The sequence below is a fragment of the Arvicola amphibius genome, chromosome 1, assembly GCF_903992535.2.
Source record: "Arvicola amphibius chromosome 1, mArvAmp1.2, whole genome shotgun sequence".
Lineage (NCBI taxonomy): Eukaryota > Metazoa > Chordata > Mammalia > Rodentia > Cricetidae > Arvicola > Arvicola amphibius.
Genome location: NC_052047.1, coordinates 27410263 through 27482351, shown reverse-complemented (window position 1 = coordinate 27482351; position 72089 = coordinate 27410263). Strand labels below are relative to the sequence as shown.

At 45.0% G+C, this 72089-nt stretch overlaps 1 protein-coding gene across 1 annotated transcript; it reads right to left on the bottom strand.

The window, feature by feature from the left end:
- Positions 1–13692: 13692 nt before the first annotated feature.
- On the bottom strand, positions 13693–57676 carry Kdr (kinase insert domain receptor). Its single transcript, XM_038329156.1, has 30 exons — positions 57349–57676; positions 53491–53584; positions 51411–51607; positions 48030–48160; positions 47624–47792; positions 46914–47053; positions 46021–46198; positions 44575–44689; positions 44325–44488; positions 42508–42664; positions 41441–41552; positions 40451–40559; positions 39300–39641; positions 37038–37184; positions 36317–36448; positions 33683–33789; positions 33123–33258; positions 32664–32768; positions 30792–30905; positions 30216–30304; positions 29487–29640; positions 27571–27668; positions 25052–25174; positions 24801–24912; positions 24445–24544; positions 23939–24044; positions 22500–22651; positions 17699–17798; positions 17159–17244; positions 13693–15443 (listed from the first exon to the last, which is right to left on the bottom strand). Exons 1-30 carry the CDS (start codon positions 57413–57415, stop codon positions 15248–15250), a joined length of 4032 nt encoding a protein of 1343 aa, XP_038185084.1. The 5' UTR covers positions 57416–57676; the 3' UTR covers positions 13693–15247.
- Between the last annotated feature and the right edge of the window lie 14413 nt (positions 57677–72089).

The window sequence follows — 72089 nt, the reverse complement described above, 5'->3', positions numbered from 1 at the left end:
GGCAAAGATGCTCTCCCTGTCTGGGGGTCATTTGCTCATTCCGCTGGTAGTTGCCCCTATTTTGCAGGAACTTTTCAATTCAATTGTCCTGTTTATTGTTTCTTGGGACTGTGCCCTGTGCTGTTGGGGTCCTATTCAGGAACTCTTGTCCTATAACCTCAGGCATACCCCTATGCTTTTGAAAGTTTTGATGTCTCTGTTTTTAGGAAAACAGGTTTTATCCACTTGGAATAGATTTGCATGCAATGGCAGACTCTATGTCTATGTTGACTCTTCTGCAGTGGGGTACCTGGTTTTGCCAGCACCGTTTGTTGACTAGCTTGTCTGAGCAGTTGGAGAACACCATCTCTTTGCTGCTCCAAGAGCCCCAAATAAGAATGACAAGGTTCATACTGACCCTACCACTGTCTCCAGCCACCTCTGAAGGAGTACAGCGGGGTGGGAAGACGACCGAGCGCCCCCCAGACACAAGCCCTTCCTAGCCACAGCTTTGACGACTGATACTTGCTGTCAGCTGCCAATAAAACATAACACACTGTCCCTGAAAAGTGCAGGGTTGCTGTGGGAAGGCGACCGAGCAGCCATAGTCCTGATGCCTTCCGTGCCTTTAGGAAGTTAATAACTGCAATGGTTTAACCCAGAGTCCCCTGCTGCCTTGGGTACTTAACTCCACTGCAATGTTCATCAGCTTCTTCCAGGGAGCCTTTATCGGGAAATGCAAAGATCACTTGGGGACTTTGTTCTGCTGAGTGGAAAGCTACCCCTAAGTGCCTCCCTCACACAGCTTCTACGGGGACATCTCTTGAGGGCTCTGGAAATGAGTGCCATGCATGCGTTTAGATTTCTGTCCATGCCTGCCCCACTCCCACACACGTTTTTAAAATTTCAGTGCTGGGCTGTCCTAAATCACACAGAATGACAATTGATAAGATACGGAGCTAGCTGCCTTTCTCCAACACAGCCTGGCTGAGTTGGGTACCGCCTGCCCCTGCCCTGCCTGCTCTCTGCTGGTCTCTTGTTTTCCTGCAGTCCTCCACTGACTGCACCAAATGTGTTAGATCAAGATGGTCATACTGCACCTTTGTGCAGACCCAAAGCCATGATTTGGAGCCTAATTCTCACGGGTTGACAACCTCAGCAGGTTTCAGAGGCCATCAGGAGCCTGCTGGGAACTTTTAATTATCTGGTGGGAGAATCTCTGCCGTTTAAGAGAAGTCATTAAAACTGCTTCTTAGAATGATTCAGGTTGTTTAAGTTTTCTGTCACATACCAATGACAATTTTAACTGGCCTCTGCAAAAGAACTATGATGTCCCCATTTTCATCTGCAGTACAGGCAAGCCGAAGGTGAAGAGTCGTCCTTTTTAGTGTTCATATTTCTGATTAGAGGATGCCAGAAGGGGTCCAGAAGAGAAAGAAAATGTCAGCTGGAACAAAGTTAGTGTGCTGGCCGCCCACCCGGAAACGTGCTATGCTGTGCAAGCTTGCCTGGTCAGCCTTTCTACTGACGGACATGCTGGCTCATGCCAAAGGAAGAGCCAGCAAAAGAAGGGAGTCAAACATCCCCAAGGGCTCACTTGCAACCATCTCTCTATCATCCCATTTTAACCGTCGATAGTGGCCAGAGGGAAGTTGGGAACAAAAGAGGAATGGGGATATCATTAAACATGGTTATATACATATATAAAAATGTCACAGTGAGGCCCATCATTTTATGAATACGTAAATGCATACATTCTGTCCTGACCTGGTAAGAGAGAGGAGAGGGGGTACTTTATAAAACAAATCCAAAGATCAGATTACAAGTGGCTCTTACCACCAGTCACCAGTTCTGGGTTTTTGTTTGTGTTTGTTTGCTTGATTTTTGTTTTGTTTTGTTTTTCCTTTACAAACAGTTCCCAAGCAGGGTTGAAGAGATAGTTCAGCAGTTAAGAGCACTGCTGCCCTGGCAGAGGACCTGGGTTTGACTCCTAGCAATCACAAGGTGGCTAACAAAGATCTGCAATTGCACTTCTGTAGGGTCAGACATCCTCTTCTGGCCTTCCTGGGCACTGCATGCACATGATACACAGATATACATGCAGGCAGAACACTCATACACATAAATACAATAAAAATAAATTATTTTTAGGGTTCCCAAGCTACTTACCATTGATATATATATATATATATATATATATATATATCAATGTATCTATCTATCTATCTATCTATCTATATATATATATATTTCCCAGTGAGTTTCAAAAGATCAAGCAAGAGAGTAAATAGATTATTTTTTGAAATCTCTGCCAAATAGTCTTCATAGTTGATTCTTGTGGATGCTAATGCCAGTGTGAACCTGAGGAATGAGAGACATGACTTATCAGAGCTCAATTAGTTTATGAGCATGAATTCTAGAATCTAGAAACTGAATCCAATACCTAGGAACTCTAACTTTGGATGGATAATGAACCTGCCTAAACCTCCATTTTCCTATCTGTACAATATCCTATCTGGGCAATAGCCAAGTTGATAGAGTTCTTACATCAAAGGTCCGCTGTATGACCCTTAGTACTCAGTACTGAGCACAACTCTGGATGCTTAGTTCTAGTTCTAGTCCTAGGACAGAGTGACCGCTAACAATACTGATTGTCCTTGTTATTAGCATAAAATTAGTGGAAGCAATTTCAACGCACCATCGGCATGTAAGATGAGGGGGGGCCTTTGAGTATCCTTCCTTCTGGCAGACTTTAATTGGCTTGTGAAACTACACCTTTAACTGACTTGCTTATCACCCACTTGGCAGTTTTTAAGAGGGGCAGCATCCTTTACCAGAATCCCCTGGCCCTCCCAGGAAACCCACATTATAACACCAAACCCTGAAGTCCACAGAAAAGACACAGAGCCCCTCACCATATTTAGGCATAACACAACCTGCCAAAGCCTCTCTGGCCATGGAAACAAAAGGCCCAAACACACTTGGTCCTTTACAGCTGTACCCCCCACCCCCCAGTCCCTGCTTCCTTGAGAGCTCAGTGTTTGCTGGAAACACTGCAGGATCAGCTGCCTAATCCATCATCGGTGCCACTCTAACAGTCTAGCGGGAAAAGATACCTGCCTTCCACTTGGTGCCCCTGGGCAGACTCACGGTAATTTATGAGGTCGCAGAACACCCCTTCCTCACGACTTAATATGCTTAACAGCTAATTACATCTGTGTAGGGATTATGCTTTACATTGTCCAGCTCTATGGAAACAAACCCGGGCTTCCTCAGAGTCCCTGAAATGGCTCCTTATCTTGGTGAGCGAGATTGTTATCGGCGCCATATGTTCCAAGGCCTGGCCAGGTTCCCAATGACCCCAGGAAGGGCTCCTGGGGCCTAATCTGTCTCCAGACTGGAGGACCTAAACGGGGGTCCCAACCTGAAATGAGGGAAAGAGGTCACAGCCAAGACGGGGAGATATTCCCTGCCTTCTGTCCTCCATAAACCTGTCAGAGCACGAGGACCACACATCAGCTCTTCCCCAAGTGTTCAGCTCTACCTGGGCTAGCCTTCATCACCACGGAGCTTCAGTCTGAAACTTCAGTGGGAGTATGGCACACCAAAACGAAGTGAAGTCTTTGCTTTTCCAGGGGCTCCGTGGAAGGATTCTGGTAGCCCTTGTGTTGGAAGAAGGTAGCTTTGGCTTTTTGACACAAGTCAGCTATGCCTTTGTACCAAGAAAGAAATGAATCCATGTTACCAGCCTCTTTTTTTGCCATGTTGGCTGGTGAACCAGCTCTCCTCATACATTTTCTCTCAAGGGCTGGGAGTTCCCCAGCCTTGGCAGTCACTGAAAGTCCTCTTTCCCTAGGATTCTAGCAATTCAGCCAAGAAACTAACTTTAAGAAATTCCTGGGGTGCAGGCAGGGTGCAAAGAGCAGGAAATGTCCCCCTGTGTAAGGAGTCTGGATCCGAGGGACATGGCCACTGGGGCCTTCCAGGCTGTGTGTGACTCACAGGTCCACTTTCCTGCTCTCCGCAGCCTGGATTCAGCTCTTGGCCAGGGCGTCTCAACTCCTCTTCCTGTCTCCATTCCACCCTGACCCCCAAACAAAGCCAAAGTCTGGAGTCCACTGTGAAGACTCAAGTACTGTGTACATAGTTGGGCGTCATGCGGGGAAATGGCTATTTTGAAAACAAACCCTGACTTCCCTGCCCTCAGAAGAACTCCGAGCACTCTTACAAGCATGCACTTTGACCGTCTGAGGTGGAAATCTTGGTTATCAGGCACTGAGAGATGACAGGTAAACTTGGCACAATTCCTTTTCATTGATGTATTCGTTGAGTGCTTATTAAGCATGATGCCCCGTAGTAAACGCTTAAATGTGTCTGTCCCTCCTTTGATCCTCACAACAGCCTTAGGAGAGGCGTGCCGCTATTACCTCCACTTTATGAATGAGGAAGCTGAAGCTAAGAGAATTTGCACATGATTACACAGCTAGTAAACCATGGAGCCTGGATGCAAACACAGGTCTGTCTTCCTCAAGGCAGATTCTTTGGTCTCTGAGATGATGCATTAAAAGGCAGCTTGAAGGTCTCCTAATCCAACTCTTCTTCCTAACTCCTCTCCAACAGCGTTCCTGAACAGTCACCTTTTGCTTTGGGGAGTGGACGATCTGGAAGGCACAAGGGAATCAGATGGCCCAGGCACTGCCTCCGTCATGGCTTCTGTTATCCAACTTTGCCATTTGACAAGACAAAAGAAAGCTAGGAGAGTTTTATAGAAGCGCTTCATATATTAAACGAGGGTCCCTGCAGGGCCCTTCGATCTGCCCTGGTCTATTTCTAGTTTCTCAGTCATTTGTTATATTCCAAGGCCCCAATAGCCCGCTCTGCCTTTGGACCACAACTTTTACTCATTATTTAACGTGGTTACAGTTATTGAGAGTCACAGTCAACAGTCCAAGTGGGTCCAATCAGCTTGGAGACAGTAGGACAGTTCCTGCCTCTCTCCACATGCCCACCGGGTGACATAGTGTGGTTTGAAGGTGACTCCCCTGGCTCTTGTGTTGGAATACATGATCCCAGCTGGTGGCTCTGTTTTGGAAGATTGTAGATCCTATAGAAGGTGGAGCTTAGTGGGAGCAAATAGAACCCCGGGGCTCAGCCTATCGACTTACAGCCTGGTTTTGCTTCTGCCCTTTTCTCTCCTTCCTGGTCTGCCAAGATGGGAACAAGCAACTCCATACTCTTCCGCAACAGCATGGATTGTTCCCACCACCATGCCTTCCCCGCCATGATGGATCCTTCATCCCTGAGCACAGGTAAGTCAGCCCTCCCTTAAGTTGTCAAAGATTTTGTCACCAAAATGGGAAAAGTGACAAATACACATAGCTTAAAATTTCCCCCACTCCCTAGGAAAAGCCATAATGACAGCCATACGCTAAACACAAGGGACAAAAACTGCTCTAAAGATTTCTTGTACTTGCCAGTGCCAAGGAGCAGATTGAAATGACAGAAATCAATGTGATGAGGGCCAGTTGGCTCCAATTCTATTCACCAAAGGGCTGATTCTGTCACTGATTCCTGTAGATATTTGTTGGGTGCCTATTATTGTCACACACTGTATTAGAGGGCAGGGAGAACCCCCCCCCATCAAAACAGGCAAAAGCATCCCGCTGTGGCGGAAATGCTGCAACCACTTCTGAGTACAGCACAGTCCTTTTGGCTGCTAGTTTGAATGCTTCAATGTTTGGGCACTGGGGCATTCTTTCAAGATGTGTCAGGTACTTCATAGGCATCAATTTGGCATTTTTAGCAACAGGTAAAGAAAAAGAAATCAACTTTAATATTGATGTGATTAGTTTGGATTTTTCATGGAATTTTAAAGTTAATGAAAAATGTCTTTTGTAATATTCCGCTAAAACTGTATTTCAGTGACTCATTAAAATGATTAACTATATTTCCAGGAGATGTAAATCCCTCCCTCATCCTTTGAGAAGCTGCTTCTGTCATAAAACTGTGCTATGGAAAAGGACGAGAATTCAGTCTTTCACAAACCTCCCTGAGGACTGTGGAGGTTGCATGCACGTGTTGGTGATAACCAACAGCCCTCTAATTGGGCCTAAGGCCCACAGAACGAGAGAGAAGCTACGGCTGGTACTGGAAATTTAGCCGACTACTTGGGGCTAGAGAAGTCATGGGACCTTGGGTGAAAACCTACAACCACCTCTTTACTAAGCCATGATTCTTAGCTACATTCCAAATATTTATCCTTATAACCACAGGTGAGTATAGGTTTCATACCTTATCAAAAACAAAAACAAAACCAACTTCTTATAACAGATGGAGGCCGTTGTAGAAAACCCCAATTAATCAAAAGGCAGAAAACTAGTGAGTTTGGGGTGCCCAGCCCCAACTGATACATTTACAACACAACCCCTGTACCTAAGACTTGGGGATCATTTTGGAAGAGGGAACAGAAATTGAAAGAGTCTGAAGTTGGCTGTGAGACTGTATCTCCAAGAAACCTCAGAGAAGTCTTATCAACATGCTGCCTGAACAGGGATGACACCAACAGACATGCTGATATGATACATAGACATACATGCAAGCAAAGTATCCATATAAAATTAAGACATAGAATAAAATATAGAAAAAGGAATACAAGAATATCTAACGTTTTGTAGTTGGCATACAAAACAGTGGGTTTGTTATCACGTTACATGCTGCAAACGTGGCTCATATTCCATCCCCCCATTACCTTCTCATGTCCTCTCCCTTTTCTCTAGAATACCTTTCCTCCTCCCAAACAGGTCCCTTCCACTCTTATGTCTTAGGTTGTATTTTTAAGTCTAGAGTCTGCCTGAGTGTAAAACATGCTGTTTCTCTCTCTCTCTCTCTGAGTCTAGATTCCGTTTCTTAACCTGATGAGCTCCAGTTTCATCCATTTTCCTGCAAATGACATCATTCTTATCAGTCAACTTCCACACATTAGTGGTGCACTGCAGGCTTTATGGGAATCCCATCTAACTTCTCCTAGAAGTTTAGGCTCAAAGAGGTGAAGTAACCTATTACAAGATCACACATCTGGCAAGCAGCACACAGTCTTCCTCAGACATTAATGTTTGTCACAAGGCCGAGCTAAACACCCAGGCTTAGTCACACCCCAGTGGATTTATCTTACAGATAAAGCTAATTTAAAGACAGTGATGTTGAAGCCAACACTTACTAATAAGACACCGCATGGTAACAGGACATTTTGACACATACCTTTCATATGGTTAGTTGATTCATCATTATAGGATAAGCGGGCTTGCCATTTTCCACTAAGAGCAAAGATCCCATTCTGGTTCTTCATGTGTTCCTGAGGCCTTCAGTAGACTGGATTCCTAGTATGGCTTTGCCTAGTGAGGTTTAAGTCTTAACTGTCAATCTTCACTTGTAACCTGATGATACGCATACCTAATGCAAGGGCTCATGGCCAGGATTTAATGAGCTCATACATGAGGCTCAATTCCTGGCGTATGGTCAATGATCAACATTAGTTCTCTGCCTTTGGAACTGCTCAAGTCTGAGAGACTGCATAACTGCTTACACGTCTATGAAGTAAACATAATGGAAGTTAAATCCATAATCAACAGTGATTCAAAAATTCCATTACATCACAATTAAATTTTCTCCAACATATATGCTCAAAGTTAATACTAACAGACTGCTGCATTTCTATCTATTTATTTACTTTCTGTGTGCATGTATGTGGTCACAGGTGTGGAGGTCAGTTTGTGAGAGTCAGTTCTCTCCTTCCAACATGGGGCCACAAGGATGGAATCCAAGGTCATTAGCTTCACTTGCTGGGCAACCACTGGACCACTTTGCTGCAGCTTTTCATGTGAGCATTATTAACAAATTCTGTAAGGTCTTATTTAAGAATGGCTTCTGGCATGACACCTTTCACCTTTATCTTGATCGTCTGAGCTCTTTGCTGGTACAAAAGGCTACAGTCACAGACGCTAGGGCAAAGTGCTAACATTTGCTAATGAATTGTGTGACAAAAGGAACTCTCTCTCCTCTCTCTCTCTCTCTCTCTCTCTCTCTCTCTCTCTCTCTCTCTCTCTCGCTCTCTCTCTCTCTCCCTCTGATCCTGATCCTCAAGGTAATTTGCCCAACTACATTAGACATGGCAGATGTGGTAGGATCTATAACATTTGGACTGAAGCAAGTTTAAGTCCACTATGGACCCCAGGTACCTACTGCCTAAAGGACTCCAAAGCAGTGTATACAGAAATGTGCTTCATTTGGTGAAATAGATGAATGCAGAGAATGTTGCATGCTCCCTGATAAAATACTTTGAAGCAACCAAGGAGAAACTATTCTTTGAGACCTTGGCCATCGAGTTCCTAGCAAAACTAATGGCAGCAGTAGAATCTATTTTCTCTGTATTCTGGGTTTTCATCTTCTGGAAAGGCTTTGAATCCAAACAGTGTATAAAGGGCAGTGCTGCCTTATCCTAACATCAACAATCCCTACTGGGTTGCTACTCTGCCAACATGGAATTCTTACAGGGTCATCTTGCCTTACAAGTGTAATGCAAATTTGTAGCAGAAGGGGAACCAGGCAAGAGGAAACCCAGTTTTCTCAGCCTTCAGTGAGTGATAAATTTCTTACCTTTGTTTCCTGACTCTAAACTCAGCTCAGGGCAGCTGCAGTGACGGAATTACAGCCCTTAAGAAAACCCTGAACTCAACTTAAAATGAGAATGGGGAACCGACAATGAGACACAAGCTACACAGAGAGTTCTTGAGTTAAACAGGAGTTCTCTGTGGTGCTGTTTGTAAGCCCTAACTCATGCATCTTATGAAACACCGTGGCCCCTACCTGTAGAATATCTGTTTGCACACTCGGTCCTTGGTAAACACTGTGGAAACCTTTCATGAGGGTCCTCTGTGTATCCTGCCCCAGCTTATCCTCCCGATCTACACTGTGATGTTAGGGTACTGTGATGGCTAGTCTTCTCATTGGTGGAATTTAGGATCACCTAGGAGACCAACCTCTGGGAAAGGTCTCCCTAGAGAGGGACCCATCTTGAATGTGAGCAGCACCATCCATGAGGTCCCAGACTGAATGAAAAGGAGAAAGTGAGCTGAGCACCAGTGTTCATCTCTCTCTGCTTCCCGGCTGCACAGCCAATGTGACCAGCTGCCTCTCGTTCCCGGTCCCAGTGGCTGTATCATGAAACCCCGAAACGAATCCCACTTCCCCCCTCAACTTTCTTCTTCCCAGGTATTTTGTCACAGCAGCATGTAAAATAACTGATACAAGGAGCTGTTACCTTAATGAGATTACAAACATTTGCAAAGACTATCCGGTACACTGTAGGCATTGTATAGATAGAGTTGAATATAAGCAAACCAATGAAAGATCACTCATTTAAAGTTTAATGTTAAAGGCTGAGTTTGGAGCCTTTTTATTTCAATAAGGAACCTTCATTTTTATCAATAGATGCTCCAGGATATTATTGACAGTATCCTTGTTAACCTTGGAAATACTGTGGGTTCTTACCGCTTCTCTTCAATCTAGCCTTGTCTCGGCTTCCCTTTGATCTAGGCTTGTACTTGGGTTTTCGTTCTCAGTTATGTTTTCTCCATGCAGTGTGGGATGCCTTCAACCCCCCTTATCAGGATAAGAGATTTCAGCATAGAGAGAGCTCCCACACAGTGCCAGGATCCTGTTACACTTCTGCTGCCCCTGTCGGTTCAGAGGCCGCCCGAGCTCTGAATCTGTGCTTCATCTTCTATGAGCTAAACACAGCCCCAGATTCAACATTGTTGTGGTTGTTGGTTTGTTTGTCTTTGGATTTTTTGAGCAGGGTCTCACTTAGCCTTGGCTGACCTGGAACTGGCTACGTAGATCAGGCTATCCTTGAACTCAGAGAGATCTACCACCTCTGCCTCCGGAGTGCTGGGATTTAAGGCGTGGGCTACCAAACTCAACACTGTAAGGAAATCTTCAACAGACAGATCCTGCCCACCTTCCTGGATTCATTCATTCCCCTGCTATGGTTAGTATGGTCTCTTGAAATTCATGTGTTAAAAACAATGAATAACTAACACTCAATCCCCAAAGTCACACGGGGTGGTGATAATTGGAGGTGAGACATTCAGAGGCTCTTGGGATTAGGTGGAATCATGAGATTTGGGCTACCAGGTGGCGTTTGTGGATTAACAAGAGGTGGGAGAAAGGTGTGGGCCAGCACATTTGCTTTCCCCTGCCTGGGATGCATCTCCATGACCTTATCACGCAGCAACAAGGCCATCACCAGAAGGCAGCGCTTTGCTGTTAGGCTTTCCAGCCCCTGCATCATGAACAGAGTAAATGCCTCTTGTAAACCGTGATGTCTGTGGCATTCGGCTGTAGGAACAGAAGACAGATGGGAGGTCCTCTAACATATCATCTACTAGAAAAAAAAGGAAAAGACAATAAAATCAGAGCAAACCTAGAGAAGAGGCCAGTTTTCTTGTTCTCTACCATTTGTTTGTTTGTTTGTTTGTTTATTTGGCAAAGTGTCTAGAATTTGAGCAATCACACAAATAACGTTTAAGAGGACACTGTCACCATCAAGTTCACCCATCTGGTCCTATAAAGTACTTTTTATAAAAGAAGTAATTTGGAATTGAACATTAAGAGACATATTGTGTCTGTGTCCCTTTATATTTAAACTTCAATAACAAAACCCAGTGGCATTGCTGAGGTTGATGCTTTGAGGTGCGAAGATGCTCAAGGTTCCATACCACAGAGAAGGATCTCAGCTATCACTCAGTGTCTTCTAGGGGCATTTACTTGATGTTGCTGGCAGTTTACTGCAACCTTTGTGTTATCAGTAGTTCTGGCGTGAACACTTTCTCCTAACTCCATGCCCTTATCGCTGAGTTAGGCTCCTCCTGGGTTGGTAATTATGTGTCTACCACGTCAGTTCCAGAACCTCAGGATGATTTGGTTGGGTAAGAGCTCTCGCTGCTCCTCCCGGATTCTACCACTTTCAAAAACAAAGTAAACAATTTTATTTCACCTTGTTAATTTCTTTACCGTGTTGTTCCTTTACATGGAAGAGATTCATTTAAAAGTGCAATTTTAGTGTGTGTATGTGTGTGTATGTGTATGTTTGTGCGTGTACATGTGGGTATGTGTGTGTTTATGTGTGAATGTGTGTTTGTGTGTGGATGTGTATATGCATGTGTGAATGTGTATGCATTTGTGTGTGTGTATGTGTGTTTGTGTGTGAATGCGTGTGTATGTCTGTGTGTATTTATGTGTGTTTGTGTGTGAATGTGTGTATGTGTATTTATGTGTGTTTGTGTGTGAATGTGTGTATGTGTATTTTTGTGTGAAGGTATGTGAATGTGTATGCATTTGTGTGTGTTTGTGTGTATGCGTGTTTGTGTGTGAATGCATGTGTATGTCTGTGTGTGTATGTGTGTGTGTTTGTGTGTGTTTGTGTGTGTGTGTGTGTGTGTAGGTATAGGCATATGCCATGTGTGTTCAAGTGTCCTCAGAGGCCAGAAGCCATCACGTCTCTATCTGGGAGCTGAAGTTATCAGCCATGGATGCTGTGTCCTCAGACGTTGAGTCATTTGGGAGACCAGCAGCCCCCTCAGCCACCAGGTAGGTGTCCCTTCATTCTAAAAGCATGATTTTATAAAAGCAGACTCTAAGCCCTTTTGAGCTGTGCTCGCTGCCCATCCAAGAATGAAGACACGCCCTTTACTCATGAGTGTAGACAGCTATGTAGGGGAAGTGCCTTGTTTTCCCAAAGATTTTCTAGGTTTGCCAACATTTTACCACCAGAGGATACGTGCCTGAGTTGGAGGCAGAAAGGGAGATGCTAAGAGATGGGAGACTTGGGTTAAGTTAGCTGCTTAGAGGTCATCAGCTATGGCTCTGACCTTTCCTCTCTCTTTCCATTACAAAGGACAAAATAGTGTGTGTTGATGGGGAAGCCCAGACAGGGACCAGAAATGAACCTCCCTCTCTCTCTCTTCTCCTGTGATGTTGTGGAGTAGACTCGCAGCTGCAAGAGGAACACAGGCAAGAAGGGGGCTGGTAGGCAGAGGAACGGAAGGTGAGCACGCAGGGGACATGGTGAGGACATCAAGGAAGGAGGGCAGAAGCCCCTGGAGGTACAGGCAGAGTCTCATTTCAACATACCAAATGTCTCCAATTAAAGTCTGGAACCGAAGACCACGCGAGAAACACTCTAAAACAGGACTGCCATTTCTTTAATAGCAGGACAGGAGAGGAGAAAGAGAGCAGCTAAGACAGAACACGCGGAAGACAGCGAGGAGGCAGAGGCCACAGCTCGCCTGCCTCTAATCATCCTGCACAGGGCGGGAGAAGTGCTCTCCACAGAGTGTGGAGTTAAACTGGAATCCAAACTCCTGACATCAGACACCGTACCAGGAGCCACCTGTGTGAAATGCAACCTTTTCCCCCCATAGGGAAGAAAGCTCTGTTTTCCTCTGCGGTCTCTCGGCCCTGGTTTGTCTAGGCTCTCTTTCCATTCCTTTACTGGAAGAGGCTAGATTATGAGGAGGGAGAGGAACTCCCCACAGGGCCCTGGTGCACCGGTCACAGCCCACGCCCCTGGCTGGCAGGAGCACACACGTGCACAGCCACTTCCTTCATCCAATAGCTGGGGAGAAGATGGTAGAGGCTGAAGAGCCATGCAATGAAGACATTCCTCCAGCTTTAGGAGGTGAGGGTTATACTTCATGAAGCACACTGCTATGTTTGACAATCTGTTTGTAAAATAACCCCAAGCTTAGACCTCACTTCATTCCAGGTATGAAAAGAAACCTCTGGTAAATGAAAATGTAATCAATGAGGAAAAAAAAAACCATGAATTTTGGTGTCACTTTAGATTTGAGGAAGAGTGCTTAAGATAAAACAAACAAAAAAACCCAATTAAAAAGATAACCAGCCGGGCGGCTGTGGCGCACGCCTTTAATCCCAGCACTCGGGAGGCAGAGGCAGGCGGATCTCTGTGAGTTCGAGACCAGCCTGGTCTACAAGAGCTAGTTCCAGGACAAGCTCCAAAGCTACAGAGAAACCCTGTCTCGAAAAACCAAAAAAAAAAAAAAAAAAAAAAAAAAAAAAAAAAGATAACCATGTTTGATTAAATATTTCAAAACCTTCTGTTTACAAAAACACGTCGATAAAATCTAGATATGGTGGTGCGTGCCTGGAATCCCATCTCTGTGGAGGTGGAGGGGCTAGAATCATAAGTTTTAAACCATCCTTGGCTGCATAGTTAGCTGGAGGCTAGCCTGGGCTACAGACCCTGTCACCACAAAACACAAGCAAACAACAGCATTCAGCATTATTGAAGGTAACCCTGGGGTCGGGGATTTGCTTTGCTCTCTGAATTCAGGCAAAAGCAGTCATTCGATAATGTCAGCAACGGATCTTACACTCTTAACTTACCGCCAGCCAAGCATCTGCTTCCTGCCTCCGGCTCAGCCTCAGAATCTCTCACCCCTGAGTTCCAAGGTTCACCCAGAAGCCATAGAACTGCTTGCCTCAGTCCATGTGTTAACAATGTGACCAGTGCTCAGGATGTGGCAAGGACACATTTCTGTGTGGATTATGATTGTAATGAAGATGAAGAGAGAAGCAGCCACGGAATAGCCATGGAATAGCCACGGAATAGCCACGGAATACGATGCCACTGGATCGTTTTACTCAGAATACATTTATTGGTTTATAAAGCATTATAAACATTTGATGAAAATAGTCATTTTTATAAGAATAGAGAACAAGGACAAGTGGAACACACTCACATTAAATCTGCTGCCCCCTCCTCTGTTCGAGGTGAGAGAAATGACAGGCATAGCTACATATCCCCTGGGAAAGGATTCCTTCGAGCCTCTTGATGTTTTTAATAAAACAACATTAGCTAATGAAAGCATCATAACCTTTGTCATGCTACATAATACTGATACAAAATGTGAATAGTACAAAGTTCATTATATATAATATAAAGTTTTAATATATTACATTTGTTCTACATAACAGACTATAAATATGTGTCCATAGCATGTTTTACAGCCATTGTTCCCAGCTTTTCACACTATGGTACCAGATGGAACGGACAGCTTCTTTTCTGAAAAACACAAGCACAAGGGCAAAAGCCAGTAGACATAGCTTTCTATGTTAAAACTCTAAGTGATACAGTAGATGTTGCTATAACCTTGGCTATAAAGGTAATTTTGAAATCTGGCTAGTGCTTATTTATCCAGAGAGTGAACAAGCCAGTTCAGCGTTTCTGCCAGAAAGAGGCCACAAAGCTAAAATCCTGGGGTGTGAGAGTGGCGTGGGGTGGGAGGGAGAACAAGTGGATACAACCTGCCTGAGACTTTACCACCACAACTTGACCCCAGACACTGCCACCAGGGCAGACAAGTGGGTGTCCATCCAGCAGAACCCTGAGTCTCGAACCTCTCCCGAACGTCCTCTCTTTTGCTGTTCCGAATCAAGGCACAGCCTGGGAGATGAGGAGCAAGCTGCATCATTTCCTTCCTGGGGCCAGGCCAGGAGACACGTAAGAGTCCGGAAGGAACTCTCATTAGGAGGAGGAAACAGCACAGGGAACTCGCCTGTAGTCCAACTGCAGAGAGCACGCAACCTTCTAAAACCAGAAACCTTGCCGGTCGCCTTTGCGTTTCCTGACAGCCCACATGTCCGCCTCCGCCAGAGCCAGCACAATGCATCTGCAGGCTCCAGCGCTCTCCAGGCAAGCTTGCGCCTTCCTTCCTACCAGTCCACAGCCCACACTTAACACTTGGCTCAGAGCCCACATCCTCAACGAAGCCATTCAGGTAGACTCAGTCTTTAGGCGTCTCACCCATCTTCAACACGAAGCCCTACCACTGCCCATTTCACACAGCTTTACAGAGGGGTCCGTTGCCCTGGTATGGCTACTTCTTGGAGCATAGAGCCACTGTCTGAATGTCTTTTGTTTCAGCTGATTGTGAGACTCACAGCAGGGCACATTATACACAATTTAAAATGAATGGGAAAGAGAGTACAGTCAACACATTCTTGGGTCATGGGCCATCTTCTCCGGAGATGCCCTGAGGACTAGCTCCTTGCAGTCTGAGGTCCTTCTTCTGAAACGAAAATCAAATGCGGCTACTTCCGGGTGGTAGAAAGAACAGCACTTGAAAATCTAAGCAGCACCTCTCACGTGATTCCCGGGAGTTGGGGAGCTGGGTGAGAGCACCTCCTTTTAAACGGGAGGTGAGCACAACGTGGTCCCAGAGTCGGCATGGTCTGCGGCCTCCATCAGCTTTAAAAGTTCCGCCTCCTCGCTGGAGTACACAGCGGTGTCGGTGTCATCTGAGTGGTACCCAGACTGGTAGCCGCTCGTCTGGTTGGAGCCTTCCGAGGCCACAGACTCCCTGCTTTTGCTGGGCATCATCCCGCTGTGGAAGAAATGGCAACCAGATGAGTTGAGAAGGAGATGGCCCCTTGGCTCTTCACCCTCACCCCGTCCCCAGCTCCAAGGAGGTGGGATCTCCTCTGGAGGTACCAGGTCCTATCTCTCCCTGCCCTAATCAGACTATCAGGCTCACTCAGACAAGGTCTACTTTCAGGTACTAGCCTGAGTTAGTAGTGGCAGATAAGTCCTCTCATTCAGGTCCAAGTCTTTCAAGCCTGAGAGGAGATAAAAGGCAGTTCTGCTGAGGTATGCAGAGCCCCCAGCCAGTGGAACATTTTACAGCCTTGATGATTGACAAGTTTGTATACAATGATTGGAGCCAAGGGGTCTCTTTCATGATACTGAAGAAAATTAGGATGGTCTAAAAGTTCATTTGCGGTTTTCCTGTTCGGTCATTTAGGGGACTACATGGCTTATGAAAGATGTTAATAAATTTGTAGAGAAAAAAAAAACCCTGGAAGATTGTGTGCAGGCAAGCCAGACATGTCAAAAACTGCTTTTTACTCATCAAAACCACATTCTTTGGACAAATTGGGGATTCAGTCACTCAGCAGCAACTGGAGAATGTTTTCAATGACACAGTAATCATGTCAAAACTAACAAATGTAGGCTGTGTGGACTGAAAAGCTCAGGGTTTGCCCTTTCAGGGGCCGTAGCCTCATTATTCATAATAAAAACCACACAGAAAAGAGTTTATTTATTCTGTGTTAAGATATGGTTTAAAGTAGGTTCTCAAGGAGCTAGAAATACATTTTTCCCCTTTCAATCTACTCCTCCCTCCCCAGACCAAAACCAATTCGTGTTTCCAACAATGGCATGATGTTGGCCACTTAATAGTTCTGGATAAATATGGTTTGAGTCAAAGAAAGAAGCATACGATTGGCACTCACGGTTGCTCACTGAACTTTACAGGAAACAGCAAAATTTACTGTCATCATTGTTAGTGTTGACAAGCATAACTCAAAAACACCTGGGGGATTCCCATCTCACACAGCCGTCCTGTCATAAGTGGATCACATCTTTTGTATTCCTACCTAGAATGAACCTCCCGGCAAATAAATAACTTCTATTATCCCATTATTCTTTTAACTATAGACTTTCATAAATTTTTAGGTTGAAATCAGGAATACTTATTCAAAGCAACTATACGTTGCTGTTGAGCCATGAGAGATGAATGACTCAAGATCAAATTTAATACTTTCCCACAATTGAGAAGGATTCAAATGATAATATTTAAATACACTAAATCAGTGACTTTGTATTTATTTACATATCATCTTTCTTAATTACAGATAAAGTTAATTAGGAACAGGTTTGACAATTCTTCAGACTGTAAACTCTTAACTCTTCAGGATCATGGTGTCTGCTGATGTTGTCGTTGCTGTTTGGCCAGGGCCACATACACCACTGATCACAGTCCATATGCCGACCTATATCACATGCTCAGGCACTCCAGAGCCTTCAAAAGTTGGGTCATCAGAAATTGACCAAACTCTCTAACTCACTTCAGATTCTTTTTTCAGACCTATCAATTTCATTGTTGGGTTTACTTCAGTTCTTTATCAAATTATTTGGGATATTAATGTCATCAACCTTCAAAGGCACCAAAAAGTGAAACTTCATCTACACTGAATGTCTTTATTAGGTCCTTTCAAAAATTCCTGTTGAAAAGGTCTTTCTTATTTGGCTGAGTCTTACCCAAAAGATGGAGATAATTTATTCCTGTCTTCCAGGGTTTTCAGCTCTTCTGATGCCAGGACCATGCCACTGTCTGTCTGGCTGTCCTTTTTAGGAGACAATGAGAGGACAGTGAGTACACACAGGGCCAGCTCCTTTAAACCCATTTCCACCTAGCAGACAATACGATTCAGTGTCCTGCCAAGGAGGGTAAGGGCATGGCAGCCAGAGACTGTGCAAGTTGCAAAGAAAGCAAATGCTCCCGGGAAGTAGATTTAGGCCAAGGAGACACAACCGAGGACACTGGGGTCTCCTGCTCTCTGCACAGTGACACTGTGGGCCCTTGAGTGAAACTGGGCACATAGACTATATTGACTCTTGGTCCGGGTGCCTTTCCTATGGCAAAACCAAAGACCCATCTCTATAATGACCCCATGGCACATACCCTCAAGGAGAACCTTCATGAGGTTCCAAGACTCAAACGCTTAAGCTAATATTTATCTAGCTAGCATTTCACCCTGAGAATTTATTTCTACCACTATTTATAAAAGATGGACTTACATCTGGGATTACTTTTACTTCTGGTTCTTCCAGTGGGATATCTTCGAATGTTTTCACGCTCAGTGGCCGGCTCTTTCGTTTGCTGTTCTGAAGATACTGGCTGCAAGAGAACACACATTTATCTGCGTTGGAGTGGTTGGTATATTTGGCCGCGGATGCCTCAAGTGATACCTACGTCCATTATCTTTCAACCACAAGTTTAATAGCAACCTTCAAAACAGCCTTTGGGGGAAAAGAAAAAGAAAAACAAAGTCTTCCTTTGCTAGCACACACAGAAGGTTTAATTTCCTGTGGAAATCCATTTAAAAGTAAAATATAACTGAAAAGAGTAAGGGAGACCCTGTGCCTTTGACTCATGCTTCTGGGGCCCGGGGCTGAACTCAGGTCAATGGAAGCTGACTCAACAGCAGCTGCCTTCTGATGGGCCCTGCCTGCCTGGACGGGATTCCTCCAGTGAGCTCCGGATATAGTGCTATGGGCTTTCTATTTTTCTAGTCCATAGAAAAGGTGTTCCACACAGTATTGACAGTCTGGGCAGAGGAAACACCTTTGGTTTCTCTAAAGGATACTGTGCTAGGCAGTGATCTCAAGTCAACTTCTTCCTTCACAATGAAATACGGATCGAGGGCACAGAGGGAGGTGGGCTGTGTCTTACTTAGCCATGCTTCAGAGTCTCAAGACACTGCCTAATTTTGAGTCTAATACTGACTGTAGAAATGGGAGCATGGCTCTGTTGCTCCGTTTTAAACAGGCATAGGTAATAACTATTCTTTCTAGTTTGCAAGGTCATCGGGAAGGTGAACGGCACGGCAAATGTCAAGTTTGGTGTTCTGAGGGCGCACAAAACTCTGTCTTTTATTTTCCTCTTTTGGATTCCAAAGACCTTCAAAGAGTGAGAATTGACAGAAAATGCATCACTTGTCCCTGGATGTTGCTCTTCCTTGCCACTTGCCACTGGGGGAGTCCAAAATATCCTATCCAAACCTCTTACAGCCCAAAGGGAGATAAGAGAAGGCCCATGGAGACAATAAGCATATTCTTCACTCTTGTTCCACGACAAGCAGACTGCTGGCACGGGGCATTGTCGGGTCAGAGTTGAAGACTAGAAGCTGAGTGCCTCTTCTCTTCTCCAAGAGGTCGTTTCCTCCCCACACAGAGGACAGAATGAGGTTCCCAGTGACACCCTCTCTCAGGAGACCTCACAGGAAAGAGGACATGCAATACAGGGGACAAGCAGAGCCCGTTTCCTGCTGACTCTGGTCCTTCCTTGAAAGTCGTGACTGTCAGCGAAGGCTGGGATCTTGGCTATTCACTCAGTCAGGAAGACCTTTGGGGTTCTACCCCAGGTCAGGAATTGAGCTGAATGCTCAGACATCGCCTCACGGTGTCTTCATGGTAACCTCTCCAAAATCCACTGGTCCAAAATCACACAACTAGAATCTCAGACTACCGTTGTGAGGGCTACTGAACATTTTAAACATAGGATTGGCATGACCAGATAGGCTTTTTAGAGAATTGGCTGTGATTGAGAAGGAGAAGGCCAGAGGCAGTAATACAGCCAGTTAGGAGACTTCACACTTATCTAGCAGGAAAGCAGGGAATCTGATTAAGGAAGGGGAATGCGCAGGAGGTTTGAAGCAGGGCCTGCATTCCACACAACCCAGCAGAGTGAGGAGGTGTGGATAGCACATAGCCACCTCGGGAGACTCAGATCCTTGACTTCTGATTTCAAAATAGTATGGCCCTTCACAAATGACAAAGCGTTTTCCAATTTCTGCTCCCCGCCATCTCCCAAACAGATCTCTCATTATTTCCCATTGGAGATGAAGAAGCCAAGGCTCAATGAGAAAATGGCAGATGAAGGGTAGAACCAGGACTCCCACTTGCATTTGCAGGCTCCAAAGCCCACATGGGGTTGTTTCTTCTCACCCCATTCCATATGACTCCTGGGGCATCAGAATGGAAAAGAAGCAAGAGAGTCACAGACAGACATCTTGCTAGGGTCTTTATTAAGCACCTACTATGGTCACAGCCTTGCTCTGGCTCCCCGCCTTGCTCTGGCTCCCACGTGTACACAGACCCTGTGATGAGTGGGTGGGTTGAGTCGGTAGGGAGTGTTACTTAGATGGAAGGTAGGGAAAGAAGAGCCCCGTTTCAAGCAGTGATGGCCAAACCAAGACAAAGCTAGGCAGCTAGCAGGCTTTCTCAGGGATCAACCCATCTTGGATGTTTAATTGCCACTTGCAATTAATCAGAGTGAGAAGAAGAGTGTGTACCGAAGCCTTGCTCTTGGGGGGAGACGACCACAAAGGCTGCTGGGAATGGGAGGCGGAACTCCCACAAGGCAGTCACAGACGGTCCACACGCTGCCCTCCAGGAGAGACAAGACGGGCGAATATGGGTTTTCTTAGGGGAGGCATACACACTCGGGGCCACAGAGGATCCATGGGGAAAACTGGAGACAAAGCTAAGTCTAGACATAAGTGGCCCTCCCTGCCCCCACCCCTCTGCCTCTTCTCCACAGAACTGTTGAACAAATATTTTAAAAATAGTTTAAAGGGGCAACAGATCAAGAGGCTGTCTCCCACACTGATGTTCGTGCCCAGCTCTATTTATAACGCAATGGAGTTGAAACGTATGAGGAGAAAGACAGCGTTTCTGCTTGCCTGGAAGCAGGAGAATAGATAGAACATGCATGCAGAGGTGCCTTCGCCTCAGCACATTCCCCCAGAGAAGCGGAACCACGCAAGACTCCTGCACTACCGAGGGCGGTGTGCTCGCACCTCTAATCCGCAATTACATCACTGCAAGGTGACAGAGGGCTTTGTTGTTTATAAAAAGAAAAATAGTGGAGCTGAGAGAGGATGTAAACAAAAAGCTTCCAATTTCTGTTTGATTTTCCAGTTTGTGGATAGCTAAAAGAGAACCTAGTCTGGGAAGGCTCCTTCAAAACTCAGAGGCAGAACATCTGAGCCAAGCCTGGCTGGGCTGAAAAGCATGGTGTCACATTCATCCCCACTCCTGGGGATAAATGTTAGTGAGTCCTCTTTTAGCCCCAACCTCACATTGGCACGTCTGTCTCCCAAATACGGCTCCATCTCCTGCTTAGCACCACATTCCAGGAACCCAGCAAGCCAAATGGCCCAGCTCTGAGCTCTCCTCTGTCTTGTCACAGGACATGACGAGGACAGTGAGCCATCAGATGGCTCTTGGACTAAGGAGAAGGCAAGACAGCGTGGCAGGAACAATGGTCAAGCCAGAATGGACTAGGACTTTGCCTCTATGAGAGTTTCTCTTCATGACTCTTCCTCTCTGAGAATCTCTCCTTGGAAAGTGGGAAAATGGCCCTCCGGCTGGAATCAGAGGAGATGGATTCATCTCTGGAGCAGGGTGGGAAGCCGCTCTCTTAACAGCTGTCCCTTATGAAGTCCCTTCAAGTGCTGGGCACTTAGAAATACATTATAGCAATGACAGTGTGCAGTCCTCCAAGTGGCCATTCGCAAACAACAGTGGCCCTGCCTTCCTTCACACAGAGACTGGGCTGGGGGAGGGGCGAGTGTTATGGGATTTGTTACAGGGCTACTAAAAGGCAGACCCAGGCATCGCATCTGGTTCTACCAAGCTCTCATGTCTACATCTTTAATCATGATATTTTTGCACTGCTTCATGTGGTAGAGCTAAGACCAGTACCTAAGCGATACTTGCCGTCTGGTCTAAATCTAGAATTCTCGCATAGACAGAAATCTGATAATATACAGAAAAAAATTCTTCAGGGAATACTGACTGCTCTTGTTATAAAAGCAATGGTAGCGTGTTGGTTGATATCTAACTCTCCCCCCCAACTTCCCCCCCCCCACTCCCTTCCCCCACTCAGGATTCCTCAGCGCCAAACATCATTCCTAGGCCTCCTTAACCTCCTTGCAGCATGGCCACTGGGCCGGTGCCTCCCACGGGAGACAGCTGCCCAATTCCTTCTACAGCTTGGACTCACTCAGGAAGACACGCAACACCCCTGTTTTCAAGGGTCTGCTCATAGAAGCACAATAATACCCAAAGCAAAGTCAAGTTGTCTTGGGCTTAGGGAAGGCGATGCTAAGGTCGTATTGTGGGAAGCCCCACCAGCATTTTCCTCATGTGCAGGTATTACCTGAGACCACCAAAAGCTGCCTGCAGAACCCTGCACAGACCAAGACTGGACTGCATGGCATTTGTTTTGAATAAACTTAGGCGCCCCCGTAGGTAAACAGAATGCTGAAACTCAGACTGGGGACAAACTTTTCTAGAGTGCAGCCCTATTCAGGACACAACCTGTGGTGTGCCGTCTCCTCACCAGAGAGCCCTCGGTATGTTTCAGATTTGCACAGAATCCTTCCTTCCTGAGTCTTTCTTAAGCCATTTAATTCACCTTAATAAAAGTGTACACGGAGACGATTTTAATGCAGATGTCTCCTTACCGTGGTGTGATCTCTCTCTCTCTCTCTCTCTCTCTCTCTCTCTCTCTCTCTCTCTCTCTCTCTCTCTCTCTCTCTCTTTCCTGGAGATTAACAAACTGTGGTATTTTAGCTATTTGCTCCCACAAGGCTTAGAATTCTTAACGGCAGAGTTGTGCCAGCAATATGGGCCGCAGATGGGAGGCTGTTCAACTCTCCAGACCTCCTTTGGGGAGCACGGCCCTTGTGAATGTCAGAACTCCAGTTAGCTAGAAGTAGTGAGTGACAGACAGCCTAAGCAAATGTCTTCCTCCCGCCCCCACCTCCTGAGCTGCCCTTGAAGCCCCCCTGAGGGGATGCTGGCCATATACCTGATTCCTGCTGTGTTGTCATAATGGAATTTGGGGTCGCACACTTCCTCTTCCTCCACACAGGAAACAGGTGAGGTGGGCAGGGACAGACCAGAGTCCTCTTCCATGCTCAGTGTCTCTGACATTGGAAGAACAATGTAGTCTTTGCCATCCTGAAACAATAAACACAGCATGCTATTGTTATGGCTGCTATCCTTCAAGGGCTTTTTCATGAGAAACAAAGGGCAGGGGGGCGTCTTGGCTGTGAGTGCCGCTTTCATATCTGAACCCAAGACTTCAAGACTGTATTGGAAAAGGGTTGACAGAAACAAAAGGCCACTTGAAAGGGGTGTGTGGAAGAAGGTTACTAAAGGGACTAAGGAAAAACCGGATTAGTGAAGGGACTAGAGGCCATGGTTGCCATGAAGACAAAGCCAGCAATGGCTGTGGAGGAGATGGGCGAGCCAGGAGCCCAGGAATCAATTCTCCACAAAGACCTCCACAGGAGTCGGACCTTCAAAGTGAACAGCCTCAAGTCCAGCTTCTACATCCCAAGGCAATGGAAAATCCAAAGGCAGGGAAGAGAAAGGCCTAGGACAGCAGGAGCAGAGGAATTCCAGGTAGTGCAGTCTGCTGTTATTTCTCAAGAGGCAGAAAAGACAAGGTGATCCAATACACTGAAATGTTTGGAAGGTTTCTTTGGTAAAAACAGATGTGACCCTCAAGTGTTCAGAAAGAAAAGGAAGCAACTGGAATAGGGGGCACTGAGCAGCAACAAGCTCTCTAACAACAACAAAAAGGGGGCGCAATTCCACAGCCTGACATTTCACCAAGAGGGGCCAGAGTCGTGGCTTGGCATAATTTGCATGTGTTTGTTTTGTTTTGGCCTCGCCTGTAGAATTTACTAAAAATGACTTGAAATTCCTTCCATTTCTGATAATCAGTAAGTCAATCGGATTTTGGTTTTGTTTGTTTGTTTGTTTGTTTTGTTTTTTGAGGAAGTCTCACTATGCTTCCTAAGCAGGCCTCAAACTTGTGATTCTCTAGTTCCAGCCTTAAGAATTCTGGGATTACAGACATTCACTATCACACTAAGCAGATAAACAAGCAGGTGTGGACCAGCAAGATGACTCCAAGGGTAACGGCATCTTTAGCCAAGCCTTATGGCTTGAGTCTGAGCTCCTGGACCCACATGATAGAGGAAGAGAATAGGTTCCTGCAACTTATGAATAGCCCAGAGTTGCCTATTCTCAAGCTATGAATTAGGGTCCTATCAGTCTAAAGAGCAATTGTTACTTTAAGGAAGCATTACTGCTCAAAACTGGAAGGCAGAGGCTCTTTTTTCAGTGACCCAGAGAATCACACGGTGCCTTGTGAATGTTCAGGCAGTAGACTGTTAGATCACAGACCCTCGACCTGAAGGCTCTTTGTAGAAGCTTCTGGAGCAGAGGGTTACAAACCTGCTGAGCATTCGCCTGCAGGAGATTTCCCAAATGTTCCACCAACTCTGAAAACGAGGGTCTCTGATTGGGGTCCTCATGCCAGCAGTCCAGCATGGTCTGGTACCTAAACACGCAAGACACTGGTTTCATTAAAGCATGCCATTCTTCCAAGAACTAAAAGTCAAAATGATACTCAAGTGGAAAGTGTTTATAAAGAGCCTATCAAGAGCTGAGATACTAACTAGAGATATGAAACTATAGGAGACACAGATGTCAGCACTCACATGTCTAGCTGTCTATAAAAGAGTCTTCTATCAACATCTCTATCAACCCTTAATAAAAGCTCTCCGGTATATATAATACAGTAACGAGATGCCGGTGCTTGAGGTAACCAAGGAAGGCATCGGAGAAAGGGCTGAATGCAAACTAGGCCATGACACAGATGCTCACAATGGAAGGCCTTCTCGCCTTCTTAGCAGGAAGAATCTGTGTGAAAGGAAGAAGGGTGCTTTTCAGAGTCTTACATTTCTGGGGTGGTGTAGTCAGGAGCCCGCATTCTGGTTCCCTCTTTCAGTCTCCTACAGAAGTCTTCATCAATCTTGACCCCAGGATATGGGGAAGCACCTAGAGTAAAGACCAGAAGGGAGCACTGTGAGCTTTGCATTCACCGTAACAAGCCCTTAAGCCTGATTCTTGCACATTCTTATGGCCTAGAGAGATTTTTTGTTTGATCTTTTTTCTTCTTGATTTTACCATCTAAATCTTCTAAGACAGAAGAAAAAATACAGAGGAGAAAAGGACTTACTGGGCTCACCAACTATTATCACCTCCTCTGCTCCTGAACCCCCACCCAGGAGAGGGTCAAAGAGAAGTGACTCACCTAAGGAAAATATTTCCCAGAGCAAAACACCGAAAGACCACACATCACTCTGTATCGTGTATACTCTGTCAAAAATCGTTTCTGGGGCCATCCATTTCAAAGGGAGTCGGGCCTACATGGGTGATAGCAAGGCATCAGAACTCAAGTTAGCAGATTTCTGAAGAAAACACTTCCTTCACTTCTCAACACAGATCCACAAAGTTTGAATTGTGCACTTGAAGGGACCACCAGGTTCATCTTTAGATACTTACATCTCCCTTCCTGACATAATCCGGGTCTTTATAAATATCCCGGGCCAGGCCGAAGTCACAGATTTTCACCACATTCTTCTCTGAGAGGAGAATATTCCGCGCTGCCAGGTCCCGGTGGATACACTGTGTAAAGAACAGGATTGGAATAAGTCTCCACACAGCTAATCGCTTTTACATCTGTTGTGACCTCATGCTTAAAAAAAATCCAACATCAGAGAACCATCTGATTAGCAAGAAGTAGGGTAGAGTTTTAGAGCAACCGGTCAGGAAAGGGGCCCGTGTGTTTCACGGAGACACATCTGCTTATTCCATAAACAGTCCTGTCCTTTGGAGTTGGATGATCTGGTTACAGTCTGATGATGGACACGGTTTAAAAATGTGTCTCGGATCACATCCACACATCCTTTTGCTTGGCAGCCTTTGTGCCTTGAACTGGGTTATTCTAAGGAGATCCCAGAATAAATTTGCTTTGAATGGCTGTGTAGAAAGGAGAAGCGAGGGTTCTCCATTGGTTGGGTGCGCTTGGTTGGCTTTCTATTTCATTTGGTACTGAAGCTGGATTGGATCCAGTGGTACTCATCCTGCTTCAAAGTGTTTGATATGACAGAAAAGGTCAACCCCAGCAAGGCTGGCCAGCGCGAGTGGACTGGACTCTGTAGAAAGTTCCCCGGAGCTCAGCTTTAAGCCTCAGGCTTTTCAGTTCCTACACTGGTCTCTGCTTTCTGTCTTCTAACTTGATCTGACTCTCAGCTATTCAGAGGTCATGTCACTCTATGCTCACAGCCCTCAGCAAGCACCTAGGCACCACCTGAGAGGGAAGAAGAGCCTCAAAGAACTTTAGACACGAATGAAGGGCTTGTGTGAGAGACCCAATCAGCACCAATGGTGGGAGCTGGGAATCACTGCCTCTCCCCTGCCCAGCACCCCAAGTCAATAAGGGCAGTCTCCCTTGCACCAGAATACTCAGGAGTGCATTGTCTAGAGTGAGACAGTAAAACTGCAAAGGCCACACAACAGATGGCCTCCCTGCTTGCTCGCGACCAAAGAGCTTCCTTGCCCAGCTGGGCAACCATACATATCTAACGTACAAACAAACCAACAAACCACCTCGTGGTTACAAGAGAAAAGAAAGGATTCTGGCTCCCCACTCACCAATCACTATACCAATTCTTCCTTCTAGTTGACAAAAGAAATTACTTGGCTCAAGAGTGAGTTCTGGCCTTTACAAAAATAATAACCCTTGAAAAAGACTCCAAGTCCTTCCCTTTGGGACGATCCTGTAGGACCCCGGTTCACTCCCTTCTCATTGGGAAATAGAGTACAAGAACTATTCAGTGGAACTATCTAAGATTCCAAGGTTCTAGACGCTGTCAAGAAACTTTAAACTTCAGTGGGGAGAGGGACAAGGGACCTTGCAACGATAAAGAAAACAAACGAATTATTAAGGTCTTCTGTTCCCTCGGGAACCTGCAGCAAATACAATTCACCCACAGAGAGCTTTTCCTGAATATAGTGTGAACCTTTCTTACCAATGTGAGACGACACATCGCCCCCTTCCCAAGGTCACCAGTGACTTCCACCAACCTCCTCCCACCTCAGTGCTGTTTACAACCTTTGGAATGTTTGTCCCTTGTCACGTCCAACCTCAGCCTTTGTTTGGCCTACTTTCTAATTTTAGCTGTTTTAATCGTCCGCATCTGAAGCCTGGTCTTCCTGGCTTCCAATTATACAAATAACAAATAACGTTTTGATGGATGGTGGTGAATGTAAAAATAAATTAAAAATAGACCCCACTACACCAAGATACCTACAGGACTCTACTCCCCGCCTCTTCTAGGTGCACAGATCATATCCTTAGTAAGGAGTTCCTCCTTTAGCTTGCATAACGTGGAAGTACATGCGCGTTAGCATGTGTGCGCGCACGCACATAGCATTTTCATATATTCTGCAAGCCTCTTCCCGCTTTACTTCATCTCACAACATCCGTTCCTAACCTTCCTCGTGTGCTGCTTGGTTATTGGTTGTTTCATCAGCTACAAGTGTTGGAAACCGTAGGAAGAGCTGTCTTGGTTGATTCACTACGGTGGCACTTAGAAGTGCTCTAATCTCAGCACTAGGGGTTGTGGGGGGGGCAGAGGCAGGCGGATCTCTGTGAGTTCCAGCCAGCCTGGTTACCAGAGGAAGTTCCGGGACAGCCAGTGCTACACAGAGAAACACTTTCTTGAAAAAAAAAAAGCAAAACAACAACAACAAAAAAAAAAAAAAAAAAAAAAAACACCATCCCCCCAAAAAGATTAAAAACAAAACCTGGCACTTAGCAATTGGTCAAAGAGTATTACTGATATGAATGAATTTCATGAAAGCTCTAGCCACCTTTTATTCACAGGAAAAGGGCCTCCCCAGAGGAACACATTTAAGAATCCTAAAAGTAATGTATGACTTTCCAACCCTAGCAAGCGCTCTCATTTCCAAGCCTGTGATCTGAACACAAAGCTCGCTGTCCCCTTGACCCGTCATACCTTCCTTGATGCCAGGAACTCCATGCCCTTAGCCACCTGGAAGCTGTAGCAGATGAGATGCTCCAAGGTCAGGAAGTCCTTGTACAAGTCTTCAGAAGCTGTGGGAAGAGGCAAGAGGACACAGCTGAGTGTTCCCATCAGCCAGTAGCCCTGTGATCGCTTCAAGACTCGAGAGTCAGTTTCAGGAGACAGAAGCAGAAGACCTGCCCATTTGCGAAACCCCAAATTTTTAGCCTTCATCATACCCCGTGGGGAAAAGAATGCTTTCTCCATTTTAGTCAAACTGAGTCACTAAACCCAGAAGGGAAAAGAGAGATGAAATCGGTGCAGACAACAAGAAAAGGAAAAAGGACCTTTTAAAGTCTTCTATCTCAAGCTGCTGTTGTTTTCCCATGAATTCAGAGGGGAAAACAATAGCTCCTATGGAGAAACTCTAAAAATAAAACAACAATATTAAGGGTCATCAAATCTTTTCTCTCCGGGCTTTTGTCTCCTGGGACAAAGACCAAAGTTCAAACTGCAGTCCACAACAGATAACTAAAAATAACAGAAAGAGATTTATTTCTCTCACTTTCAAAGTTAAGACGAGAAGCAAGCATATTAAGTCTGTCCTGGAAAGGAGACTTTCCTCCACGGAGAGTGAGTGACCACAGGTGTGGAAGAAAGATGAATTTACATAAGCTGGTAGCGTTTATTACAGCGCAACCGATACACATAAACACTGAGGCACTCCTGGATATTTTGAAATGCTCTCCTAACTTATCAGATAAGATATGGCTACTGTCTCTTTCCTGGACACAAGACCAGAGTAAACACAAACTCAATTGCCATAACAGACTTGTTGGTATTAAGAAAGCTGAGACTTCTTTCTCGACGACTTCTTATGCTAATGGCTAGGAACAGTGAAACTCTCTTCATTCTCCAGATAAAGAAATAGAGGAGAAGTCCTGGCCTGCAATTCCAAGCCATTTATACCTCAGCCCTCCACCCCTAGCTCCTTGCATTTCCAGCTTACTGGCTACCAATTGTGAGCAAGAGGGTGCCTGACCCACTTACTTGTAGGCCTCATGAGGAGAGGCCTAACAGCTTCCCCATGCCCTCTAGCCCAAGTCCTAACCACCAGCTGCCTCTACGGTTTCCAAAAGAAAGAAATTGGATCCAGTTCTATCAGTCGGCCTGTGGCGGGGGAAACAGAAGTGGGGGTGGGTTTGTCTACACTCACACCCCAAGAGCACCAGGCATTGGGCATCCTCGTCTCCTTCATCACACAGTGGTGCCTGTTCCTTCTGATGAAGGCAGACCTACGGTGTGTCCTGGCGCTGACTGAAGTAGCAGAGAGGCTGAGGCCCAGCTCCACCCATACACACCACTAAAGCATCATTGGGATCACAACCAAGTGAGGCGAGACTAAGGCATGTGACGGGAGATTGAGAAGCCAGCGGGATGGAGTGAAAATTGAAAATGACGACCATGTCCTCACCCACCTTGGAGAAGGTCAGGAAGAGAGGCCGAAAGGGCCTCTGTGCGCTGCTAACGCATGCCACCTATTGGATCTGAGCCACTTACGGCAACAAAGGCTAGCCAGACACCAAAAAAGCTCCCTTCCCCTTTCCAAACCTGGCACGGAACCTCCACTGCCAATAAATTCTCATCCAGTATTGGACCAGAGTGTTGATTTGATTGTTAGTGACAGCTTAGCCCACTGAGTTACCTAGACTTCTCAGGATAACCCTGTTTTCACTCCCAGTAGAGTTCACTGTCTGTTTGGGGATTCCATACTTTAGTTACGCTTGACTGGACGCTGCCTAGGAATTTAGAATTCTTTCGTGTGTGAAGCCTTCCCCCGTGGCTGAATATCTTGTCACTAACCCTTTCTACAAGAGCGTGCTTTAGGGACAGGCCACAAGGGCAGGTACCTTCTTCTTCCTCCACATCACTGAGGGATTTCTCTTCGACGAATCCTGAGCTGGCCGAGCTCTGGCTGCTGGTGATGCTGTCTAAGCGACGCTTCAGATCCACAGAGAGCTCCCCAACGTAGTCTTTCCCCTGGCGGAACCGGGCGCCTTTACTCTGGAAAAGAAGGGACTGTAAAAATTCCTCGAATACAAGATGGGTCTCTCAGGCATGGCGAGGTCACACACAGTTGAGACTATTAAAAGCAAAAGAGAGAGAGACTAGTCTAGTATCCTACAGAGATGAAATGCGGGGCAAGTTTTAACAGCGTTCCTTCTCTAACGCCATGCTCCTTCTCTTTGGTGTCAAGTGGTAAGTGCTACATTTCCAAACATGCTCAGACACACTGTCATTAGTGCCCCCTTGACAGGGGGACGCACCCTCCATGGCGCCAAATATGGCTGAGGTGACAGACTATCATCCAGAGCCAATGCTCCCTCTGCCCTACCCTTTCTTTAATCAAATCTAGCACCATCATAATGGGTCAGGAGATTAAAGTCCTAAAAATAAAATATGAGAAGCACACAATCCCCGTAAGTGGATGCTAAGATAACCAGACAAACACGCGAAGAATTTCAATGAAAAGACACACGCGAAGGCGCTTTGAGTTTTGCTCTGCTTTCATGTATGACCATGCTCAGGTAGACGGCGACATTCATGTGGTGACCATGCTCAGGTAGAAGGCGACATACCTTATAAGGAACAAATTCATTTCTCTTGCCCCGTAAGTAAGTCGATAGGTTTCCAAACTTGCAGAATTCCACAATCACCATGAGAGGCCCTGCAAATGATACCGCCAGTTACGACAGGAAAATGCACTTCACGAACACGTCTCGCTAAGAACTTAGCATACTGATAAGCCCAAAACTGCCCTGGAAGAGGTCTTATATGGGAACTCTCTCGTGGGAACAGAGTGGCAGAAATCAGCTGATTCCAATCCCTCCTATCGTAACTTTTCCTTTACAAGCTGATTCTATAGGCATAATCGAAACATCAGCAATCAGCTGAGATGACGTCACAGTGGGAGAAAAGGGAGCTGACTCGAGGTTCTTTTCTTTCGAGGTCTGGGGTGTTCATCTTGCCCATCAAACACTCACTGTATAAGTAGCAAACGTCTCCCCGTGAGGAGAACATTCTTCAATTCAAAGGATGCTACAGAATCCTTTGATTAGCGTGTCCACTGAATCTCTGTGGAGCCTAGCACATCTGGGGCTCTGCAAAGGACTGTTAGTCCTGTGCGGATGGGTGGAGCCACAGCAGTTACTCACCTCCTGGCTTGGTGCAGGCGCCTAGAAGGTTGACCACATTGAGGTGGTGGCCAATGTGGATGAGGATCTTGAGTTCAGACATGAGGGCTCGGTGCTCGCTGTGTGTTGCTCCTTCTACGAATCCAGAACAAAGACAGGCACTGTTAGGTGTGACCGCTGACGTAGGATGACGGACGCACTTAGCTGTGCAACTCGCACTCCCAGCAGAGCATAGATAGTTACAGCTAATAACGGAGCAACTGTCAAGTGCAAACTGTTTTCTAATTAGAAAGCAGGGCTTTATTTGAAGCAAACCCTGAGTGATTGGTATTTAGAGAAATCTAAGGCGAGGTTTCTTGTAAAGTTAGGAACATATCAGCAACACAATCACATCTAGATTCTCTTTCTATACAAAACTGGAATTTTCTATTTTTAGTTTAGTAGGTTGCTTAGGGCTTGGTCATTTCAATGCCTCCTCATAGGGAAGCACATTAAATATTCTCAGATCTAGGGACCTGTTGGGGCAGCTGGCCCAATCCCTGCATTCAGGGGCGTGGCTGCCCCAGGGGAAAAAGGTACCTTTAAAAAAGAACTGGGTTGGGGATAGACGCCCTGTTCCCCACCCCCCCCCCCTTGACCCTCTGCTTTGCTGGAGCCTTGGCTTTGTAAGTGTGTCCCTCTTTCTCCCTTTTATTAAAACTGATTTATTCTAAAAGGACTATTTTTAGTTATTTTCAAATTCCTCCGACCGCCGTTACAGGGACCAGTGAGTTGGCTGGGTGGGTAAAGGCCCTTGCCACTGATCCTAACCACCTGAGTTCGAACTCTGGGACCTACACAGTGGAAGGAGAGAACTGACTCCTGCAATTTGTCTTCTGACAATGCATATGCTCTCCCTCCCCCCGCCCCGCCCCTCTCCACCTTCTCCTTTCTCTCCACACACACACACACACACACACACACACACATAAATGAATGGTAAATCGGCTCAGGTCCATGCTGATATTCCAATTGATCTGCACCAAATAAATAAGTTAACAGGAGCAGCACACAGCAAAGATATTTGCTCATGGGTCTAATGGGGCTAGGACTGCATTTGATGCTGTATGGACTGCTATACTTCTCTCTCATCCACAGACATGGGTTCCATCTCAGGGCCTGATGACCCATCTCTACACACACACACACACACACACACACACACACACACACCCTAAGCCTCTAGATAAAAATGCAAATGGAGGAAGGGTTCTCTGAAAGGCACAAGACCTTCTAGCAAAGGGCAAGCTTCTCCCTCCATGGACACAGTCACAAATTGAGCAGAGGCTCCCCTCCCCTCTCTTCCCCTCCCCTCTCTTCCCCTCCCCTCCCCTCCCCTCCCCTCATCAGGATGTCCAGGCGGCAGGTCCTTTACTGTGAAAAGATGCTGGTGTCTAAAGAACACCTACATCCTTTCCTGTCTGTACAGCCACTCTTACTTTGCAGCGCACCTTCAGAAAGTTCTTTGGGATGTTCTAATTCTAAAGAACGTGATGGTTTTGCATTATACTATTTTTTTTTCTGATAGCAAACATCTTTCTTCTTTTCTAAAAGGTTTATTATAATCAGTTTGCATCATAATACTTTGAGGAACAATTTTAATAGAACCAGATAGTTTTCCCACATATAACCAGGACCACTAAGCAGAACTGTGTAAGCTGATCCTTGCTCCCCAGTCATGTGCCCTTGCATCAGGCTCCAAAGGAGGAACCGGTCTCTAATGTGTGCAAAGGCACTATCAGCCAGGGGCTTTCTGTCCCACCTATGCACAGAGCCAGCAATGCAAGCCTCATACCATGCTTAATGAAGGACGAAATAAAGAGAACCACATCACAATGTCATCTTGCTTTTTACCTTTCAACATTTTGACAGCCACTGTTTTGCAGGTCGCTGTCTTGTCAATTCCAAAGGCGTCTGCCTCAATCACTTGGCCAAAGGCACCACGGCCGAGAGGCTTCCCTGGAACCGATGATAATGGCAATTACAAAATTTGGTTGTCTCGTCACACTACCAGAGGGTTATGTGAAGATTCTGATTGGTTAAAGGGATGTTGTATTCCATTTAGACCCACATTCCACTTTATTCCCTCATGTTGCCTTTCCCCTGCACCTTCCAAAGTGCCCTGCTTTGGATGGTTGTACAGGTTCCTCATTACCAAAAGGCTATAAGGGTGATTACCCAAAATCAGGAGATACAATTAATATTTACAAATAAGAATATATCATCTGAATAATCTAGACAGGTCATTGTCTTAAAGGAGAGTTAGGTGGGCTGGTAAAACCAATATCAAGTTAATAGCAGTTGACAGCTCACCTAGTTTCAGCCGGTCCCTGGGGAATTCCCATTTGCTGGCATCATAAGGCAAGCGTTCACAGCGCTCATCCAAGGGCAGTTCATCTGGATCCATGACAATGGACAAGTAGCCCGTCTTCAGTTCCCCTTCATTGGCCTGAAAAGCATAAACCCTCCCAGTTACAGAATCCTGTTGTTTGGTTGTTGTTTTGTGTACTTGTTGTTGTTTAATAGGGGACCCATTCATAGTGTCTCATTCCCCAATAAAACTCCCAAAGTTCGAGAGAAGTCCTATTATAATCCTGCTTTTAGTGCCTCTTTAGTTTCCAAAATGAGTTCAGAATAAAGTTTCTAAATCTTAATTACAGTGGACAGCCCAAACCCCTGACCCCTCTAGTGGCTTCTATCAATTAATGTCCATAGCTCAGCCAAAGAAAATGGACAAGAATGTTATTGTGTTGAAGTAAAAATGTGCCCACTGAGCCACTAACAATGGGAAGAAGCAGCTGAAAGAAGCCCAGTCAGGTTCCATTAATCACAAAACCAATATACAAGGGGCAGGAGGGACATCATGTTGTTACCCGCTTAACGGTCCGCAGAACAATGACAAGAAGCAGCCAGAAGAACATGGCAATCACTGCAGTGCCCACAAGAATGATGACTTCCAGGTTGGTCTTTTCCTGGGCACCTGGAAGATACAGGCGAGTGATCAGCAACTGGGAACCCACAGCCTTTGGTAGAAGGTGTCGAGTGTGTCATGGAAAGCAAGACCTCAGGCTCATCCACTTTCAAAACTCCATCAGTTTGACAGAGTCCGCCACACTCTTAAAGAACAACAGCAGCATACCAGTCAGGGAAACATCCAGCAATAAGATTCCCAAACAACGAACCATAGGTGTGTCTTCAGAGATGCATACAGGATGTGTTTGGTGAGAGACCTCTTTTGAGAAAAGAAATGTTCCTTCTATTTGTGGGTAATATCATCTGATTTTGTGCTGATATGTCTTCCTTTGTGTGGTGTGATTTAGGAAACTACACAAGGAAAGAAGAGAAGCCCTTTGCCCAGGCAGCAACTTGTGACCACACACCTACTATGAACTTATTGCTTTAAATAGGTCATCCCCCTTCACTGTTTCAGTAAGTTTTCAGATTTCAGCTTGAAGAAAGAAGATTTGAAAAAACTGAGCTACTTGTCTGAGAGACACAGGAAGTCGGTGGGTTGTTCAAGGGTTATACCGGGTCTGTGCAAATAGAGCTGACCAATACTTCATCCTGTCCCTGTGCGGCAGAAGCCTAAAAGAGGAGAAGAAAGGAGAGAGAGAGAGAGAGAGAGAGAGAGAGAGAGAGAGAGAGAGAGAGAGGGAGAGAGAGAGAGAGGGAGGGAGGGAGGGAGCGAGGGAGGGAGGGAGGGAGGGAGGGAGGGAGGGAGAGAGAGAGAGAGAGAGAGAGAGAGAGAGAGAGAGAGAGAGAGAGAGAGAGAGAGAGAAAGCGCTAAGCAGGGCAAGGAAAAGTCGAGGACTCCTCTCCAGGGTGTGTTCCAAGTGGAGAATTACAGGCAGAAGGTTCTCAGCACCAAGTGATTAGGAGGGAGGAGATTAAGAGGTCTCTGTCTCTCCACTCATACCGTTTAGTGTGAGTTGAAAGAAGCCCTGAGCTGGGGGGATGGCCCAGAAGCCAGAAGACAAGCAGTTCATTAGCTGGCAAAATAGGAGTTACCAGTTGGGAGACAAGCACTGAGTGTGTCTGTAAGAGGATTCAGTTTCTCTGCTATTCCCAGAGAAGCAATTCTCCCTCTATCTGAATGTAAAGATCTAAAAGCTTACCCACATATACAGAAAAAAGGCCAAAGGTTCAACTGCCTCTATCAGTTTATGTATGAATATTCTCATAGTAACATCTGAGAGCTGAACATGGTGCTATTGTCCCCAGGTAAGTCTCCATGATACCCATGCCACTGTGCCCACTTAGGCTGGGTAACCTAATGCAGAAGGCTAATGGAGGGAGGTAGAGTACCGGAGAGAGCTGAAGGGAGCATCCTCCCGGGATCGGCACTAAGACATGATGCCTTTGGAAGCGACAGAACCACCATGCCTTCTGGCATCTTCACTAGCTGCTAAAGTTCACAGAATCCTAACATTCTTACAGATTTGAGAGCATGCTAGTAGTTCCAGATGCAATATTCGATGGCATGAGTTGGCAGATTAAAAGAACCCACATCTGCACCATGAGATGTTAGAAATCTGCCAAACTCATCTCTAACCTCCCTCAGTCACCCCTGCACACCACGCATTCAGTCACACAATAGCCTTGTTCTCTTAGTGGGTTACAAAAGAAGATCAAAAAATTAATCAGTCATGTTCTTCCGAAGTTGAAATATTCTGTCATAGATTGCTGACTGAAAAATAGGTGGATTTCACATTAATCCAGTGGGGCGCGAGCGTGCCCGTGCGGGCGCGCACACACACACACGGGGGGGGGGGGGGGGAGAGAGAGAGAGAGAGAGAGAGAGAGAGAGAGAGAGAGGAGGGAAAGAGGTTTTCTTTCATTTTTCAATAATAACTCTCAATTTACCATGTTACAAAAGCAATCATCTTTTGTTTATGAGCGAATCTTGTCTTGGCTCTAGCGAGAATTCTGAACCCGTGTCACTAATTGAATAGCAATGTCAACACCAGATCTAATTTTTTTCCCAAGTAGATATTGGAATGTCATTTCTGTAAGTTAACTTGTCCATTAAAACAAAGTGAAAACCAGGGACAGGAAGATACACATCGCTCCTGCTAAACGTTTTCTCACAGTGAGAAGCGTGTGGATAGGAAATACGGTGAGAAGCACACGGCTAACTTTGCTTTCTGGTTAAAAGAACACATGCCCATTGACGACAGATTACAAAGAACAGGTGGAGAATCCCTAACTCAGAACTCCCAGAGGACCACAATCTGAAACTTTCTGAGTGCTCCTCCCTTCCCTCAAGTGACAAGCCACAGGCAAAGAGTAGGCACACTGAAAATATTGCACGATATGACCTTCAGGTTTATGTGTTTAGGCTCATGTGATCCCTTAGTACGTTTTACGCTTAGATGTAGATCCCCTCCCTAAAATACCTACTAAATTTGTGGACATATTCTAACCTCTGGACTACATCTATTCCCCAGTAATTGAGATATGAGACACCTGACCACCCACATGCCATGGTTCCATGGCATCACGCTGACCTTCTATTATGAAGAGTGTCTCCGCTCTAGCACAGCCCAGGACATTACAGGCCTGGCAGGTGTAGAGGCCTTCATCCTCCTTCCTCACCCTTCGGATGGTGAGGTTCCGGTTCCCATCTTTCAGTACAATGCCTACAAGTGGAAGGAAATGTTTGGTTTATTTCTGATGGCGCGATCTGTGCTTTATCCAAGAAAATGTTTAGAAGAGTTGCTGCCCTTCATCGTGGGCTAGGATCCAACTCTAAAGAGGTGGATGGCTCATTTCAGAGCCAGATGGATCCTGTACCTAAATATTGCTTTGTGTGTTCATGTGGGGGAGGAGGCATGCCTAGAGGTCAGATGTCAATGTTGGATGTCTTCTTTATTCTTTTCACCTCATTCTTTTGAGACAGGGTCTCTCCCCAAATCTGGAGCTCAAGGATCCAGCTAGACAGGCAGCCAAATGAGCTCCAAGAATGCGCTTGTCTTCCACCCCTCCCCTCTGCACACACCCTGGCCCTTAGCACTGGTATTACAGAAGGATGCTGAACCTAACTTTCCACACGGGTTCTAGGGATGTGAACACAGGTCCTCATGCTTGTTGGCAAGCATTTCACTGACTGAGCTGTCTCATAAATACTGCTTTCTGTCTACTTTGAAATAAACCAAGAAATGACAGCGGTCTTACATAGCATCCTTGAAGAAAATTCTGCCACTAGAGAAATAGTCAAGTTTTACTCACCTGAATCTTCCACGAGTGTCTCATTGTCTTTGAACCACGTAATGTGTGGAGTAGGGTTTCCAGATGCTGGGCACGCAACTTCAATGGTCTCACCGATCATTGTCGTCTGATTCTCCAGACTTCCCAGGATCATGGGTGCCATGCGCTCTACACACATAAAAAGAAAGCCATAGAGCCCACGGTTCCAGCTGTGCGAACAGCTTTGATGTCCTGCCACTATTGGACAGTCTAAACTTAAGAAGCGGTAGCCCATTGATGAAGTGGGCCGAAACCGCACAGACACGAGAATTGCTGGTGGATGCGCTAGGTGAACTAAGGAGGGGCAGTTCTGACAGACCATGGCAGCCTTTCCATTTCCACATTAGCCACCCTACATGCAAGTCACAAAATAAAGATTCGGGACTCTTTGGAGATGGCTTTTTTCAGGTTATAGTATTTCCCCCCTCTTATCACACAAGGCTTTCCCAAAGGGTCACTCCTTCTCAGCAAAGTGGTCGCCACTAAAAGTGTAGTTTCGTCATGTGTTCCCTTGGGAAGGACAAAGATTCAGCAGAAGTACATACGGGGTGACTTACATTTTTTGGATAACTTTATATCATTTCTAATATTTACTATCCATCATATACGATGAGGGCCAGGCCATACGCCTTATTTTTAGGTGAGGTGATCGCATTTCAGGGGTTTAAGTATCTCACCCAAAATCCCTATAACTAAGCCAGTGGTTGTGCTATTAACAGAATGTGGTGCACCTGACAGTCGGTGTGATTCCCACTAAAGCACAAGCAAGCCAAACACAAAATCCCACGGGCATTTGTTTACATGCACAGCATAATACCAGCTTCACCCTCCTCCAGCAGGTCATCTATCTGCTGCAGAAAGATCTTGTCCAAACCAAAGGGCATCGAGAGAATTATGTTGAAAGAATCCATGTTAACACTTAGCAAACTGCAACTCTCTCTACAATGCATTACGTCGGAGTTTCAACAAAGGTACTGGGTTCTGGTCTGCTTCTAAGAACAGATTTCGGGGGAAACAGCAGGAGCATCCTTATAGAGCCACACCCACTCATTGTGATCTTGCACTTCCTGCATGGCTAAGCCAGGAGCCTCCTTCACATCTCTTTCTAAACTCTTCCACCTTTGGACCAGCTACTAATGTTCACATCATACAGCTAGTCCTATGTGTGGTGTGATTTCCAGGATCTTGGGAATGACTTGGCTCAAAAGCATCTGTCTTTCTGTTCCCATGTCTTCAGAACAGAAAATCTTACACAGGTGTCTATTTGGAGGGACTTTCTAAATTAAGCCAAAACACTCAAAAAACGTTATTCATGTAAATTTTTGGTGTAGATAAGTTAACCTAGGAAGTTTCTCTGCCTTGTTCTATAAAACAGAAAAGATGCATGGCACAAAAACCCTGAAGGGCACAGCAAAGAAAGGAGGAAATGAAGGGAAAGGAAGAGACACTCCCTAACTTCACCAGATCTCCTTAGAGATAGAGTAGAGATTTCACAGATTTTGTGCAAAGTACAAGTTTAGGCCGGACATAGGAACCATCCCTATAGGGAATGTGAAAGGCTTGCTAATCACAAGTTTATCTCTCTGAACTTCACCTACCCTAGACCACATGAGATACCACAGAAATACAGGCAACGAGTGTATCACCCTTTCTAGAATCTTCTAGAATCTAGAATCTTCTAGATCTTAAACTCATCCCTTGCCTCGCTGTTTGTGAAGCAGGTATCATACTGAGCATCTAGTATACGCCACTGTGTTCTATGGCTAGAGTTACAACCTAGTGTATACCACTGTGTTCTATGGCTAATGTTACAACAACAAACAAGCAGAGACCAGTTTTTGTCCTTATGATTTGGAGATCTCACAATGGTATGACCACCTAGTGTTTTCCTATGGTCTCATCCTGTCCTTCTAGGTCTATGCTACGAGCTTCTGGCATGCTCTTTGCTCACAGTATTACACAAACATTCTGATTTTAATCATTGAATGCCCAAAGATGCCATAGGAAGTTTCCTAGTCCTAACTAATCTCTTGGCAGATACTGGTAGTGACTTCATCAAAAGGCTAGAAAGAGCCAAGCTGTCTTCTAATTTTAATGCATCACCTCACCATTATTAGCTTTGTTCTGCTTCTGGGAGTGAGCCCGTCTACTACAAAAGTTCCCAGAATCCGGCACTATCAACACAACACCCGAAAACATTGTGTTTAAGGCTTTGCAACTCATCGTCCAGGAATGCCTGCATACCTAGAATGATGAGCTGTTTGACTAGGCAATGTCTTTTCTTGGTCTTCCTGTCTTGAGCAGAGCAGACATAGTTTCCTTGGTCCTGCAGGGATGCATTCTGGAATGCTACAACCAAGGTGTCACTTGTGCTATTAGAAAACATGGTGGCATTCATTTTCCAAAGAGCATCCAAGTTCCTGCAAACTGGCGTGAGTGGTTCGCCCATGTGGACCGATGTCGTCTGTGAGCCAAGCTTGTACCATGTGAGGTTCTCAAATGTATTTCTATCTGCAGTGCACCACAGAGACACATTCTCCTGCTCGGTTGGCTGGGAAACAGGTTGCACAGTAATTTCTGGACCCTCTGAAATGCAAAGCCATAGTGAGAAGTGGGTGACTTAAGTTGGTACATGACATCACTGTCTTCTTGATGCTGTGAAGAACTTAGAGACAGGTCTTGCACCACCCAGCCATTTCTACAAGGTCAGAGCCAAACAAGACAATTTAATTCCCAAAGTTTATTCACTGAAAATGAGAATTAACTTTCCCCACGTTTTTACTGCATTCCACTTTGAGTTCTGGATATGGTTTCCAAGTTGAAAAAATAAAAACCCAAGGCAAAGCATTTAATCATCATGTAGAAACTTTAACGATGCTTTCTTATTAACACATGGCAGTAAAACTACATTTATTATGACTAATTATCTCACACTAAAATATTTAAGCCAGCACAATCAGCTCAAGTTTACCCACAAAACCAGGCTACATAGACAAAACCAGGATCATCGGAAGGCAGAGGACAGTGCTCTCACACCGTTCCACTTCTTCCAGAAGGCTCAGCCCCGCTGCTGTTCTCTAACAAATCCACAAAAACATCATGAACTCCAGTGAGTCATGAGTCACACTAACTGGAGAACAAGACAAGTCCCACACAGCATCGCGCTAGAGACTTAAAGCAAGTGGAAGCCTTCCATTCTCAGGCCAGAGGAGGCGCGTGAACTCTGATGCAAGCCCGGGGGCCACCTGAGCAGTCTTAACTTCTGTCTCCTTCAAGTCCTAACTATACACCATGCTACTCACACAAACCCCAAGGACAATAGAGGGCCCCACAGCACAGCACCCACTTCCCGAGGGACTCCCCTCCCCCCACTACCCTCCAAAGGGTCTACTCACTGATCACATGGAAGGAGATCACTCTCTCTCCTCGCCCAGCTCTATTGACTGCTTCACATTTGTACAGCGCTGACACATTGGCAGCTTGGATGACCAGAGTACTTACAGTCTGCGAACAAACAAGTCCCAAACCATGAACAACAAAGGTTGACTATGCACACACACCCCAAGCCCAGATCCATCAACCCCCACAGCTGCTAAGATCTGCCTTTGCCTTTCACACTGCACACTGCCCACCTTCCGAGGTAAGCAGCTCTAACTAGGCAGTTGCACATAGGATGCAGACATGCTTTGGAAATCCTCAAGGATTCACTTTAATGTGTGTTATGCACACCTTTCATTTTTCCCATGTACAGAATCAGAATTACCTTTCAATAGGTGTGTACACTGGATGGCACTGTGTGTTTTGTTTCTCTTTAATAAACTGTGGGTAAGCTAAGAGTACTATGTACTTTTTTCTTCTTTTTTAAAATTAGTAGGTATCAGTTGTACAAAGTAACAGGCTTCATCATGGCATTTTTGTACGGTACATAATATCCTTAGACTATATTTGCTCCCAATTCCTTTCTCTGGTCCCCTCCTCAGTACAAATGATCCCTCTCCTCTTCCCAATGGTACTTTAGGACTGGTACTTTGTGTCTTTTTTCATCTTGATTTATATGAGAGAAAACATATTTGTGCTTCTAAGTCTGACTTATTTTGCTTAATGTGATGATTCTCATCTTTCTGCAAATGGCATAATTTGTTCTTCTTTAAGGATGAAGCCCTGTGGTGTGTGTGTGTGTGTGTGTGTGTGTGTGTGTGTGTGTGTGTGTGTGCAAAACTCACACCTTTATCTACCAGGCTGATTCTATAACTTGCCTATTGTAGATGGTATCACACAGACTATTTTATCAATAACCTCCAACACACCTTCGCACATTGTACCACCTCCTATTCAAAGTGAGAATTAGAAAGAAAGATATTCAAAACCAAGAAGTTCAAACTCACTTTGTTTTTTCCTTCAATTAGGGCATATTGGTTTTTGGTGACTTCGATCTTATTTCCCCCCTGGAAATCCTTCACGTGTCTCCATTCTTTACAAGTGTATGGGTTTGTTTGGCTGGATGAGGGAGAAAGCATAGCGTGTCAGGATTTGACTTTCATTCGAATCAACAGCACCGGAAAGGGTCAGAACTGGTTATCAACGTTCTCAGGGATAACTTTCGATACAGGCTAACGCTTCACAGGGCTTGGCGACAATTAAAAAAAAAAAAAAAAGATGCCAATGACAGTGGAAAGTCCCAAGGTGGCTGGTCGACTGAGGATACAGGAGGGAAGCAGCTATTTTGGGATCAAGTCCCCATTCATAAATCGGATCGATGATTCAGGTCTCCATTCATAAATCGGATCAACAGGACAATTCAAGTTATTCAGTTCAAAGGAAGGTAAGGAAACTTGGAAGCCAATGGGCTCCTGAAAGCCATCTCTCTGGGGCTGTGGCTTTTGTTTAGGAAATGGCCAGCAGCTGGGGAAGAAACTAGTGCTTGCTATTTCAAAAACAACAACAGGAAGGAGAATGCTTGGGGTGGTAGGGTTGAAAGTGCTGGCTGTTGTTTTCCCTAAGGATGTCTGCACTTGTGGTAGAACTTGATAAGCTGAGCCTAAGGCTCTTGAGGCCTGGGCTAGGTTTATCACGGTCTCCCATCCATCAGCACTTCCTCTGAGAGATGGACCTTCCCATAGATAAGGAGAAGTAATGTGGTACCCCCCCAGCTCACAGAGAGAAGAGGATCCAAGACTTCATTGGCAATTAGCAAACGAAGCAAACACTGTTCATTTGGAGTGGCCGACATCAGAGCTAACTTAGAAGAAAGCTGACTCACACAGGGGGATGCCCCCAAGCCGAGGTGTCTATTAAAACCCAAGACACAGAGGAAAACAGGAGGAGAATCCAAGTACCATTTTAAGGGTGATGTCCCGGGAGATCGCCTTGTGGATTTAGATGGAATCATGGCATAGATTGGCCAGAAGGAATGCAAGATGGCAAGTAAAATGGAGCACATGGCTCTGCTCACCTAGGCTTGTAGGAGCACGCTTCTTCTAGCTGCCAGTACCAGTGGATGTGGTGCAGAGGAGGGTTGGCATACACTGTACACGTCAGAGTCTGCATGGTACCATACTGGTAGAAATCCGTGGGAGAGATCAAGGCTTTCTCTCCGATCTGGGGTGGGACTGGACACAGAAAGGACAACCCGTGAATTGCCTGATTGCTATGAGGAACAAGGAGAGGACTTCGGCGTCCAGCTCTGCCCTTTGTACTCAGATGATTTTGCCTCTGCCTGTTTTCCAAAGGAACATCTACACTTGGAGACAGAGAACCTGAATTCTTATGCTATCATAAAACTAACCGCTGATAAGCTTAGTGAGTTCAGGCAGGCTCTCCACACCCATGCCACACTCGCGATATTACTCTCTGCGTCCTCCAGCCTAGCAAGAATGGGGTGAGGCTACAGAGAGAAAACCACCAGGGTAACGTTTCTTGTGCACCACGTCTTGCTGAGGTGATTTCCATCAACTGCCAGTTCTCATAACCATGGCTCTGGCTCTCATTCCACACGTGAGACGAAATGAGGTAAACATTGAAAGACTTGCCTTGCCCAAGGGCATCAGTTAATCAATGGCAAAATCCAGGACAAAGGTAGACATTCTGACTTCTGAACAGAAGACAGACTTTAGGATTGTGTTTACTGCACACAGCAAGGGACACACTAAGGTTCGCTGCGTGAGTGACCTCATGAAGCGAGCGATTTGGCTGTGCTCCGTCTGTCTCTCTGCTTTTGTGGTCTGATTATTTTCTTCTCATTGTACTTATCACCTTTGGTCCTTCCTCCCCTCTTGCGAATCCCCCTCTGCCCATGCTGCTTCTAAGCAACCATCCCAGAACCTGTTATCTTTTAAATACTCCCTAAAGAAAAAAGAGAAATGAAGCCATGCCCGGCAGACACCCAGAGGAGGATCAAGACATGTGGGAAGTACATTACTGTTGTAAGACAACATCTTGACGTTTTAATGTCCGATGCCAATAGGGAGCACAAAGAATGACCCTAGAAGCATTTCTCCAACTGCGCTTGAAGCAAAATATTAATGCGTTTCCTGAGGGAGGAAGAATGCTCTAGTCACATAAGCCAGTTAAACTCTTGGGACTCTCCCTCTCCCACTGGAGAAGGCCATATTCGTGAGCATAGTGACGCTTCTAAGAAGCCCTATAAGAAAAAGCAAGTCGGCAGCTAGCATGGTACCTTCTGCACTCACCCAGCCAGCGTACCTTTCTGTCTCCAGCCCCAAATACTTATAGCATTCACTTTAGGAAAGTAAAGATGGAACCATCCTTAAATCAAAAGTTTATAATCTTTTCTGGACAGACTCAAAGTATGTGCACTCGCCAGACAGCAGGTCAGCCAATGACGCTAGCCTCCACAGATCTCCTGTGTGGATGCTGCCATATATTGGGAGCAAAGAAGCTGAAGCTTCAGACGAAAACACCACACAAAACACAGGGAGAGTCTCCCAAATCCCCGCTCAGTGTGTCGTTTTGTGGGCAGGAGCAATGGGAGCTCACAAAGCTTAGGGTCTAGAGGGTACCGTCAGTTTTCATCTTGCATGCGACCACCAACAGCACATTCACGTGACTCATCAAGGAGGCACGGCCGGGGCATGCCATGCCACATCTCAATCCACCTCCCTGGGTCGTTTTTCATTTTTCATGCATTGGCCCAGTTACTGATGCGGAAGATGCAACAGGAGACGAGCACTGACGCCCAGGAGATGCAGAAAGACCCATCCTCTCCCTTCCTAGCCAGTTGTGGGCAGAGGAGGCACTGAACGGACTCACCATTCACCACCAGAGAAACCACGTGACTCTGTTTCTCCATTGAAATGGGATTGGTGAGGACGATCGTGTAGTTTCCAGCATCTCGTTCACTCACTTCCATGATTGTGAGTTCGTCGCCCACTATCATTGTGTAATTGGACTCAATGGGTCTTCCATTTCTGAACCTATGGAAGACAGTCCCAGGAATTACTACAACATAGGGATTTTATTTTGAGCAGACCAATCTTAGGCTTTGATTCGCAGCTGTTACCATTTGATATCAGGAGCCGGGTAACTAAGATGCTTGACGGGGATTCGGACTTGGCTGCCCACTGTGACTTCCACCAAAGATTCCATACTGCTATCAAAAGCAATAAAAGGTTTTGCTAGAAGAAAATAAAAACAACAGTTCTCATAAATGCCAAGTTATCCTCTTGGTTTGAATTTTTAATCAAGTGAAAATTAGACACGGAGGTACATGGATATACCGCCATTCTGAGAGTCCAACACTGTATCTCCTGTAGCCGTTGTCAGAATTCTCTCCTCACTCGCGCTCCCTCATGAACCTTGAACATCCATTCCTCCACACAACCTCCTCTAAATCCCCCAGTAAGCAGCAGACACACCTTATCCCCTGCTCCGTGACACCCTCTCCCCATACTCTATGAGTTGACCATCCCAGCATTCACTCCTCAGACCTCCTCTCTTGACCTGTCCCCTCCTCTGTCTACTCTCAGATTCAAATCATCTGCCATACATACAAACTTACCTCAGCCCTGACCTCTCTGGGTTCCAGGTCTCCATATCAAACATCTCCCCTGGCATGTTTAACGGGCATCTCCAAAGGAACTCAACACTATTCTCCAATAACCCATCCCACCCAGTCCTCTTCACTTAGAAACGCCACTGCTTCATTGCTTATAGTAAAACACAGCCATCCTTTCGTGTTGATGCTCAAGTCGTTATCACCGTCAACGACTCAACCAGCAAGTCACGCTGACTATGTCTTAGGAATAGATCCAGGACCTCATCTCTTCTTCTTTCTCCACAGATACCCTAGCCCAAGTGCTCTACCATCTCTCACCTGGATTTGAACAATCAGTCTCCTAAGTATCCCACCCCACTTCTGCCTTCGTTCCCTTTAAAGGACGGACGTAATGAGAGATCACTTGCCTAGCACCTGCGAGCCCCTGATGTCACAAACAAACTATTCCCAGTAAGCTACAAAGTAACCCTGCAAAAGCATACGCGAGAGCTCTAGTATTGTAAGTGATCTAAACTGAGACAGCTATGTAAATACGAGGACACAACCGAAAATTCGGGTGATTTACCTAAAACCACAGAGAAAGCAACTGAATCTGGGTTTCCCCAGTTGGAGAAGTGCATGATCGTTCAAGTAAGCCCTTACCCTTCCTTGCAGTAAACTGAAATCTTTGACAACGTTTGACCATCATTCATACCAATGCTCTACGTACAATAATAATCGCAGCAACCGCTATAACGTGCAATGCCTAGTGAGCACGTATCATGGGTCATTTCAAAGCTGAGGTTCTGAACCCAAGTCCCTGACTCCAAAGCTAAGCTGCTGACCTCTAGGTCTTGTGTCCTCATTAACAAGGACTTAAAAGTATTTTGTGAATGAACAAGGTAACCTAGATTGATGTGAGTCATCTGACTCTCCCAGGTACAGTGTATTACAGTGAAAACAGTCGCTTACTATGAACTTGGACAAACGTGCTGTTTTTCTTGGTCATCCGCCCACTGGATGCTATGCAGATGTATAGCCCTTGGTCATTCCTGGTCACGCCATCTATTATCAAGGTGCTCAAAAATTTCTTCGACTCAGTTCCAGGAAGGGGTTTCACATCCCTGTTTATAATCTTGTGATGGTGATGCTGAAGAAGAAAAAGATTTTAGTAAAAGTTCACAGCCCAGTAGAACACTAAGTATCCAGTAGCTCCTAGAGAGCCGCAGAATCCAGTCCTGACCCTTGGTGGAACCTACTATTGAGGATTTAAACACCACATCGACATATATTTTGGGATTCAGGAGAAATGAGTGGAAGTCGAATTACATGGAACTGAGGGAGGGTTTTGAAGCCTTCTTTACCTAATGAGAATGAGATATGTCGAGTGTAGATACAAATGGAGCTGCTTAAAAAGAAACGGAACTCAGCTTACCTCTTAAAGGGACAAACAGATCAAGGACTTTAGAGAACAGAGAAATACCGTAATGTCAAAAGATTAATAACTTAGTGGAGTCCAATCTGCACAGCCCAGCTGCAGAAGGGTGGGCTGGGATTCCTAGCAAGGTGCCTTTTCATGGTTGCTATGTATTCTGCCATGCTTCTTATATTAAAGTCTGGGTTCATGTGTGTGTGTGTGTGTGTGTGTGTGTGTGTGTGTGTGTGAGAGAGAGAGAGAGAGAGAGAGAGAGAGAGAGAGAGAGAAGAGAGAGAGAGAGGCAGAGAGAGAGCATGCATACATGCACATGTGTTTTAAAGCCTTTATAATTTATCTGACCAGAAGGGACCCTATATCTCTTAAGCAAACTTCATGAGGGCTTATAATCAAAGTATTCAGAGGTCTGGCTTTGGGCGGTTTGTGTTACCTTCAAAGAAGGGACCTGCCAATTGAAATGAAGCCCCACGTTGAGCTCAGTTCTTGCTGTACAATTTAAGACAAGCTTCTCTCCCGCAGACAGCTCAATTCTATGAGGGGGGCTCAGCGTCACGTCATAAATCCTATATCCTGGAGCAAGGAAATGATAAAAACAGAAAGTGAGATGGGAAAGACATCTAGGGCTCGGCACACATCTTTAAAGTGGCGAAGCGTGTGACATCACTTCTCTTTGGGGACTCGCTGCTGCTGGATGGCTTTTAGGAAGAGGGTTTATGGTGACTCACAAATCACTGTCTCCAGCGTTTTCACCAATGGAACCCGACGAATAATAAAGTCTACGCCAATGGGGCCCACTTGACTAAATTGTTGAACTTTCCATTAAATAGATACAATTAAAAGAACTGGTGGAGAGCAGTGATCTGAATATTGCATTGTTCATAAAATGAGCTTTGGTGGTGATATTTTTTCATTCTTGGTCTTGGGAGGAAAGGAGGAATACTTTCCCCTGTCCCCCTGCTGCAATGGTTTGTCTGGTAGAGAAGGGCATTTGGAAGGAGTTGACCAGCACCATATCCTGAGCTAACATTTTCTTCCATATCCCTTGCCCTTCGCCCTACACCTTCCTCTCCAGGATCTTCACATAGAAAGCCACTCTTTATTAGTTGCTACTAATGGAACAGAAGGGAAATGCCCACTTACCTACAACCACAACTATGTACACGATAGACTGATAGGTTTCATCATTGATCTTTGCCTCGCAGAAGACCATGCCAGCATAGCCGATCATGTAACTGGGGATAGTAAAGCCTGTCTCACTGTCCCAGGAGATTCTGTTTCCGTCCGGGACAAACCTCCTTTCTGGATATCTCTGCATAACAATAAAGAAACAACGAACATTTACCCAGTGCTGTCCAAACTTGATGACCCCTGAAGGATCCATCTTACTTTCAAGAAGGTAAGTTAGTTTTGTTTATGGTGCGGTTGGCCCCGCTCTACGGGGTCTTTGCGGTTCACTGTTGACATACATTGGAAGCAGGGAAAGGCATCAGCAAAGAGGCTTACAACCATGGAAACTTAGGAGGTGACTGAAAAGGAGGCAACTCACTGCACAGAGAGACACGTTGAGGTTTGAAATCGACCCTCGGCACGGAACCACCACAGATTTGTTTTTGTTGTCGGTGATGTACACGATGTCATGCTGATCACTGACAGAGGCAATGAATGGTGATCTGTAATCTGGAAGAAAAGTGAATTCTCCCAGTGAGTTATTAGCAGGACAGTTGGAATTCCTGGGTCCGTGAACCTCACTGAATGACTGAATGATTGTCATCAACAACTGGCATGAGCAAAGATGCCCAGATCTTTGACTAGAGTCTGCATGTAGATATCTGGCTCCAAAGCTATGGTCAAGGAAGGGGAAAGAAACATACGCACAGACATACATACAGAGAGAGAGAGAGAGAGAGAGAAAGAGACAGAGACAGACAGAGACAGAGAGAGGAAAATCTAAATGTAAACTCAAACAATGATCTTAACTTCTCCACATGGAGCATTAATAAGTAGAATCTATTTTAGAAATTCCATGCTTTAATAAATTATTATAATTTTTATAAAATAAACATTTTAAATTTAAATCCATACAATGAAACTATGAGTTTTATGATGCTAAAAATTTGTTTCTATCAGTAGGCAAATAATATAAATGACCTGAAAAGAAACTGGAATCTTTAAACTAAGAGAAAAGAACAATTCCAGCGATTCAAAAGAATGGTTTCTATAATACCTAGAGACCGCGAGCTCCGAAGAGTCGCTATGTGCCAGTGTTTAATAGCCGCAGCATTTAGGTCAAGACTTAGAACTTACGAATATCTCTGACAATGAATATTTGGGAAACCACAATGCCAAACAATTGAGCCAAAAGCCAGAGTGATTTGCTATCCTTCAGAGATTCACACAGCGTCAGTACGTGGCTGGGAATCTTCTCCATCCCCCAGAGACAGGGAACCTGGCCTGGAGTCGTCACTTCAAATCTCAGAGATAACATCTCAGTTCCTGCCTCCCACACATCTCATCAGGCCTTTTCAGAGGCGAAGAAAGAGTTAATGAAACCAAAGGGCAGAAGAGTAGCTAATTCCTTTCAACAGCAAAGGTCTGATTTCCTCCAGAGCTGGAGAGCATAGACGTGCAGCTTTGCCACTCCCCGCCCCCCCCCCCACATGTCATAGCCATTATGGTATGAAGCCAAGGCCAACCTCCTGGCTTCATCCACCGCTAGGTGGGTCAGAGGACAGAGGAAGTGAGGTGGGGATTAGAGGGGGACATTAAGGACCTGTCCATAGGGAATAATACATTCAATGCTTTCTTTCCTGCTGTTAAACTTCATGACCAAACTCTTGGATAACCCAACACAGAAGGCTAAGTTGAGGCAGGAGCAGAATTTCACGGTGTATCCAATGGCACTGAGTACACAGGCAATCAGTGCTAGAGACCACCACTTGTTGCTATTGTCTGCCACGCCCCCCGCCGTGCACATGTTAACAGACTATTTCATGACTTGCTTCATTCAGGGCAAGCCTGGGGAATCTAAACTAACCTCTTGACTTAAGGCAAAAGTTATTTGGTGGCTCAATTCTATTTCAGTAGCCCTAAAGGGGAAATAAACAAAGGAACACTAAACAACCACACATCCTCTCAAAATAAAATATTTACTGTAACTCATGAAATGACTTTTTGCATGTCTCCAGGTTTCCTGACTCGGGGAGAAGGAAGTAAGAAGATATTGTGGGAGAGGCTCATCTTGTAGCATTTCCAGACAGGCCGAGAGCAGGAAATCCTTGCAGTCTTCTGAGAGAGCCGCATCTCCCAAGACTGCCAGATCAAAAGGAGCCAGACATTCCCCCAAGGGCCCAACCTTGTCTCCCTCAGCTCTGTGGAGTGAGGAGGAGGGCACAGAACTCCATTTTAGACTTTCCTCACCCTAGGCTAAAAGAATACCCAACCACTGAGCAGCCCCAGGGCACCCTGGGTCATTGGGCTGTGGTCTTCCATAGACTGTCCCTACTGGAATGGAAGGGCAGATCTGCAAGGGTGCTGCCCTAATAAAGAGCCTTCCTGTCTGGTAATAGTGGCTTCTAGAAAAAAATTTCAATATCATTTTCACTTGTGATCCTCCAGGATGGGAGGTTGCATACAGATGAACAAATAAAATCCTTTGAAGATTCATCCATCTCTGCAAGAAACACAGCGAAGGATGCCCATGCCAAACACAGTGCAACCCAGACTTGGAGAGATGGCCCAGTAGTTAGGTGCCCTGGCTGCTCCTGTGGAGGATTTGCATTCAGTTCCCAGCACCCATGGTGGCTCACAGCCATCTGTTACTCCAGTTCCGGTGGAGTCCAATGCCCTCTTCTGACTTCCACAGACAGCAGGCACCCACACAGTACACACACATACACATACACAGTACACATACATACACGCACAACTCATTCACACAAAAATAAAAAACAGATATTATATAATGCAACTTTTATATTCCTGAGAAGTGCATGATATTACAGGCATCTCATAAGTGAAGACAGGTTTTTCACAAGAAAAGGTGGTGTGCCATTTTTAAAATATAAAAGAGATCATAGTTCATGCTCTAAATGCATATTACATTGTAGTCTTCCTTATAAAGATGTTAAGTTACACAACTTGCTCACAGAGTTAAACTAACCCTTTGATGTGAGGCAAAAGCTAAGTTAATCCTTTGACATAAAACGAGGGCTTTTATAAATCAATCCCAAATCGTTAGCCCTCAAAGGTGAAGTATACAAAAAAAGCCCACACGGCTATTCATCCTCTCAAAATAAAACACACTCTATGAAGTGACTTTCCCTATGACTCTCCTTGTATCTCCCTGGAGCAGATTCCAAAAGCCAAGTCCTCTCAGATCACACAAGCAAAGACAAGAAATGCAGTACTCGAGGGTTCTTTTGAGGGGGTGTTGGGCTTTGCACATGGGTATGTGAATTTTTTTCCCATAAAGTGTGAGTCTGGAAAGGAAAGACCTTATGGGGGAGGGGAAAAGGAAAACAGCCTCCAGAGTCCTTGGCTATTGCGCTATGCATTCCTGCAGAAAGCTCCTCCCTGCTACAGATAACCTATCTCAACACAGAAACCTCCCTATAATTCACCTCTCATCTCCCTCCATCGCTAAGAACCCAGGGGCTCAAACAGCTGAAGGCATTTTATGAGTCCCTATAGCCCACGGTGGCTCACAGAGAACCTCAGAGCACCACAGAAAAGGGACCTAACTGGAGAAGAGAAACGCAGCTCAGACCAAAGCCCAGACTGTCAGCGAGTCCTTTCTCATAGAAAGCCTGGGAGAGAAGCTTTTATATTCCTTCTTGGCAAGCAGCCTTTCCAACAAGCCTCCTGTTGGATTCAGCTTTTCTTGGGACTGGTGAGTGGACGGGGAAGTACGTTCCGGCCCCCTGCTTACCTTGAACGTAGACGTAAACGACAGAGGCCATGTCGACATCCCGGTAGAAGCACTTGTAGGCTCCGGTATCATTTCCAACCACTTTTTGAACTGTGAGTGTCTTGCAGAAGACACTGCCGCTGCACTCAGTCACCAACACCCTTTCCCCAGAACCATGCTGGTTGTTGGGCCAAAGCCAATCCAGGTCCCTCTCTCCCCTGAGAAAAATATCCCAGGAAAGTATTAATGTGATACTCCGTGGCACGAGGTTATGACGAAGAGAACGGGAGGTTTGGTTCTCACATGTATATAAATGCTCAGCAGACACTTTCAAGCTGACAGACACCGATTACAGATGGTCTGCATGGACATGCCACCGAAGACCACACGCTTCATCTCAGAAGTCACCCACAGGGTCATGTGTTTTCTGTTAGTTGACACATTCATTCTTTCAGTAAATATTTTTAAACCATATATGGTTGCTGAGCACCATTAAGGACAAAAACTGATGCTTTAAGGGACCAGGCATATGATGCTCAGTGCTAGAGCACTTGCCCAGTGCACACCAAGAAGAAATAAGTCAGTTCCTTTATGGGTCCTCACTCTAATCGGGGGAGAAAGACAACGAGAGAGCACAAGTGCTTGTATAAAGGGTGGTGATTTAGTGCTTGAAAGAAAGTATGAAAGAAGCAAAGTCCAGGGAGGAACTTGGCCAAGCTGGCCCTGTGCACATCAGGAGGTACCGCATTTCAAGCAGAACAGTAAGTGTGAAGGACAGGGACCAGTGCACATCTGGAGTGTTGGGGACACAGCAGGGAAGCCAGAATCATCATGGAGGTATAGGAGCAAGGGAGAAGAAAGAGCACAGAGAGGAGACTCGTGGTGCCTCGCAAGAATCACATTAGGCAGACAATACTTTTATTGCTTTGTAGTCAATGTGAATAAAACAGTGTGACCCACTGAGCCTTCGTTCAAAGAGCTTGAAACTCTCACTACATCACCTGTTCACTCCAGGGTTTGCCAAGAACATAAGAAGTATTTCCAAAGAGAGGTGGGAACCTCTGCAGATCTTAAGTGACCTTTGTGTCTAAGAATAGGTAGAGGGAAATCTCTGGAAATGCCATGATTTATTGAAGACAAACAGCTCCTGCTACAGCTTTTTGTTTTTTATTTTATTCCCAAAGTCTGGGTATTGGTGACTTTGAAGACCTTAGATAAGGGGCCTAGGCCACATGCAACAATCTAAAACAGACCTGAGTTATTCTGTGGACCACTTAGTATTCTTCAGATATGAAGCAATGGTCACAAGCTTCCAGGGCTCTTTGTGGCATGAAGCACTCTTCTTAGATGGCATCATTGCCTGGATCTATCATCATCTCCACCAAAACCAGGCAGCTCTGCAGAGACCTCCAGGTCTCTCACGACCACATCCATCTACACCTCCTCTAGGTTTCCTTTCTTGCCTCTTGGTTGAAACGCAAATTTCAAAGACCTCTTGTCAAAGAGTGCTGTTGCCCTGCTTATCAGATCAAAAGCATGGCTTCTTGCTGGCAAGCGGGAAAGAGGCCCCGAACATCAAGGCAGAGTATGATGCTCATGTTTTCAACAGGACATACGATCAGGAATATTATTGGCTAGAGACTAAATTGCTGCTATAGACAGATTTTCATTTAGAGAATATAGTACTTATAAAGGGCTAAAAAGATGTCCAAAAGCCATTCTAACTGATATGAACATGGCTCAAACTTCAACTGTATTTCATAACAATATGTCCTTAACTTGACTGATTTATCAGTAGTCGTGAATGTCTATCACATGTCAGTTTGGCATACATTTACATGTGTGCATGCTTGTGTGTATGCGTGTGCATGTTGCATTTGCGTAAAATGCTTGTACGTGTTGAAAAGGCCTAGCAAAATAGTACAAAAGTTTGAAAAGACTTTTCTCATTGTTTCATTATTGCATGAGTTCTTAGAAGTCTCATGACTTATGAACAATTACAACAATACTATTATAATTCTTCAGTAATGGAAATTGTCGTGACCTCAGTAAACAATGCACCCTTTCACACAGGAAATCTGAATCTAAAGTGGATCCTTACCTGCAAGTAATCTGAAGGGTTCTATTTGCCAAGATTGTAAGTACGTCCTTTTGTGTGCTGAGCTTCGGCGGATGGAGGGAATCGCCCGGCAAAACTAGAAACAAATTAGATAAGAGTCGGACCCAATAGGAAACACCTTCCATAAACAATGCACACTCCAAGTTTTAAATGGCCTCTTCAGCAATTCATTGTATAAAAGTGGAATTTGCTGCATGCCCCATTCCCAGTAAAAGTTCACAAGCTCTGTCATAACAGGAAGAATGGGCAGATGGTCACAAACCAACACAACAGTTCTGCAATGCACGGCGCTAGGGTGGAGTTCCTGTTTTCCCTCCCTGCCAACTTCAAGGTCTTACAAAAGGATATGGGACATTGAAACCCAGTGAACCCCCAGCTGATGATCTCAGGCCCTTGGGAAAGGACCCGCTGACATTTCTTGTAAAGCATAGGGTGTACACATCTGACTAAATTGCTGATTAATGCAAACTCTCCGGAGAGATCTCTATACAGCTCATCTCCATACCACCCCCCCCCCAGAAGGACAGGAGCCACTGTGACCTTGTCCCATTGTCTTTTATCATGCTGTGTAGCAGATTTCCTTTGGTGACTGAGCTGCAAACGCTGAGGTAGCGGCTCCTAAAGACAGCACATTTAGACGAAGGAAAATCAACTGAGGACGAGAAACGTTTCTCAAGTTCATGTACACATGCATATTAATATAATTTTTCTCTGAGCAAAACTATAAATAGTGTAGCTCTAATGAGCTACAATGTGGGGGGGGGGGCTCACAACTCATTAATCAAAGCTCTGAGCTCATCCCAACACAAAGCTCTAGACACAAGATACATGCTACCTACAGAATAAAATGCAGAAAGACATCATGAGAGATACACATCTCTACAGGTCATTCCAAAGCAAGATAACTCATTTTCAGCCACCTAAATGTAAAGTGTCACCAGGCACATTTAAAGGCATGAGAAAAAGCAAAGTTGCCCACCACGCTAAGGGTCATCAAAATCTTCCAGCTCTCATCATGAAAAGCAACTAACCTGCCTCGCCCGGTGTTGCATACCTGGAAGGCCAGCTTTCAGAGGAACAAAACAAGAGGACCGTAAGTGTGAGGCTAGGCTGGGCCACATAGTGTGACTGTCTCAAAAGGAAAAATAACTAATTAATACCAGACAGCTTCCTAATTCACACCAACCAAGAGCAGATGACTCTTAAGGCCTCAGCTGGCATTGACATTGTTGGGCAAATAAGAGACCGTGAACAAATACGAGGCCGTGTGAATAAAGAGAGCAAGGGCAAATAGCCAGGACAAATAGCCAGTGCCATGACGCCGTGGCCGCTATGTGAACAACTGGAGACAGGCGGGTAACCGACAGCACAGGTTCTCCCACACCTATATACACAGATGTGCAAGACAATCTATAGCCAAAGCACCCCGCATACACCCAACCTAATCAGATGTACACACGCTGCGGATGGAACTTTAGATGGGTTGATTGATGAGCTACTTTCAAACATTGGAAATGAAGTGGCATAAATAAATCTCAGAAGTTAATTAATCTTAGTGTTAATGACATGCATTTGAGCAATGGTCCTGAACTTTATGCAGCGTTTGGATGTTCCTAGATCTGCGAATGTGCATTTTAAATGACGTTTAACATGGCTGTGCCAGGGGTGCTCTGTGGAGCACCCTGAGGCAACTGCAGAACTGGGTAGTCACATTCAACCCACCCGTGTGACACTTTTCAGTACGGAAGATGCCATCGCCCTCCACCTAGGCAAGCAGTTAAAATGTTCATAAACCAGTCTTCCGATGATGGAATGCTACTTTGTTTGAGAAGCAGAAAATAAAAAGTTTATTTGGTAAATAGATTTGAAAAGTGGCTGAGAAACATTAGCCCCCAAACCAATAACTGAATACAGCTCTCATGATGAGCCAAACGAAAAAGAACCCATTAATTGGGCAGATGCATGAGGGAAAATTTGTAGTAAATAACTAGCCATTGAATAATATGTATCCACCCCACCTCTGCAGTCAATGACTTCTATTCTTCAGCTCTGGGAAGCAAACCCAGACCTTGAGCTTTATATCACTGATCTACATGCCCCAGCCATGAGAGCCTCTTGACTGTCTCTATGGTAAAGTGCAGCCAGAGATTATCTTCGACTGCGGACATATTAGCTACGTTCATCTTTAAAAGATTCATAAGAAGCCAAAGGCAACACCATGCTATTCTAGGGATCTATCCACAATCAAAGCTACTTAACAGGGTTATCGATAATAATTAGAGAGTTACATCCATGACTAATACCCCCCCCCCCCACTGGAACTCATTCATTTTCACTAGCAAGTTTGGCTTCTCTCCCCTAGAAAGTTCATTCTGACTGGAAGAGGTACATATGCGACCACACAATAAAAGCCCTTTTATGTTTGAATCCCATAACCAGCATTAATTAATTTGTGCACTGTTATCCTTCCCGCTCAACGACGAGAAGGAAAAACAACAGCAGCTCTGTCTGTGGAATTCGACGGCACCAATTATAGTCCAATCCAATTAGGCAAGTCACACACTCCGCAAGGGCAGCCTCCGTTTTATTCAGGGAGCCCGGCTGCTGTTAAACTGCCGCACTAGGAACACCCCAGGCTTCAAAGCAGCTCACTTCTTTGTGGGACGCAAAGCCAGCACATGTTCCAGACTGCCTTTCTCTTCCCAGAATGGGGGAGAGTGGGGGGGGGGGGTGTCAGGGACAAATGAGCACCCATGACAAAGCCGGCCTGATGAACTGAGTCATTATGAGGAAAATTCAATAACTGTAGACAGATGATCTTGGTACTGTACATCAGCGCCAGTGTTTTTAAGGCATGCAATTCTCTTCTGATGCAAGGGATGTTTTTACAGAATGGAGTTTTTACTTTCTGACCTTCTGTTCTCCAATGGGTGAGACTGGGAAAACTGTAGACCGAGGCTACAAGAAGGAAATGAGACAGAAATAGAGGAAGAAGAGTGGGAAGGAAGGAAATGGGAGAGGAGGGAAAAGGAGGGGAGGGAAGGGGATGGATGGGAAGGGAAGTTGTACCAAGAACCCAAGAGCTTGAGTGCTACTAACCTTGAAGCAGAGGGCAATATTAAGTGACATGAAAAGTAGCGCAATAACTAAGTGCCAAACCCAAGAGATTTCTGAAATTCGGTTTCTGACTATGAGTTTACCCCAGGACCAAACGCTTTGGGGTATTAAGTGGATAGTTACTTTAAGACACCCGGAGTAACTGTCACAAAAGAGGGGCCCGCCTCTTGTTCCTGCGAGGAAAGTAGTGTTCTGCACAAAAGAAAGCTGGGAAAGAAAAGTTTCGCCCTATGAAGAGACCTCGCCTCACTTAGTCGGCGCGCTCAAGTGTGGGAGCTAAAGCCCAGAAAGCAGGAGGCGGGTTCCCTGCTCCACTCCGTGGAGGCTCGGTCGAGCCCGGAGTGCAGAATGCCACGCAGGGCGCCCGGTTTGCGCTCGCTTGCAGGCATTTCACTGCCTGTTCTTGCCTGTGGGGGCATCTCTTGCCCCTGCTCAGAGAGCCTTCCCACTCCCGCCTCCCCAGCACCCTAGGCTGTGTCGGCTCCGCACCACAGGCTCCCACCGAAGCCCTGGGGAGATTAGAGTTCGGGGCTAGAGCTCTGGAGACCGTCGACTGGCTGGGTCGTTTCGGCCCAGTCTTTGAACCTGTTTTCTCGTTGAGAATGAAAGGACACCAAAGGGCAACTCCCTAGTTCTTTCCGAGTTAGGTCCTCTTCTCTCGCATCCCCGCTTTCCGCCCGCACCCTGCTTGGCCGTCTTACTTTCAGAGAGTAGGCTCCTTACCCACAGAGGCGGCCTGAGTCTCCACGCAGAGCCACAGAGCAACAGCTAGCAGCGCCTTGCTCTCCATCCTGCACCTCGCGCTGGGCACAGAGCCCAGTTCTCAGGCACGGACTCTTTCTCGGTCCCTGGACCCGCAAAAAAGTCACAGAAGCAATACGCGACCCGCAGCGCAGAACGGGGGGGGGGTGTGGAGAGCGCGGGGCAGGGGCGCCCTAGCTCCAGCCACAGCTGCAGAGGTATCTGCGGACACTGGCCAGTCAGGTTATCCCGGCTGCGGGACGCAATCTGAGCTTTCTGTCCTGCCAGGTAGCGTCCCGCGCGACCTACACTCTCTTGGGGTCCCGAGGACTCAGGGTAGAGCGAGAGCGCCGGCTAAACACTAGAGCACAGGGGCGGGGCCACTGCTGGGAGGGGCGGGGACTCCCCGCGTCCGGCCACACCCCTCCCTGGATACCAGGTTTGGATTTCCCGGTTTCCCACACCCACTCCCCCACTAGCCCGGAACTGTACCCGTCGGCAAGTCGCCGTTGGGAGAAAAACTGGATGCAGCTCGGTTCCTGGTGGAAGTAAAATGCAGCCAGTAACGGGTTCTGAGACACTTGCTGTCTCCAGGAACCTGGGAAGCATCACCGAAGCACAAGGCCCACTGCGCCCTCCTTAGGCGCCTTCCAAGTGCAGGTCTGAGATCGCTGCTGTAGCTAAGTGTCTCAAGGGACCCAGAATCCGCGGCAGGTTGGAGCATATGAACATCGGACCTAGAAGTATTAAGGGCACCTACTTGGCAGTGAGTTGGCCAGAACTTGGGAGTTTTGTTTTTACGGTGCTTTGGCCAGCTGAGCCATAGTTTTAAAATTTCCCGTTGAATGCCTTAATTAGATAGGCGCTTATCCAATTCCAACGTCCCTACTGTTTTCTCATCCATCGGGCAACTTCAAATCTGAAGTTACCTGCTTAGCTCTAGAAGACATTTTGTCTGGGGACTCCTGCCTGACTCTGTCCAAAAAATAAAACCTACAGCGCAAGACCCAGGGAGCTGGCGGTGACCAGGAACCCCGGGCAGTTGCAGAGCAATGAGCACTGGCCCTTGTTCTGCAGCTACTAGAACACTTTGTTTGGTCCACCTGGTTCCATGACCACGGTCCCCTAGGGTACCTTTGGCCGAGCCTTTTTCAGAGCTGATCTTTCAGTCACGATACTCTTCAGCGGAAGAGAAACAGGCATTTCTCTGATGGAGTGTCTCTGCAGTACCGAAGGGGCAAGCGGTCTCTGGGAGAACAAACCTACTTTCTCCATCTATGTAGACTTCACGTAGCGATTGTAAAGGAGCTGTGGTTCCTTCATGACCACTTTTATTCCTAGATTTCTTTCCCTTCCTTCCACACCTCGGAAGCGACAACAAATAACCTGTAACATCTTTCATTCCCGACTCTAACCAAATGCTTTTATAATGACAGGCTAAAGGACAGTCCTTCAGCAGGATAAAGAGATAAGATTATTATTTCTGTTCTAATCCAAGCTACATTAACGTAACATTAATGCACATTAATGCACAAATATGCAATTAATGTAACATGATACTTTTCTTTTTTTTTTTTTTAAGAGGGGAGAAACAGTTGCCCTTTTATATGAATGTGCATTAGCCAGAAGTATTGTGCTAGAAGCAGGTGCCAAGCCCGGGAGATTTTGTTGTTGTTGTTTCTTTGTTTCTTTGTTTCCCATGTTCACAGTAAAAAAAAAATGTTTCAACACTCAGTTAATTCTTCATGGTGGAATTATGCTAGAAAAACATGAAGATGCTTGGTGTGGGTATCTTCCTTCAGTGGAGACATGCAAATTCTGTACACGTATAGTTTGCTATGTATTGCATTCTTTGTTCACAAATGGAAACTCCATATGAAGGCTGTTTGGAGCCTTCCCTGTTTTCCCTTTACAGTGCACCCATGGAGAACATTTTCAAGGCTCTGGTCCCTTCTTCTTAATGGTGTTCTGCTGTGCAGGTGTGCTTTTATCTGAGACATGTTTATTTGTGAACAAGGTAGAACACCGAAGGGAACTTCTCTTCCTGGACAGTAAAGCAAACGACCTAAAACAAACCTCAGAAAATGATCAAAGAATGGCTGTGTCAGATTTGGGTAAAGGAAGTGAAGGTGGATTCTGGCTTGGACAAGGTAGGTTTTCTCCCTCACGGTCCCCAAATAAGACTTCTCTAGAAACCTTATTTACTATTCTGGATACTTCCTCTTCCATGTTTTACTTAAGAAGATAGTGTCTCCTCTAATACAAACCAGAACCCGCAGGCCCATGGTAATAGCCCCCTTTAGAAGTCTTAGAGGAAATGAGGCATCTTTGATGGCTAGGGGACCCAAATTTGACAGAATCCTAGTGAAGTCAGTCCACCATGTTCCCTCCCTCACACACTGAGAAATGTTTTTGCGTCCCTTAGAAGACAAGAAAGGGAGGAACAAGTTCTGTTTTAAAAGGAAGAAGGAAAGAAAGCGGAAAACACAGAGGGAAGGATAGGGGAATGGTTCGTTTCTGGAGTTGCTGCATAAGCATAAAACCCCAAGTTTGAGCTTCCAGACTCGTGTTTAAAAAGGCAGGCGTGGTGCCAGGCTTATTATCTCAGTGCCTAGGAAACAGAGATACAATGAGCCCCGATTCCCCTTCTCATTCCCCACCCCAAGACTAGATGAATTAGCTGATGACCCTCAGGCCAGTGGGAAACACTGTCTCAAAGCAGAAACTCTTGAGAAATGATAGTCAAAGTTTACCTCTGGCAAGATGAGCCACCCCCATCAACACTGGGTCTCCACACATCATGAGTGGGTACACACGTGCGCATGCACAAGCATGTACACACACACACACACACACACACACACACACACACACACACACACACACACAATTGTCCAATAACACTCCCTATTTGGATACACAATAGGAAACGTCATAAGAAGTACCCAGAAAAATCACTCTGTACAGATTCCAACATTTAGAAAGTGCTTGCCGCAAAGATAGGTGGAAGAGAAGAAATATTTGCTTGTTACATATTTTTCCAAGAAATCACTTCCACGACTGAAATGTGACAAGCTATTTTTTTTTCTTGTGTCTGCTGTGGTTTCAAGCATTGCCATTAGTCAGTTACATATTTGCATGACACTTCTTTATGTTTACTTCGTTTAATTGCTTTCCCATGTTTTCGTGTGCTGGGACTCAACGGAGCACAGGACTACCTTGCCAGCTGTCGGCTGGGTTTATAGCCCATTCACGCTTGCAGCTGTTGCACTCTGCAAGTTCTCGAGCACTGTCTTCATCAGACTTCTGCTTCTCCCCAAGCTTAGTTCACTCCCTGTGCGGCTTACACTTTGCACTTAGAGCATACATTTTATGTACGAAGAAAGGAAGACTCAGCTACTTGTCTCACAGGTTTCATAACAGCTCAATTCTTATCTTACAGTGTAATAAGCATTTTAAGGACATGCCATCTTTCTTGTGAGACAGACAAAATGTCTCTTCATCACTTGCTACCTGTAAAGGAAAAATGTTGGTACCAGGGACTTATGCACCCATGTGCCTACCACCAAACACTTTCCTGTAGTTACTTGGAACGTTTTCAAAACCAAAAAAGATTAATTAGACATTTTAAAGTAAAGATGGAGAGATGGCTCAGCATTCAGGATGCTTGCTGCTCTTCTACGAGACCCTAGTTTTGTTCCCAGCATCCACACCAGGGAGCTCACAGCCCAGGTGTCACTGCAACTCCAGGGAATTTGTTGCCATGGTTTCCATGGGAAAACACATACATCCCCCCACATATACAAATAATAAAATAAATGTTTCTTTAACAATGCATATAAGAGATACGGGGAGCTTAAACAACTGAAAATCCACATAGCACCAGATAAGGATGCCGGAAAATGTAAAAGTAGCCAGCGTTTGGACAGACATAGTTCTAAAAGCTGAGCTTCATTCTTGCCTCATCCTTAAGATAGTCCACAGGGGTAGCAAGCACTATTAACAATCATGGAGGGAAAGCAAAAATTATTCTCTGTGTAAGAACATGGCCCCCTCCCTTCTCAATGCTGTGCAAAAGACGTGCCATACCAGTTTTCTAACATCAAATATATATTTTTTCAAAAAACTGTTTTAGATTGATTTATTTTTACGTGTGTATTTTGCCTTCGCGTACATATGTGACTGGTGTTCTCAGAGGTCAGAAGAGGGTGTCGGATCCCCTAGAGTTACAGATGTGAGCTGCTATGTGGGTGGTGCTGGAAACTGAACCCAGGACTTTTGTAAGGAAAAGTGTCCTTAACAACTGAACCATCTACCCGGCTCCATCAAGCATCTTTTCTCACTATCAGAATATTGAAAGTCAAGACATTGTGCATTTAAAATTAATATCAAAATAAATGCATTTAGGAACACTCTTTACATGGCAGGCATTTTTCTTCATTGATCTTGTTTACTGCTCAAACTAACCGAGTAGAAAATGCACTGTATAATCTCATAGAATGGGGGAAGGCATTTAGAAGGCTTAAGTAGCTTTCCAATATCCCACCGTTCTAAGTTGCTGAATAAGATTTTTTAAATAGATGTTAAGCATTCAAGACCTTTAAGCTCATAGTTTCTTATAGATGACTGACCTCACGCAAGGATAAGGCTAAGTGAATTGAATCCGTGCCTCCGACTTCCTCTTACCTGCCTGTAAGCTTTTCTGTTGCTGCAATAAAGCACCATGACCAAGGAAACCTAGAGAAAAGACTTTGAGTTTACTGTTTCAAAGGGTTGAGAGTCTGTTAGGGTGGCCAGGCCTGATGGCAGGAGCAGGAATCTGAGGGCTCACCAGGTCAAACACAAGCAGGAAGCAGAGGGAGAATGAGGGAGTAGGTGAAGCTTTATACTCACCAAGCCCCACCCTGGTAACAACTTCCTCCAGCAAGGCTGCACCTCTTAACCTCCCTCCACCTACTGTGGCCTAAGCATCCAGCTATCTGAGTCTATGGAGGACGTTCATGTCCAAATCACTATGTTTCCCTTAAACGATCCATTTTCCTAGAAAGACGGTAGACTGAGAGTGACTTAGGGGCGGGACTCTGAGATGCTGGACCCAGAAAGAAAGGCAAGTCATAGGGCTGCCTCCACCCCGGAAATATTCATGTCAGCTCTTCCTTTCCTACTTAGCCTTCAAATCACCAGTCTTCCCCAGTAGCAGAAGAGCAATCTCTAGCAGACTTTGTGCATTTCTTTTCTGCAAAAACAAAACAAAACAAAACAAAAACAACAACAAAAACGTCGTTTGTCCTCCTGGATATCTTTAACATCCAGCTGAAATGTGAAACCCAAGTAATGTCTAGCCTTTTTTCTTTTCTTTTCTTTTTTCTTCTCTTCTTTTTTATTTCTTAAAGCTATCAGGTCTTCAAAGGACTAAACCTACCCAGAGATAACGTCTATATTCTAAGCAGCAACAGTAATTAATCTCTGCCCAGAGTGTCCTCAGCATCCTCCACCTCACGGTTACCTGTAAGGACAGGGTTTGTCACATCCATCTTGCTCACTTCCCTTATAAGGCGCCATACACACTCAGAGATGAATTGCACACTGTGAGTTGAATGTGAAATGTCCCCCATGAGGTCCAAGTGTTTGAACACTTGGTCCTAAGCTGGTGACACTATTTGGGAACACTGTAGAGCCTGTAGGAGGTGGAGCCTCACTTGAGAAAGTAGATTACTAGCTTGGGATCTCAGCCCGTCCCCACTTCCTATTCTTTTCTTCCTAATGCAATGTGTGCAGCCAGGGTCATGCTCCTGCCGCCATGCCTCCCTTGCTATGAAAGACTATATCTCCTCGACACTGTAAGCCACAATAAACCTTTTCTCCCATAAATTCATGCAGGGGTGTGCAAAAACGTCAGGTAAAGGACACGCAGCAATGTGAAAGCAACTAAGACACTCTGCTATCCTGCAATAGTATTTACGTTTTTACAGAATAAAGATGATGTTCTGCAGTAACGTTGCTTCCCCTGCATTGTTACTCAATGGTGGCAGAAAGTTTTATGTTCCTTGTCTCTAAATTTACTTACTCTCCAGAATTTCCAAAATGTTGGCACACAGTCCCTCGAGGCACAAATAAAAATTCTCTTTGCACAGTGTCTCTGAACATTCATTGCTAACATCTCACTGCCTTCGTGCACGTGATAAGCCAATCAACTCATTGGGGAATGCCTCCCAGAGAGACATGCTCAAAGTGAAAAACACGGCTCTGGATGTAGTTGATAATCAGCCAGAAGTAGGTCAGGCTGGGTCTCGGCAGATGAAAAGCCCCAGGGAGTCGTTTCACGCGTCTGACTACATAACATAAATAGAAGTTCCAGATGCAGAGTCCACAAGCCTAGTAGGAAAATGCTGCATCAAAAGTTCTGGACGGGAAAAAATGGTCTTTGGCATGTACGTTTCACCTCTACGTTTCCTCCTCCTAACAAAACTTGACTTGCTTCTCTGGAAAGCTTCCTACTGCCTGGGGAAGGTTTCTGAAGGAGAAGAGGTTATCCTTCAGCCTCTTTCCTCAAATGTAGCTGCCTCTTCTCAGTCCTCACATGGCCCAGTGTGTCCTCAGCATTCACACACTCTCTATGGGCCTTGGAATTGCACCTTAGTTGAGGTGCGTGCAAGGAAGAGCCCTGGTCAGTCGTCCTCATCAGCTTTGACCATAAAACACAATATGGACAAGTTCATCAGAACCACCATATACGAGCTGCCCATGCATGATTCAGCATTGCCAGGGCATAAATTTCATTTTTTTTGAGGTGTATGTACCCATCCAGCCAATGTCCCTTGCTGGCTTTGACTTATAGCTCAACCATAAGGACGGGATTCACCAGAGACGTCTTGCTCATCCACCTTAGGCTTCAGGCACCACATTCCTGTGTCTTTATCTTCGGTATGCAGATAGCCTGTAAGCCAAGCTGGCCAACTCTTGAGTCCTCCCACAGCTCCAAGTTCTAACCTCCGATCCTTTCTGGACATCCTTGTGGGTGATTCCCTCTGGTTGCTTAAACCCAGAATGTCCAAAGCAGAGTTCTTTGGCTCTTTCCACCTTCACTTTTCCTTCACCCTTCTCCAGCTTGGTGTTTTTCTAGAGCGCCAGGCTTGCTGAGGAAGCGACTTTCCCTACAAAGTGGCCACACCCTCCCCTAACTTGCTCTTTGTTTTTGTTTTGAGACAGAGTCTCAGTTCTGACCCTGCTGGAACTCGCTCCTTAAACTAGGCTGGCCTTGAACTCACAGAGATCCACCTGCCTCTGCCTCCCTTGTGCTGGGATTAAAGGCATAGGTCACCACACCCAGCCCTAGTTTACTTTTTAACAGCAAGATACTGGAGATTTATCTACACAAACACCAGAAATTTAGGCTTTAAAAGTAATAGGTGCTAGGTACACCATTGCTGGTTTTATACTAGTTCATTAGATAGCTGTTGTGTTGTTTTGTTTTAAATGTATTCAATTATTTATGATTTATTGGATGATCTATTTATTAATGTTAATTCAAAGCTTCCCTATTCTGGCTACAGGTCAAGATTTCTTAGGCTGTAGCACTTTTTAAAAACACCTGTTCCTGTTACCTTTCTACATTTAAATTAAAATCTCCAGGGAGAAAGCCAGCTGGAGAGTTTTGTTTGCTCCTTTGCTTTCTAACATGACTCTACGACATCACATAAAATTCTTGTTCCCGAGATGATCCTTCTAAAACTTGGATGTGGAAACACAAGCCTTCCAGGATTGTTTTAGTCATTGGTGCTAGAAGATCAGAGAACATTCTAATAAGTATCAAAAAAAAACTATGTGAGATGTTTTTCAAATGTAACTCTTAAGAAGAAAATTGTTTATTCTTTGAGTCAGGCAGAATCATTGATTCTTTTAAATAGTATCCACTCCCTAAAAATCTATTTGATTTAATCTGAGCCCTGAGTGGATTTAAATGTGTCTGCCGGGCTTCAGGACAGCTCTCCAGCAAAACTCACTGCAGTCGGATCTGAAAGCATCTTCAAATGCTTCACATTCCTGCTCAGTATTTGACAGCACAGAATGTTCCCAGTTCCCACTAAAAAAAAAAAATGTTAAGGAAGTACAAGTTGGAAATCAACAGTCTGGAAACACCAATACATTCTTGATAGAAAATTACAGCTTCCCTCACACAGGAGATAAGACTTCGGTGGTTATAAAAGTAACTCTTCAGCTTTTTTTCCCCCTGCTCTTTTTCTTATTAAATTCTGTTATGACAGAAAGAACTGCTTGAGAGACGGCGTGGGAGGAAGACACTAAAACTGAGTCTTGGGAAAGATAAATCATGGAAATTGGTTTCTCTGATCCGCAGGCAGGGCTGAGCACAGTGTAAGATGTGCGTGTCCCGCCCTCTCTGGCTTTTAACCTCCAGAGTCAAATGCCAATCAAGTGGGGGCAGTAGGCAGAGGCAGCATTCACAGGTAGTTAAGATTCTTCAGGGTCTACAATAAAGACTCCAAACTATAGCCCTCTCTAAAATGAGCTTGCATTTGAAAAGATTAAAAGCGTCTGTGTTTGCTTGCGTATAGATTACACACTAAATATTTACCCATCCCAATCTGACAGTGAAAAAAAACATAGTTTAAAGTTTTTTCAAGAATCACTTACTATGTTCAATACATATGAGAATAGAAAGAAAATCTTAACAAACACGAAACATAATTACTCCTAAAAACCAGGATAGAAGATGAGAAAGTAGAAAGGATTTTGTTTAATAGCTATATTATTTTATATTTTAAAAGTACTTTTGCTGATAATTTAAAATATAATGTATTAAACTTGTGATGATAAACCTCGAATTTTTAAAAAGGCACAAAAAGCCATCTACTTCTCTCTGGAGGGGCCTTTGTGAGCCTTTCATTTACACAAGGGGCTGAGGGAGTGTGAAGTGACAAGCTTGCCTGTCCTCTGCAGGTGTGTTTGGCCAACCCACCACTCACATCACATTTATCCACATGTAGTCCATAAAAAAAAAATCATAAATTTTGTTCATAAACAACACTATGGTTTTTTTTTTTTTTTTTGCAATTTTCACTGTAACTAGAAAATTACATTGTTCTCAAGAAGAACTTTCTGGATGACTCACTCCACGTTGCAGTGTTAAAAGGCTAGGCTAGACACAGCATCAAAGGGTCTAGATGTGGTTCTGTTGCATATTCTTGGCTTTACCATAGATTTAAGGGTTTTTACAAGGCACAGTCATGACCGCAAAGAAGTCCCAACTCCCTACTCCCTTTCTTTTTCTTTCATTTCTCCTCACAAGAGCACTGTGGGGCTCAGAACTTCAAGCATCCTTGACAGGAAGCATTGCTGGTAGGTGGAAGAACCAGAATCGCAGCCACATTTTCTTGCATTCACAAGCCCAAGCCTTAAGTGGAAATAAAATGCATGGAGCAACTGAGAAATCCGAACACTAACTGGCTATCTGTCAGAGTTGGTGATACTCCTGCCTACATAATTCTTTGCAAAACTCTGTCATTCTATAATTCCTCTTGAGATTTCATACAGTTAGTCAAGATCCACGTCTGCCAATCTCCTAGAGATGAAGATATCTCTGTCTTGGACTTCTGCCGAAACTAATGTGGTACAACACCCTTGAGTTTTTATGAGTTCTGCCATTTAATTGAAAGATCTTCTGAGGAAATTGTAGGTGTTCCTGATATACTCTCTGCCTCTGTTGTCCAGTATTTCCCAGAACTTAAACCTCACTGGCAGCCTCTCCAATGTTGCAATTCTTTTGCTCACAACCTCTTCAATAGTCCCTATGACTACCTCACTTCTCAAAGTCTTAGCCTCTTCTGAACATCCCATTAGAGGACCGCACCAGCAAGCAAAAGCACTTGCTATGAAAGTGACTCACTTGTAGATTCCAAAGCCCATCTTAGCTCTCTATTACTGATTAACAAATTACTCCCAAGTTCAGAGGCAGAGAGAATATCAGGAACACCTACAATTTCCTCAGAAGATCTTTCAATTAAATGGCAGAACTTGTAAAAACTCAAGGGTGTTGTACCACATTAGTTTCGGCAGAAGTTCAAGACAGAGATATCTTTAAGCATTCATTCTCTTGGCATTTCTGCGGACCGGTAGGATAGAGCAGTTAGTTTCCTTGGGTGGCTCTGGTTTAGGGGTCACATGGACTAGGCTGTTGTCAGCAAGCAATGCAGTCATGTGACAGCACAACCTGCATCTGAGCGTGCCTCTAGGGTGACTCCCTCACATGGACACCAGCAGGACTCAATGCTCACTGAATGCTGGGAGTGTCCATTGTGTTACTCATGACCCTCATGACTTGAGAATTGGCTTCCCGAGAGCAAGTGACCCAACCTACCAAGGTAGAAGCTACAAAGCCATTTGTGGTCTAGAATGTCAAGTTATACACTGTCTTGTCCACAACAAACATCCCCATGTTTCTTCACAGGCCAGCATTCTTCAGAGTAGGAGGATACTAAGAGCATGGCAAGGGGCTGGTCATTGATGGTCATCTTGTACATTTTCTCATTAGTGTATTGCTGTTTTCCACCTCCAAATGTTGACCCTGCTCTGAGAGATTTATTCTGAGGTATTTTTTTTTATTTTATGACTTCTTTATGGACTTTTTGGGAGCTTCATATCGTGCAGCCCAGTTCCCATTTCCCCCATCATCCCTTCATCCCGGCTGTGCATAAGGAAACAAATCAAAGTAAGCAAGCAAGTGATGTGGGATCTCCCTCTGTATGCTGTGAATGTTTTATTACCATTGGTGGATAAAGAAACTGCTTTGGCCAATGGCTTAGCAGAGTAAAGCCAGGAGGAAAATCTGAACAGAGATATAGAGATAGAGAGAGAAAGTAGGTGGAGTCAGGGAGAAGCCATGAAGTTGCCCAAGAAGCAAGAGATAACAAACCACGAGCCTCATATTAAAATATGTAATAATAGAAATGGGTTGATTTAAGATTCAAGAGCTGGCTAGAAATATGATAGAGTCATCTGCCAAACAGTGTTGTAATTAATATAGCTTCTGTGTGATTATTCGGGTCTGGGTGGTTGGGAAATGAATGCACAGTCCCTGATTACAAGCAAGTGAACAAAAGCAAAAGAAGATAAACCAAAACCAAAAGAAAAATACAACACCAGAAAACTCTCTTTGCTCCTCCTTCTTTCCTCCTCCAACACTTCTTTGTTTACCCTGGTAGCAATGGAGGCTTCAGTGTGCCGTATAGCATACCTCTTTTTTCCCATCAGTTTTACTGCAAAAAAATCAGTTTTTTGCAGTGAGTCACCGGTCTGGTTCAAGGCCTCTGGTTTCTGGTCAACCACCATCACAGGGGCCCTGACCCTAACTCCTGTGGGTTATCTTGTGGCTACCGTGAGTCTTGGAGATCTTGCAGGTATTGTTACACAGGACCAGTCCCTTCACCAGCTCCAGCAGGTCCTCAGTGGGGTAGATGCTAGGGTGGGTCAGCCCAAGGCCCCACTATGGGCCTGGATAGTAGCCAAGCTGGTAAGATCGGGACCCTGAAGTCACCCACCTAAGGTGAGTGGGTGGAGTCAGTTACCGTACATGCATGCCCTCAGGGTCGGTTCATCCTGGCCTGTGGTGAGGGGTATGGGCCATCTTTCCAGTGTGCAGATTCTGAGGTATTTTGTTCTTTGAGGCCATTATAAAGAGTTCTATTTTTGTAAGCTTCACTTACAAAAATAAATATACTGTTTATTACTGTTATTATAATGAGGTTTTAGGTCCTTGTCATCTGTGCTTTTGATAAACTCAAATATAGATTCTTCTTGGGTGTTGTTGTAGGTTAGTTAAGATTTTTCTATATAGATAATCATGTCAGGAATTAAAAAAAAATTTACCCCCTTCCAATCTATGTGTACTTTAGTTGTTGGTTTGTTGATTGTTTACTAGTCTGGAGGCGGTGTAACCTGGGGGTAATGGAGCCATCAAATGAGTCAGGCTAAGGTCTCATGCAAGAGCCAACTTTATTCAGAGCATCAGACGATTTATACTCTGAGGGTTGAGAGTCACGTGAGTAAAGTGTCCAATCACAAGGACAAGCCACAGGCGGCAAAAACATGCTTTCCCATGGAGACATCTAAACAAATATCAATATCCAGTTGTGATGGAAAGCTGAAATAAACTCACTCCTGTCCGAGGAACTTGGGAGGGGCACGAGAGCATAATCCGAGAATAATTCTGTGTTTTGAAGAAGCTGAGGACAAAAGACTATTGTTTACTTAGTGTTTTTCTCCCAGCACTCAGAATTCGCTTCACACGACTCCATGTGGACTGTCTCCCGACAGTGGCCTGTGCTCTTTCTCTAACATGGCGTTGAAGAGTGGTGAAAGGTATGTGGAGCCTTGAAAGGAGGCGCACGGCCTCTCTTCATGAAGTGTGCAGTTGGAGGTCTTCACAGATGCTTTCTATTAGACTAGAAGGTTCACTCCTAGTCCCAATTAATCAAGAGTCATGAATTCTAAATTTTCTAAATTTTACCAAATGCCTTTTCTCCACATATTAAAATAACCATAAACACTTACTGTTTTTTACTGTTATATCATATTACTAGTCTATCATATTAACATTTTTCATATTAATTTATAATATTATATCATATACACCTAACCTTACATTCCTGTTCTAAGTCATGCTTAGTTGTGATATGCTTTGTTTTCTACATACGAATATATTTTATCTGCCAATATTTTATAAAGAGTATACTTTAAATCTGTGTTTCTGTGTCTATATACATATATAGGTATGTATGTATGTGTATATGTATATATGCGTGTGTATGTATGTATATGTGTATGTATGTATGTATGTATGTATGTGTGTATGTACAGGATGTCATGGTTTGCTTTCCTTCTATTACTGTGATAAAAGACCAGGAGCTTAAGCAGCTTGGGGAGGAGAGGGGTTTTTGGCTTTCAGGTTACAGTCCATTACCAGGGGAAGCCAGGGCAGGAACTCTGGATGGGACACTCCAGGCAGGAACTGAAGCAAAGAGAGTAGAAGAATCCTTGTTTATGGCTTGATTCCCACAGCTTGTTCAGCTTGCTTTGTCTTTACCACCCAGGGCCACCTACCCAGGGGTGGCACTGTGCCCGACGGGCTGGGCACTCCCACATCAATCACTAATCATAGAAGTGCCCTGCAGACAACAGGATGGAGGCATGTCGGCAACTGAGGTTCCTATTTCCAAATAACCTAGCTTGGGTCAAACTGACAAAGAACCAGCCAGGACAAACAACACGGGTGTCTGAACATTTACATGTGTGCACGAGAGTGCTCCTGTGTCACAGAACACATGGAAGTCACACAAAGACTTTGATTTTGTCTGGGACAGGACTTCTTGTTGCTCATCACTGTGGATGCCAGGCTATGGCCCACAGTCCTCTGGGGTGACTTTGTCTCAGTCTCCCATGGCACCTGTAGGAACACCCTGGGGCTCCAGATGCCTCTCCTGGGTTCTGAGGACCAGACCTCACATCTTCCTGCTTTCTCAGCAAGAGCTTTACCCACTGAGCTGCATCCTAGCCCTTATTAAGAATTTAACATCCATTTCACGTGGAACGTCTCTTTTTATAGTTTTCTGGCTCTGTTTCTGTTATCATGGTAGTGGCAGCCTCATACAATCAGATGGAGAGCACCCCACTTCTCTGTGTTCTGATTCATATATGTTTACAGAGAAATTATACTGTTGCCTTGCATCTTCTTCAAAATCATTTTGGATGGAGAAAAGAATATATGTGAATATAGGTGACATAAGATGGACCTAAATTGATAATTACCCGGGAAAAGCCATAGGTATGCAAAAATTATCATTGTTTTCTCTCTTCTTAATATCTGAAATTTTCAATTTTAAAGTATTTTATTTAAAAAAAACAAACAAACCAGCATCCTTTCCACAGCATCTCTCATGCTTTACAATCAGTATTCTAGAAGAGCAAGAAGTCCCAAATTTTCATCAAGGACAGAAGCAGAAGCTTAGACACTCAGAATTCAGAGGTCTGTTTTTTAAGGTGAGCCTAGCTTTTGATTAGTACAGGAAATGGCCATAAAGAGATTTTGTAAAAGTTTGATTGACACGCTGGCCAGGGTGGCATTGAGTGATGACTCTCTAAATCTCTGAATGTGAGCCCAGCATAAATGGGCTCTGGTTCCAGTTTTTCTTTCCAGGCAAATATAAATTGCCTTCTAGATATATTAGAGAATCCTATAATGTTCTGGGCCTTAAAAAACTGAGACTTTACAAATTATTATGAGTCCCTATGTACAATAATATTCCCATCAACCTAAACAAAAAGTTTAAAAGCCTTTTTGAAAACCATACTGCCCATTAGCATCCAAATATGTATTAAAGGGGAGTTAGGACCCTTACCCTCAGCATTCAGTAGGCAGAGCCCAGAGAACTAAAAGTTCAGGGTGATCATAGCCTATCTAATCAGTTCAAGCCAGCTTGAGATAACCTATCTCCAAAACCAAGGGCCAGAGATGGACCTTACTGGTAGCATGCTTGCCTAGGATGGTCAAGGTCAAAGATCCAACTCCCAACATCAGAGAAGCAGGGAAAGGAGAAATTAAGGTAAGTTGATTGTAGCTTCACTTCAAAGGTAGAATTTATAATGATCTTAATTTCTTGACCTTTTCTTCAGTGTAGCAGGTTTGGTATTATCTGCCATGTGATACGACC

Coding starts and splice junctions, on each gene's coding strand:
- Kdr (XM_038329156.1), bottom strand. CDS start 57,415: ATGGAGAGCAAGGCGCTGCTAGCTGTTGCTCTGTGGCTCTGCGTGGAG. Junction 53,585..57,348: donor GACTCAGGCCGCCTCTGTGG/GTAAGGAGCCTA, acceptor ATTTGTTTCTAG/TTTTGCCGGGCGATTCCCTC. Junction 17,245..17,698: donor AAGTAAAAGTAATCCCAGAT/GTAAGTCCATCT, acceptor TCTCCTAAAAAG/GACAGCCAGACAGACAGTGG.